Source organism: Sardina pilchardus, chromosome 22 (genome assembly GCF_963854185.1).
Source record: "Sardina pilchardus chromosome 22, fSarPil1.1, whole genome shotgun sequence".
Lineage (NCBI taxonomy): Eukaryota > Metazoa > Chordata > Actinopteri > Clupeiformes > Clupeidae > Sardina > Sardina pilchardus.
The window spans coordinates 3,651,805-3,721,789 of NC_085015.1; the positions used below are offsets into that span (position 1 = coordinate 3,651,805).

Genomic DNA, 69,985 nt, shown 5'->3' on the forward strand with positions numbered 1-69,985 from the left:
TGAAATAGTGTACATGCACACTTTTACAGTATTTACTGTATACCCAGTCTTTTACTACTCCTACTCCTGTCTCCTCTCCTCCTCTTCTCCTCTTCTCCTCTCCTCTTCTCTTCTCTTCCTCTCTGTAACTTGGTTGGTTGGTCTATCTATCTATCTACAGTGGGGAGAACATGTATTTGATACCATGCTAAAGTTGCCTAAAAAGAGGAATATAAAATCACATTGGAGCATAAAATAGCCCCACATCATCACATACCCTTCATCATAGCTAGAGATTGGCATGGTGCTTTTTCCAGTAGGCCTATTAGCCTGTTTGATGCTCATTGAGCTCAATGCAAATCTAACAGGCTAATAGGCCTACTGGAAAAAACACCATGCCAATCTCTAGCTGTGGTGAAGGGTACTGTATGTGATGATGTGGGGCTATTTCAATTCCAAAGGCCAAGGGAACTTTATCAGGATGCATAATATCCTGGATCCATGAAATAGCTGGCCTTTAAAAAATAAAAACAAAATCCTCCTGCCCCTATGGGAATTTAACATAGGGGTCAAATACTTATGCCCCCCTAGCATTTAAGGAAGAACATTTATTTATTTACAATACATTCTTCAATCACAAAGAAAATTGGTGTCCTTGGCGGATTGATTTTTACTAATTCTTTGAATTAAAGCATTAAGATCAATTGTCCAATGATGATTTTATATTCCTCATTTTAGGCAACTTTAGCATGGTATCAAATACATGTTCTCCCCACTGTATCTAGCAGGGCTGCGCAGTTAACCGAAATAAAATTGCAATCTCAATTCACCCCTATATGCAATCTAATTATAGAGCACCCATGATTCTGCCGCTTGTTTTTGAAAGACATCAACATGGGTGTTCATTATTCTTCCTTTAAAAAAACATCTCTGCTCACTTTCTCCTCCCTCCTTTTTCTCTCATCTCCCTCCTTTCTCCTTCTCTTCTCATCTATCTATCTCTCTAGAGAGAGATTCTTAACATCTTTTAGAAACACCCTCTGTCACCTGTACTCCCATTCTCACACCACACACACAGAGAGATACTTACTGTGCGTTCACACCAAGACCGTCAAAAGCTTCAAGAGCGCCGGAAATCATTAATTTTCTATGGAGAGTCGGCGTTACCGGCGTCAAAAGCGTTCTGGGCGTGAGCGTGGCTTCATGAGCTTCACGGGCGTCAAAAGAAAGTTGAGCCTCAGTTAACTTTATGGTAATTAGCTATGACACGGTTCGGCGTCAACTAATCAGAATGTCAAACTCGCAGGATTGCTGCTTGTGGTTTGTCCGAATGTTTCACGTCATGGCTTTGACGCTTTCGGTGCTGAACTGGGTTGAGCGTCGGGCTATGAGCTTCACCAGCGACTTTGACGCTTTTGACGGTCTTGGTGTGAACGCACAGTTACACACACTGAGGGAGATGTGAGAACACTGACCTTTTAGTTGTGTCAACAGTGTCCAGCAGGGGGCGTCAGACACAGAGTCCAAGAGGCCAGATGGGACCCGGGTCAGAGGACAGAGGGACTCTACTGCAGGACACAGGTGAGCTACTGCAGGACACAGGTGAGCTACTGCAGGACACAGGTGAGCTACTGCAGGACACAGGTGAGCTACTGCAGGACACAGGTGAGCTCAAGCATCAGGACATTCTGTCAGCCAGACACCAACACCCTGTACACAGCACCTCTGCTCCATCAGATTTAATCATGTTTATCTCAGAACCCCGCTACAACCGAATTTCCTTTTGTTTTGATTTTTTCGTGGTGGCTCTTTGTATGTAAAGGAGTCCCTATGTCTTAACAATGAGCATATGAGTCAAGTAAACTCTACTGTCTGCCAGTCCCATGTAAACCATCTCTCCATGTATGTTAGTGTGTGTGTGCCTACATCCTGCATGTTCACGTTATGTTCCTGTTGAGAAAAAACATTATGAGCTGTAGTCTTTTTTACATTACATGTCTAATCCTTTTTAATAGTTAAAACTTAAATAACATAAACTAAGACAAATGTATTCTGAATCTAGCAGGACTATTGTAGGAATATTGTGGTGGTGATATTTTGCTAACAACGGATGTGTATTTGTGATTCTGCCATTGATCCAGATGGACACCAGAGGAGGCAGAGGTCCATGAGAAACATCGATCAACACTGAAGAGCAAGTTTCAGCATCTGAATGAGGGAGTACCTAATCAGGGAGAAACCAGACTCCTCCATGAGATCTACACAGACCTCTACATCATAGAGGGGGAAAGAGGAGGGGTCAATGATGAACATGAGGTCAGACAGATAGAGAGAGCATCCTGGAGAGAAGCAGCACAAAGCAGGCCAATCAAATGCAGTGACCTCTTTAAACCCTTCTCTGGACATCACAAACCCATCAGAACAGTGCTGACAAAAGGAGTGGCTGGCATTGGGAAAACAGTCTCTGTGCAGAAGTTCATCCTGGACTGGACTGAAGGAGAAACCAATCAGGATGTCCACTTCATATTTCCTCTTCCTTTCCGAGAGTTGAACCTGATGATGGACAAGCAGCTTAGTCTGGTGGAGCTTCTTCAACACTTTTTCCCAGAAATAAAAGATTTGAAAATCCTCACCAACTCAAAGCACAAAGTCATGTTCATCTTTGATGGTCTTGATGAGTGTCGACTTCCTCTAGATTTCCGTTCCAACCTGAGTTGTTGTGATGTGACAGAGCCAGTTTCAGTGAATGTACTGCTGACAAACCTTATCAAGAGAAATCTGCTTCCCTCTGCTCTTCTCTGGATTACCACCCGACCAGCAGCAGCCAGTCAGATCCCTCCTGAATATGTGGATCAGGTGACCGAAATAAGGGGATTCAATGGCCCACGGAAAGAGGAGTACTTCAAGAAGTACTTTAAAACAAGAACCAGTGATGAGAACCTGGCCAGCAGAACCATCACACACCTGAAGTCATCCAGGAGCCTCTACATCATGTGCCACATTCCAGTCTTTTGCTGGATTTCAGCCACTGTGGTAGAGAGAGCATCATTTGAATCAGAAAAAGTAGGAATGCCTAGAACTCTCACTCAAATGTACACTCACTTCCTGATCATTCAGACAAGCATAACAAATGTCAAGTACACAGAGAGAAAAGAGACAGATGAAGAGATAGTTTTCAAACTGGCGAAGATGGCTTTCCAGCAGCTGGAGAAGGGTAATCTGATCTTCTATGAGGAAGACCTGAGAGAATGTGGCATTAATGTTGCAGAAGCATCAGTGTACTCAGGAGTGTGTACTCAGATCTTCAGAGAGGAGTATGGGCTGTACCAGGGGAAGGTGTTCAGCTTTGTGCATCTAAGCATTCAAGAGTTTCTTGCAGCTGTTTATGTGTTCCTCTGCTTCAGACACACAGAGAGAAGCATGTCTGACCAACAGCAAACCTCTCAGCTCTCTGCTCTGTTCAGAGCTGCAACACTGCATGATCTACACAAGACTGCAGTGAACCTGGCCTTACAGAGTGAGAACGGACATCTGGACCTTTTCCTCCGCTTCCTTTTGGGCCTCTCACTGGAGTCCAATCAGGAACTCTTAATGCACCTACTGACACAGACAAGAAGTCAACCACAGAGCTATGAACAAACAGTCCAGTATATCAAACAGAAGATCAGAGATGAAGATGATTCAGACAGAAAGATCAATCTGTTCTACTGTCTGAATGAGCTGAACCACCATGCTGTAGTGGAGGTGATTGACAAGAGCTCTGGAACTCTGTCTGTAGACACACTCCTACCAGGAAAGTGGGAGACTAGCAGATTTGAGTTTAAGATTCCAGAGGAGCAGCTGGATGAGTTTGACCTGCAGAAGTACATAAAGACACCAGAGACTGATGAGACTGAACTCCTCAGTCCAGATGAAGTTCTTCAGAGGCTGCTTCCAGTGGTCACATCAGCACGGTAAATTGACCGGTAATCTGGGACATTGTGGTGGCCCTGATTACAGGGTGTCCTGCACACACAGTGTCAATATCCTGACATCCCAGATGCCACTAGTAATGAGCTTAGATCTAAATTTAGTTTTGTTTGTGATGTTTGATGTTGAGATTTGCAACAATGAAGATAAAGTAAGTGTCAAAATCTATTAGACTAAAACCCATGAAGCAGTGAGGTGAGAAAGCAGATTTTATCCAGTCGTGTTTTGTTCTCCGTGAAGCTATCCTACAGTATTTTGAACTAAGTTGCCCACTCTCCATATCCATATGCCCTGCCTATTAACAACACTGTGTATTAAATTCATATTCATAACATATGAGATACAGATATAGCATTTCACATATTGTGTTAATATTTATTTACCTCCGCCAAGGAGGTATATGTTTTCATCGGGGACCGGCGTTTGTTTTTCTGTTTGTTTGTTTGTTTGTCTGTCTGTCTGTTTGTTAGCAAGATACCTCAAAAAGTTATGGATGGATTTCGATTACATTTTCAGGGAAGGTCAGAAATGACCAAAGGAAGAAACGAAAGAAACCAAAGTGATCCGTAACACCATCGGGATTCCACAGCCGTGTATGTTTTTCGCTTAGTGGTGTAATGGCATGGTGTGGCCACGTGGTGGCGATCTGAATAGTTTAGGTTCAAATGTATGACAACCTAGGAAGAACAATACAGGCGGAGGTCTGCACTCTCTGAGTGCTTTTCTGGTGTTTATTATGAATTTATAATTGTAACACTTTGTCACCCCTTTGGATCCTAATCTGTGTGTCGGGGGGTGTCTTTGTCTTTGTCTTTTAAAGCGCTTTGGGTTGCACTCAGTGCACGTGAAATGCGCTATATAAATAAAAGTACCTTACCTTACCTTACCTTTGTAGGGATGGACAAATTACAGTGTGTATGTGAGAGATACCCCTTGGTGTGTGTGTGTGTGTGTGTGTGTGTGTGTGTGTGTGTTGTATAATTAATTTGTTGTAAAACTCATGCATGGTGGGCATGTCTGATGTCAGTGTCAGAGTCAAAGTCAGTTTTATTGTCAACTCTCCACATGTACCAGACATACTTATACTATATACAAAACAACAGCAAAAAACGTGTTGTGGCAGCAGTCAGACAGCAGGGTCTAGAGTTCAGGGTTCAGAGTTTTGGGGGACAGAGAGGAGGGGGGTGGATCAGAGGAGAGAGAGTTGAGGTTCCTGACCGCTTGGTGGATGAAGCTGGTAGAGTCTGGTAGAGCAGGCACGGAGGCTCTAGTACCTTCTCTCAGAGGGCAGGAGGCTGAAGAGACTGTGTGAGGGTGTCTGGACTCATTCACAATCCTGGGGGGTATTCTAAGTACATGGTTTAGTGACAAACCTGGGTAAATTAACTCAGAGTAAGTGGTAAACCCAATACAACAAGAGCCCAATGGCATTCTTTTGCTAGGAGAATAAAGTTTTACAGCTCTTCTATTGGGAGGTTTACCACTTGGCACTTACTCTGAGTTAACTTACCCAGGTTTGTCACTAAACCACGTACTTAGACTACCCCCCTGGTCACTGTGAGGGTGCGGTGGGTGTTGTTTATGTCCTACATGTTCCTTCCAGCTGTGCAGTGCAGTGCAGCTCCCGCCCCAAACAGTGATGCAGCTGGTCAGGATGCTCTCAATGATGCCTCGGTAGAATGTGAGGCGTCGCTGGGCTATTTTGTAGCAGTGATGCAGTGTGTGCCCCTTCCGGAAGTCAACAATAATCTCCTTGGTGTTGTTGACATTCAGAAGGAGATCGTTGTCTCTTTGATCTCGTTGTGTGTGTGTGTGTGTGTGTGCGTGCGTGCGTGCATGCGTGCGTGTTGTTAGATGTGCAGTTTGTGAGTGTAATAGTTGTTGTATATGCTGGATATCTGTGTGTGGGAAACCCAGTGGTGAGTGAGTGGAGTTCTCGAGGGTGTGTTTGGAGTGCGTGTGTGTGCGCACGTGTGTCCACTCTGAGTGATGTGTGTGTGTGTCGGTGTGTTTTTGTGTCCACTCCGAGTGATGTGTGTGTGTGTGTGTGTTTGTGTGTGTTTGTGTGTTTGTGTGTGTGTGTATGTGTTTTCACCAATTCATTGTTCAAATAGGGTGAGTATATGTATGGCAGCGCCCCCCTCTGATGAAGATAAAATGCAGTGTGTGTGTGTGTGTGTGTGTGTGTGTGTGTGTGTGTGTGTGTGTGTGTGTGTGTGTGTGTGTGTGTGTGTGTGTGTGTGTGTGTGTGTGTGTGTGTGTGTGTGTGTGTGTGTGTGTGTGTGTGTGTGTGTGTGTGTGTGTGTGTGTGTGTGTGTGTGTGTGTGTGTGTATGTTGTTAGAGTTTGTGAGTGTAATAGTTGTTGTTTGTGCTGGATATCTGTGTGTGGGAAACCAAGTGATGAGTAAGTGGAGTTCTCGAGGGTGTGTGTGGAGTGTGTGTATGTGTGTGTGTGATGTGTATGTCTGTTTCTATGTGTGTTTGTGTGTGGACGCTTGTGTCCACTCCGAGTGATATTCAATGTGTGTGTGTGTGTGTGTGTGTGTGTGTGTTTGTCTGTCTGTCTGTCTGTCGGTGTGTGCTTGTGTCCACTCCGAGTGATGACCGATTTGTGTGTGTGTGTGTGTGTGTGTGTGTGTGTGTGTGTGTGTGTGTGTGTGTGTGTGTGTGTGTGTGTGTGTGTGTGTGAGAGAGACACTAATTCATTATTCAAAAAGGGTGAGTATGTGTGTGGCAGTGCCCCCCTCTGATGAAGATAAAATGCAGTGTGGCATTCTTTTGCTAGGAGAATAAAGTTTTACAGCTCTTCTATTGGGAGGTTTACCACTTGGCACTTACTCTGAGTTAACTTACCCAGGTTTGTCACTAAACCACGTACTTAGACTACCCCCCTGGTCACTGTGAGGGTGCGGTGGGTGTTGTATGTGTCCTACATGTTCCTTCCAGCTGTGCAGTGCAGTGCAGCTCCCGCCCCAAACAGTGATGCAGCTGGTCAGGATGCTCTCAATGATGCCTCGGTAGAATGTGAGGCGTCGCTGGGCTTTTTTGTAGCAGTGATGCAGTGTGTGACCCTTCCGGAAGTCAACAATAATCTCCTTGGTCTTGTTGACATTCAGAAGGAGATGGTTGTCTCTGCACCACGTGGTCAGATGAGACCCTCCACAATTGTGTCATCCACAAACGTCACCACGTGATTGGTGCTGAAGGTTTGTGAGTCAGCAGGGGGAAGAGCAGGGGACTGAGCACTCCGCCTTGGAGTAGCCTTGGACTTGTGCTACTTGTTGCCTCTTACTGAGGAAGTCCAGCAGCCAGTTGCATAGTGAGGTGTTGAGCTCCAGGTGGTCCAGTGTGCAGATGAGGTGTTGTGGGATTATGGTGTTACATGCTCAACTGAACTCTATGAACAGCATTCTCACATATGAGCCTTTTGTGTCCAGGTGGGTGAGGACAGAGCAGATTTCAGTCTGTGTGTGTGTGTGTGTGTGTGTGTGTGTGTGTGTGTGTGTGTATGTGTGTGTGTGTGTGTGGTGCTCTGATTTTTCAAATATGGTGAGTATATGTTTGGCAGTGGTCCCCTTTGATGAGTGCATGATAATAAAATGCAGTATTGGGGAAGAGATAGAGTGTGTGTGTGTGTGTGTGTGTGTGTGTGTGTGTGTGTGTGTGTGTGTGTGTGTGTGTGTGTGTGTGTGTGTGTGTGTGTGTGTGTGTGTGTGTGTGTGTGTGTGTGTGTGTGTGTGTGTGTGTGTGTGTGTGTGTGTGTGTTTGTTTGTTTGTTTGTTGTATATTTATAGGTACAGTTTGTGTTTGTGTCAGATATGTCATCATGTATTGTTTCTCTGCACTGAGTGAGTGATTGAGTCACTGATTGGATCATGGTAAAGGGTGTAGAACCTTTTTGTGTGTGTGTGTCTGTTTATCTTTGCGTGTTTGTGTGTGTGCGTGCGTGTGTCCACTCCGAGTGATGTCCGATGTGTGTGTTTGTGTGTGTGTGTGTGTGTGAGACTAATTCATCGTTCAAATAGGGTGAGTATATGTGGGGCAATGCCCCCCTCTGATGAAGATAAAATGCAGTGTGTGGGGGAAGATTGTGTGTGTGTGTGTGTGTGTGTGTGTGTGTGTGTGTGTGTGTGTGTGTGTGTGTTTGTGTGTGTGTTTAGTATAGTTAGTAGTACAGTATGTACTGTGAGTGTAATAATCAGATATGTCATCATGTGTTGTGTTTCTCCAGGCTGAGTAAGTGTTCCCTCACAGAGAAGAGCTGTGCTGCGATAGCGTCAGCTGCCAGATCAAACTCCTGCAGTTTGAAGGAGCTGAACCTGCGTAACAATAAGCTTCATGATGCAGGAGTTCAGCATATCTCAGAGCTCCTCAAGAATCCCCACTGCAAACTGGAGACACTAGAGTGAGTCTGAACACACAACAACAGATCTGTTTGTGGGGGGAGAACCCACTGATGAGTGTGTGGAGTGTGTGGAGTTTGTATGTGTGAGAGGAGTGTGTGGAGTGTGTGGAGTGTGTGGAGTGTGTGGAGTGTGTGGAGTGTGAGGAGTGTGAGGAGTGTGGAGTGAGTGGAGCGTGTGTGGAGTGTGTGGAGTGTGAGGAGTCTGTGTGTGTGGAGTGTGAGGAGTGTGTGTGTGTGTGTGTGGAGCGTGTGTGGAGTGTGTGGAGCGTGTGTGGAGTGTGAGGAGTCTGTGTGTGTGGAGTGTGTGTGTGGAGCGTGTGGAGCGTGTGTGGAGTGAGTGAGTGTGTGTGTGTGTGTGTGTGTGTGTGTGTGTGTGTGTGTGTGTGTGTGTTGTTAGATGTGCAGTTTGTGAGTGTAATAGTGTTGTATATGCTGAATATCTGTGTGTGGGAAACCCAGTGGTGAGTGTGTGGAGTTCTCGAGGGTGTGTGTGGAGTGTGTGTGTTTGGTTTGTATGTCTATTTCTGTGTGTGAGTGTTACGGCCCAGGCTCGTTTGGACCGAACACATGAAAGGGAGACCAACACCGAATAAACTTATCACAAAATATTTATTATAAGCACCAAAAGTATGTCTAGGGGATGTAGGATTAACTGGCTGAGGTGTAGTGAGTGACTGGAAGGCCGGCAAGGATATCGGTGTGTGTTTGGAGAATGTTTGTAATGTAGTGAAATGGGAGTGTATGCAAAAGTGAGTGCGTGTATCAATGTATGTCGTGAGTATGAGTCTCGTGTGTCTGAGTCAAGAGAGAATCGAGAGAGAGAGAGAGAGAGAGAGAGAGAGAGAGAGAGAGAGAGAGAGAGAGTGAGGGAGGGTCAGATAGGACGGGCTTTAAAGTCTGTTTCCGCCCAGGTGCGGCTTAATTGTCAATCAAGCGCCACTCCATCTCCAACCAGCCAAGGCTCCGCGGTAGCGCAGGCTGCTAGAGACAGAGAGGGTCGTAACAGTGTGTGTGTGCGCGCGTGTGTGTCCACTCAGAGTGATGACCGATGTGTGTGTTTGTTTGTGTGTGTGTGTGTGAGACACTAATTCATTGTTCAAATAGAGTGAGTATGTGCGGCAGTGCCCCCCTCTGATGAAGATCAAATGCAATGTGTGGGGGAAGACTGTGTGTGTGTGTGTGTGTGTGTGTGTGTGTAGAGTATAGTTAGAAGTACAGTATGTACTGTGAGTGTAATAATCAGATATGTCATCATGTGTTATGTTTCTCCAGGCTGGATTATTGTTCCCTCACAGAGAAGAGCTGTGCTGCGATAGCGTCAGCTGCCAGATCAAACTCCTGCAGTTTGAAGGAGCTGAACCTGAGTCACAATAAGCCTCATGATGCAGGAGTTCAGCATCTCTCAGAGCTCCTCAAGAATCCCCACTGCAAACTGGAGAAACTAGAGTGAGTCTGAACACACAACAACAGATCTGTGTGTGGGGGGCAGAACCCACTGATGAGTGTGTGGAGTGTGTGGAGTGTGTGGAGTTTGTATGTGTGAGAGGAGTGTGAGGAGTGTGTGGAGTGTGGAGTGTGTGTGTGTGAGAGGAGTGTGAGGAGTGTGTGGAGTGTGGAGTGTGTGGAGTGTGTAGAGTGTGTGGAGCGTGTGTGGAGTGTGCGTGTGTGTGTGTGTGGAGTGAGGAGTGTGGAGTGTGGAGTGTGGAGTGGAGTGAGTGTGTGTGTGGAGTGTGTGGAGTGTGTGGAGTGAGTGGAGTGTGTGGAGTGTGTGGAGTGGAGTGGAGTGAGTGTGTGTGTGTGTGTGTGTTGTTAGATGTACAGTTTGTGAGTGTAATAGTTGTTGTACAACCCCTGGCAAAAAATATGGAATCACCAGTCTTGGAGGATGTTAATCCAGTTGTTTAATTTTTTAGAAAAAAGACAGATCACAGACATGACACAAAACTAAGTTCATTTGAAATGGCAACTTTCTGGCTTTAGGAAACATTAAAGGAAATCAAGAAAAAAAATTAATTAATCAGTAACAGTTGCTTGTTTTAGACCAGCCAGAGGGGAAAAAAATATGGAATCACTCAATTCCAAGGAAAAAAATATGGAATCATGAAAAACAAATTGTCAAAATAACACTTCAACGCACCACTAGTACTTTGTTGCACCACCTCTGGCTTTTATAACAGCTTACAGTCTTTGAGGCATGGACTTAATGAGTGACAATCAGTACTCTTCATCAATCTGGCTCCAACTTTCTCTGATTCCAGTTGCCAGATCAGTTTTGCAGGTTTGAGCCTTGGCATGCACCATTTTCTTCAAATTCTACTACAGATTTTCAATTGGATTGAGCATTATCGAAGATGTAACGATCGCCGTCTCCCCAATGCCTTTACCTGACATGCAGCCCCATATCATCAACGACTGAGGAAATGTGCATGTTTTCTTCAGGCAGTTGTCTTCATAAATCTCATTGGAATGTGGATATAACTAGATGAAAGTCATATTCAGTGATGAATCGCGTTTCTGCAATGGGCAAGGTGATGATGCTGGAAGTTTTGTTTGGTGCCATTTCATTGAGATTAATGAAGACAACTGCCTGAAAAAAACAAGGTCATTGATGATATGGGGCTGCATGTCAGGTAAAGGCATTGGGGAGATGGCGATTGTTACATCTTCAATAATGCTTATATTATTATTATTATATAAAGTTTATATTGACATTTTGGACACTTTTCTTATCCAATCAATTGAAAGGATGTTTGGGGATGATTACATCATTTTTCAAGATGATAATGCATCTTGTCATAGAGCAAAAACTGTTGAATTCCTTGAAGAAAGACACATAAGGTCAATGTCATGGCCTGCAAATAGTCTGGATCTCAATCCAATTGAAAATCTGTAGTAGAATTAAAGAAAATGGTGCATCCCAAGGCTTCAACCTGCAAAACTGATCTGGCAACTGGAATCAGAGAAAGTTGGAGCCAGATTGATGAAGAGTACTGATTGTCACTCATTAAGTCCATGCCTCAGAGACTGTAAGCTGTTATAAAAGCCAGAGGTGGTGCAACAAAGTACTAGTGGTGCGTTGAAGTGTTCTTTTGTCAATTTGTTTTTCATGATTCCATATTTTTTTCCTTGGAATTGAGTGATTCCATATTTTTTTCCCCTCTGGCTGGTCTAAAACAAGGAACTGTTACTGATTAACTAATTTTTTTCTTGATTTCCTTTAATGTTTCCTAAAGCCAGACAGTTGCCATTTCAAATGAACTTAGTTTTGTGTCATGTCTGTGATCTGTCTTTTTTCTAAAAAATTAAACAACTGGATTAACATCCTCCAAGACTGGTGATTCCATATTTTTTGCCAGGGGTTGTATATGCTGGATATCTGTGTGTGGGAAACCCAGTGGTGAGTGAGTGGAGTTCTCGAGGGTGTGTTTCGAGTGTGTGTATGTGTGTGTGTTGTGTATGTCTATTTCTGTGTGTGTGTGCGCGTGCGTGTGTCCACTCAGAGTGTTATCCGGTGTGTGTGTGTGTGTGTGTGTGTGTGTGTGTGTGTGTGTGTGTGTGACACTAAGTTATTGTTCAAATAGGGTGAGTATGTGCGGCAGTGCCCCCCTCTGATGAAGATTAAGTGCAGTGTGTGGTGGAAGACTGTGTGTGTGTGTGTGTGTGTGTGTGTGTGTGTGTGTGTGTGTGTGTGTAGTATAGATAGAAGTACAGTATGTACTGTGAGTGTAATAATCAGATATGTCATCATGTGTTATGTTTCTCCAGGCTGAGCAGTTGTTCCCTCACAGAGAAGAGCTGTGCTGTGATAGCGTCAGCTGCCAGATCAAACTCCTGCAGTTTGAAGGAGCTGGACCTGAGTGACAATTATCTTCATGATGCAGGAGTTCAGCATCTCTCAGAGCTCCTCAAGAATCCCCACTGCAAACTGGAGAAACTAAAGTGAGTCTGAACACACAACAACAGATCTGTGTGTGGGGGGCAGAACCCACTGATGAGTGAGTGGAGTGTGTGGAGTTTGTATGTGTGAGAGGAGTGTGTGGAGTGTGTGGAGTGTGTGCAGTGTGTGGAGTGTGTGGAGTGTGTGGAGTGTATGGAGTGTGAGGAGTGTGAGGAGTGTGTGTGTGTGAGGAGTGTGAGGAGTGTGAGGATTGTGTGGAGTGTGTGGAGTGTGTGTGTGTGTGTGTGTGTGTGTGTGTGTGTGTGTGTGTGTATATGTGTTGTTAGATGTACAGTTTGTGAGTGTAATAGTTGTTGAACAGTATATGCTGAATATCTGTGTGTGGGAAACCCAGTGATGAGTGAGTGGAGCTCTCGAGGGTGTGTGTGGAGTGTGTGTGTGTGGTGTGTATGTCTATTTCTGTGTGTGTGTGTGTGTGTGTGTGTGTGTGCGCGTGTGTGTGTGTCCACTCAGAGTGTTATCCGATGTGTGTGTGTGTCGGTGTGTGCTTATGTCCACTCCGAGTGATGACCGATGTGTGTGTTTGTTTGTGTGTGTGTGTGTGTGTGTGTGAGACACTAATTCATTGTTCAAATAGGGTGAGTATGTGTGTGGCAGTGCCCCCCTCTAATGAAGATAAAATGCAGTGTGTGGGGGAAGACTGTGTGTGTGTGTGTGTGTGTGTGTGTGTGTGTGCGTGTGTGGAGCGTGTGTGGAGCGTGTGTGGAGCGTGTGTGGAGTGTGTGGAGTGTGTGGAGTGTGTGGAGTGTGTGGAGTGTGAGGAGTGTGAGGAGTGTGAGGAGTGTTTTGAGTGTGTGGAGTGTGTGTGTGTGTGTGTGTGTGTGTGTGTGTGTGTGTGTGTGTGTGTGTGTGTGTGTGTGTGTGTGTGTGTGTGTGTGAGTGACACCAATTCATTGTTCAAATAGGGTGAGTGTGTGTGGCAGTGCCCCCCTCTGATGAAGATTAAATGCAGTGTGTGGGGGAAGACTGTGTGTGTGTGTGTCTGTGTGTGTGTGTGTGTGTGTGTGTAGTATAGTTCGAAGTACAGTATGTACTGTGAGTGTAATAATCAGATATGTCATCATGTGTTCTGTTTCTCCAGGCTGGTTTATTGTTCCCTCACAGAGAAGAGCTGTGCTGTGATAGCGTCAGCTGCCAGATCAAACTCCTGCAGTTTGAAGGAGCTGGACCTGAGTTACAATAAGCTTCATGATGCAGGAGTTCAGCATCTCTCAGAGCTCCTCAAGAATCCCCACTGCAAACTGGAGAAACTAGTGTGAGTCTGAACACACAACAACAGATCTGTGTGTGGGGGGCAGAACCCACTGATGAGTGTGTGGAGTGTGTGGAGTTTGTATGTGTGAGAGGAGTGTGTGGAGTGTGTGGAGTGTGTGGAGTGTGTGGAGTGTGTGGAGTGTGTGGAGTGTGTGGAGTGAGTGGAATGTGTGGAGTGAGTGGAGTGTGTGGAGTGAGTGTGTGTGTGTGTGTGTGTGTGTGTGTGTGTGTGTGTGTGTGTGTGTGTGTTAGATGAACAGTTTGTGAGTGTAATAGTTGTTGTATATGCTGAATATCTGTGTGTGGGAAACCCAGTGATGAGTGAGTGGAGTTTTCGAGGGTGTGTGTGGAGTGTGTGTATGTGTGTATGTCTATTTCTGTGTGCGTGTGTGTCCACACAGAGTGTTTTCCGATGTGTGTATGTGTGTTTGTGTGTGTGTGTGTGTGTGTGTGTGTGACACTAATTTATTGTTCAAATAGGGGGAGTGTGTGCGGCAGTGCCCCCCTCTGATGAGGTTAAGTGCAGTGTGTGGTGGAAGACTGTGTGTGTGTGTGTGTGTGTGTAGTATAGTTAGAAGTACAGTATGTACTGTGAGTGTAATAATCAGATATGTCATCATGTGTTTTGTTTCTCCAGGCTGATTGGTTGTTCCCTCACAGAGAAGAGCTGTGCTGTGATAGCGTCAGCTGTCAGATCAAACTCCTGCAGTTTGAAGGAGCTGAACCTGAGTTACAATAAGCTTCATGATGCAGGAGTTCAGCATCTCTCAGAGCTCCTCAAGAATCCCCACTGCAAACTGGAGACACTAGAGTGAGTCTGAACACACAACAACAGATCTGTGTGTGGGGGGCAGAACCCACTGATGAGTGTGTGGAGTGTGTGGAGTTTGTATGTGTGAGAGGAGTGTGTGGAGTGTGTGGAGTCAGGAGTGTGTGGAGTGTGAGGAGTGTGTGTGGAGTGTGTGGAGTGTGTGGAGTGTGTGGAGTGTGAGGAGTGAGTGGAGTATGTGTGTGTGTGTGTGTGTGTGTGTGGAGCGTGTGTGGAGCGTGTGGAGCGTGTGGAGTGTGTGTGTGTGTGTGTGTGTGTTGTTAGATGAACAGTTAGTGAGAGTAATAGTTGTTGTATATCTGTGTGTGGGAAACCCAGTGATGAGTGAGTGGAGTTCTCAAGGGTGTGTGTGGAGTGTGTGTATGTGTGTGTGTGGTGTGTATGTCTATTTCTGTGTGTGTGTTTGTGTGCGCGCGTGTGTGTCCACTCAGAGTGTTATTCGATGTGTGTGTGTGTGTGTGTGTGTGTGTTGGTGTGTGCTTGTGTCCACTCCGAGTGATGACCGATGTGTGTGTGTGTGTGTGTGTGTGTGTGTGTGTGTGTGTGTGTGAGACACACTAATTCATTGTTCAAATAGGGTGAGTATGTGTGTGTCAGTGCCCCCCTCTGATGAAGATGAAATGCAGTGTGTGGGGGAATACTTTGTGTGTGTGTGTGTGTGTGTGTGTGTGTGTGTGTGTGTGTGTTTGTAGTATAGTTAGAAGTACAGTGTGTACTGTACTGTGAGTGTAATAATCAGATATGTCATCATGTGTTATGTTTCTCCAGGCTGGGTGGTTGTTCCCTCACAGAGAAGAGCTGTGCTGCGATAGCGTCAGCTGCCACATCAAACTCCTGCAGTTTGAAGGAGCTGAACCTGAGTGACAATGAGCTTCATGATGCAGGAGTTCAGCATCTCTCAGAGCTCCTCAAGAATCCCCACTGCAAACTGGAGAAACTAGAGTGAGTCTGAACACACAACTACAGATCTGTGTGTGGGGGGAGAACCCAGTGATGAGTGAGTGGAGTGAGTGTTTGCTTTTGTGTGTAATAACCCTTGGTGTGTGTGTGTTTGTGTTTGTGTGACACTTTATTGTTCAAATAGGACTATGCATGAGACAGCTGCTGCCTCTGATGAGTGCATGAAAATAATGTACTGTGTGCGGGCGAATAATGTTTTGTGTAGGTGTGTATGTGTGTGTGTGTGTGTGTGTGTGTGTGTGTGTTTGTATCTGTGTGTGTATCTGTTGTATAGTTAGATGTACAGTGTGTGAGTGTAATAGATGAGAGATGTAGTATAGTATACTGGAGATGTGTGTGGGGGGTGATGACCCAGTCATGAGTGAGTGGAGTTCATTAGAGAGAGAGAGTGTGTGTGTGTGTGTGTGTGTGTGTGTGTGTGTGTGTGGCGGGGGGGATACCCAGATACCCAGATACCCTGATACCCACTGTGATACCCTGATACTAGAGAAAGTGTCATGAGTCTGATCACACACACAGATCTCTGTGTGGGAAAATAACCCAGTGATGAGTGAGTACCGGTAAGTGTCTGCTTGAGTGTCATAAGCCTTGATGTGTGTGTGTGTGTGTGTGTGTGTGTGTGTGTGTGTGTGTGTGTGTGTGTGTGTGTGTGTGTGTGTGTGTGTGTGTGTGTGTGTTTTTGTTTAATAGTTTGTAAACTGTAGAAACATAGAGTATTAACACATGAGTAATCATTTGTCTTCTAGAGTGACTGGTCGTACCTTCCTAAAGGAGAGTCCAGCAGCAGCAGCAGCCTCTGCTAGCAGCTCCCACTCAGATGCTGCAGAGCTGCACCTCAGAGACAAAGTCCAGCAGGACCCAGGAGCACAGCTGCTCTCTCTGGACACTCACACGTGAGTCTGGTGGACAATGGCACTCTCAGGGCCAACGTTTTTGCGGCCATTTCAGGCGTAACGTGCGCATAAAAACATGGCGATGGTATGTACAAACAGGTCACACTGAAGGAAAAACGCAGATTGCCTGTCGTGGGAGCTGAAAACAGCTATTTGCACTTTTCCGTGTCATGCATATGCATTCTTGGGCGTATCAGCTAAAAAGTGGGTGTATCACGCAAGCACAGGGAAGAAGTGCTAATATCGATTTATTAAGTATTCCGCCACATGTATGAAAACAGCGCACATCTATTTTGCGTTGAAAAACTAAAAGCAGGTGTAATTCAAATTGCGGTTAAATGCGTCTATTAGATAAACTTTTAGAGACAGCAGAATTAGTATTCAGAGCATCAGTTTTCTTCATTGTACTATGTCAAAAGCAACCTTAACTTTTGTTTGCCTCTCTAAAATCGTATTTTCTCTTTCACGACATACAGTAGCCTACACTTCCCAATCTGTTAGACTAAGTATTAAGTCATATCCCTAGTCTACGTGCAGTAGGCTCAATAGTTCAAGTATTTTTTTCAGGTGGATTAGTAGAACTACTAGGCCTACTCTATCTGTCGCTGTTCATTGACTCTCTTTGATCTCTTTGTATCATGTATGATCGCTAAATTTTGATTCTTTTTAATGTTGCAATATTCAACTGCGCTTGTGGTTCAGCTCTGCACGCGCAATAGGCGTTGTACAGGGGGCGGGAACGGGCGGTGATGAACGCTGTTAATGTAATGAAGTGACAGCTTAGTAAACTCCACGCAAGGCACAGTGTTCGCATTCTGCGCATACAAAAACTCGCTATTAGCGCTTTCTTAGTACATCTGGCTCTCAGTGTCTCTCTTACTCACTCACACACACACACACACACCCACACACACACACACACACACGCACACACACACAGCAAATACTCTATAAAAGCCCATTTCAAATGGAGAAATATCACTTATGTGATGCGTGACAGTGTATGTTGGTGCAGAGCAGTAGTTCACACACACACACACACACACACTCTCTCTCTCTCTCACACACACACATCCCGACTCCCTACTGTACAGCTTGACTTGAGCAATGTTGGACCCATCATTAAGCTGCTCTTTCTGTGTTCAAACCGTATGTGTGTGTGTGTGTGTGTGTGTGTGTGTGTGTGTGTGTGTGTGTGTGTGTGTGTGTGTGTGAACTACTGTCTTGCGTGTGTTCACTCTGCTCAGTGCTCAGCACAGTTAAAGCATCTCATCCGAACGTCCAAACAGCTTCAGGTGTGTGTGTGTGTGTGTGTGTGTGTGTGTGTTTGTCTTAAAGGGAGAATCACCACTGTGAATCCTGTGCTGAAGTTCCAGACTCAATTGTGTCATTGTGCTGCTTTTTCTGTGTTTAACTGTGTGCGTGTGTGTCTGAAAGGGAGGATCACCACATGGATGCCCCTCAGCGGAGCTGTGAATCCTGTGCTGAAGTTCCAGACTCCAGCCACTGGGTCCTGGTGAAGCCTGAAGTCTCCACAGAGGAGAGCGTCTCCATCTACAGCCTGAGTTCTCCTGCAGGGAGCTATGAGTGCCCAGAGTCTGGTCTGCGCTGGACGTGTGCTGGTCCAGTCACCCTGCAGTACCGCTTCATAGACTGGCATCTCTTGGCTGATGAGCTGCCCCATATGCAGTACAGACCAGCTGGACCTTCAATGGACATTAAAGTCATCTCAGGAGAGCTGGAGGAGATCCACCTGCCACATTTCCTCTGTTTGGGAGGTAGCCCGTCTTCCCTGAAGGATGCTGTGGAGGTTCTGCATAAGCAGGACAGTGGAGTGTTGATAGAGAAGTGTGAGCTGAGTCGCTTCCATGCCAAGCTTGTGAACCCCTCCTTCTCTCTTCTTGGGCCCTTCTACTCTTTGGTGTCTCTCTTTCGCCCAGGGAAGGGGGAAGAGAGAGAGAAACAGCTGAAGATCCATGCAGATGTTCAGGTCTATCAGAGCAGCACAGTGCCCCTCACTTTCCGCACGTACCTTCTGCCAGAGGATGCCCAGCTCAGGAAGTTATTGGAGGACCAGGAGGAATCATACCGAGGTCACAACCTCAAGAAGCCCCGGCCTGTGAGACCTCTTCAGATGCACGAGTTCTATGCTTTGCAGACTGACTGCAACTCCATGATTAACCCAGTAGATCTGGATCTCAGATACAGCTCCATTGCTCCCAACTTCTTTGAGGTGTCCATAAGTGAAGCGTCTGATTTCAGCATGGAGCTCCTCAGCTGTGCAGACCAACAGAGAATCTGGCTTGCAGGGGTCAAGAAAACAGAGTGCCGCTTGGACAATCCCCACCAGAGCAGTGACAGCTCATCGGCTGCAAAATTCCTCAGAAGGCACCGGTCAAATCTGGTCCAGAGGGTGAAGAATGTGATGCCGATAGCCGATGAGATGTTCTCCCAAGGTCACGTCAGAGAAGAAGATTACGCAAACATCAGGGTGGCAACCCCAGAGCAGGAGAAGATGAGGCGGATGCTGGATTGTTGCAGCACTTCAGCACAGGGGGCGCTACTCAATATCCTTCAGAGGGAATGCCCTGACCTGATGGAAGAGTTGGGACAACCAGCAGTAGGACTGTAGGATATCCTAGATGGGAACGCCCTGACCTGATGGAAGAGTTGGGACAACCAGCAGTAGGACTGTAGGATATCCTAGATGGGAACGCCCTGACCTGATGGAAGAGTTAGGACAACCAGCAGTAGGACTGTAGGATATCCTAGATGGGAACGATGTTGTTAATTACTTTTGAACTGTAGGATATCCTTGATGGGAACAGTGTTGTTAATTACTTTTGAACTGTAGGATATCCTTGATGGGAACGGTGTTGTTAAGAGTCATTGCACGAGAAAACCAGGCAGAACAAGCAGGAGGTGGGAAGAAGGGGGTCGGCCAAATCGGCTCATACTTTGTATATGTGATAAGTATGTGGAACTATGAACAGCCATATACTTAAAACCCTCCAGCTCTTTTTTGTTATGGAGTTCTGGGACCCGTCTCAGAGACCCTCAAAAATCCAACAATTCATGGATGAAAATGACTGAAATCTGAACTACCCTGATTATCCTGATAAAGATATGAACACGAGCTTTATGTTTCCATAGAGCTTAGGTAGAATAGTTTTAAAGGGATAATCCGGAGTGAAATGCACTTTAGATCAATTTTTCGGACTATTGGGAGTACATACGTTGAGTTGACACCAAAATCATGTCATTCGGATGTATTTTGAGAAAGTTCGAGCTCACTGTTTTTAGCCAAAACTCGTTAGCCTGGAGGTGACTCGGGCATGTCATTTCGCCGCTACAAAACGCTATTTTTATACCTCTTCTACTGTTCCAAACAACACTACACTTACGTGGTAGTGAGTAGAGGGTCCCTAAAGCCAAACCGAAGTATCCCCACGTCTTTATGTGGTCGGATAGAGAGTCCAGAATGAATTTAATCGAGTCAGTACCTTTACGGAAATGTCGCTGTTGCAGCTAGCAACGTTTTCACAACACTTTACTAACATTTCCGGAAAGGTACGGACTCGATTAAATTCATTCTGGATTCTCTATCCGACCACATAAAGACGTGCGGATACTTTGGTTTGGCTTTAGGGAACCTCTACTCACTACCACGTAAGTGTAGTGTTGTTTGGAACAGTAGAAGAGGTATAAAAATAGCGTTTTTGTAGCGGCGAAAGGACACGCCCCGGTCACTTCCAGGCTAACGAGTTTTGGCTAAAAACGGTGAGCGCGAACTTTCTCAAAATACATCCGAATGACATGATTTTGGTGTCAACTCAACGTATGTACTCCCAATAGTCCGAAAAATTGATCTAAAGTGCATTTCACTCCGGATTATCCCTTTAAGGACCAAAAGGTGCACTAGGGGGTTATCTGCACCACTGAAAGCAGAATTTTCATCCCTCTAAAATTGGTCATTTTTAGGAGGCATTATCTCACATTTGCAGTGGCTTTGGTGGATGGTTTTACTGTTGCTGGACAGAGGAACATCTTCTGATTCAAAAACAATGGTCGTCTAATTGGGCCACACATAATGTGCGCCGTGCCAGGAGGGTCTTTCCGGTATTTTTTCGGATTTTGGAGTATAATAAAACAGGTAATAATATCTCACTATAGGGTAATTTATGGTCAATTTTTGTGTCACTGTATGACAAATTGTTAAAGAAAGCTTTAATTAACTAGAAAAGCACTCAAAGAGTGCAGACCTCTGCATGCATTGATGCTCTTGGTTGTCAGCCATGGCCAGCCGTGGTGTACTGGTTAGCGCATCGGGCTTGTAACCGGAGGGTTGCCGGTTCGATCCCCGACCAGTCCACCACGGCTGAAGTGCCCTTGAGCAAGGCACCTAACCCCTCACTGCTCCCCGAGCGCCGCTGGTTGGGCAGGCAGCTCACTGCTCTGGGTTGTGTAATTCACCTCACTGTGTGTTCACTGTGTGCTGTGTGTTCACTAATTCGGTTAAATTGGGTTAAATGCAGAGAACTGAATTTCCCTCACGGGATCAAAAAAGTATATATTCTATTCTTCTATTCTATTCATACATTTGAAACTAGACTATTCAGATCGTCACCTAGTGGCCATACCATGCCATTACATCGCAAACATCTGGCATTAAATCTGTTTGTGATGTAATGCCATGGTATGGCCATGTGATGGCGATCTGAATATGGTTTATCATAGGCCAAAACACGACAAATTCTGCTAAAGACCCTCCTGGCACGGTACACATTATGTGTGGCCCAATTAGACGACAATTGTTTTTGAATCAGTAGATGTTCCTTTCTCCAGCAACAGTAAAACCATCCACCAAAGCCACTGCGAATACGAGATGATGCTTCTTAAAAATGACCGAAATTTAGAGGGGGGGACATTCTGCTTTCAGTGGTGTAGATAACCCCTCGGTGCACCTTTTGGTCTTTAAAACTATGCTTCCTAGGCTCTATGGAAATATAAAGCTTATGTTCATATCTTTATCAGGATAATCAGGGTAGAAATGGCAATTTCAGTCATTTTCAGCCATGAATTGTTGGATTTTTGAGGGTCTCTGAGAGGGGTCCCAGAACTCCATAACAAAAAAGAGCTGGAGGGTTTTAAGTATATGGCTGTTCATAGTTCCACATACTTATCACATATACAAAGTATGAGCCGATTTGGCCGACCCCCTTCTTCCCACCTCTGCCTGGTTTTCTCATGTAATGACTCTTAATTACTTTTGTACTGTATTATAACCTAGATGGGAATGGTATTTTTTAATATTAAAGTTTCTTTTTACTCAAAACTCATTTTGCTGCACATGCTTAAAGAATTCAGGAATGAAAACGAGCCATGTGCCTAAAGATGGCATTGTGGAAGAATTATTTTTTAAATCATACTATGAACATTTTACTATTTTATCATTCAGTTACCTTGTTTTATGAGAGAGAGATGAGGTCACTCTATGTGGCTCTATGTAGCTCTGGTACCGTCGTTCCTTCACTGCAGATGTGAACTCTACATGCAGCTCTGGTGCCGTCGTTCCTTCACTGCAGATGTGAACTCTACACGTAGCTCCTACTGCATGTTCTGCAGATGTGAACTCTACATGCAGCTCCTACTGCATGTTCTGCAGATGTGAACTCTACATGTAGCTCTGGTGCCGTCGTTCCTTCACTGCAGATGTGAACTCTACATGTAGCTCCTACTGCATGTTCTGCAGATGTGAACTCTACATGTAGCTCCTACTGCATGTTCTGCAGATGTGAACTCTACATGTAGCTCCTACTGCATGTTCTACAGATGTGCTGGCGTTCACTGTGTGATGTGATGGTGGTAATAATGTCTCCAGATGTGCTTTCACTTATATATGGAGTAAATATCCCAACTGGTCTTTATTCTCCATGTATTATATCTGTGTTCATACATATTTACAGTGTCCTCCAAAAGTATTGGAACACTAAAGTAAATGCATAAAATAAAACCATGCCAATCTCTTGGTATGGTGAAGGGTATAGTTTTGATGTGGGGTTATTTTGATTCCATTGTTAGTTTCATTCTCATTGAGCTCAATGTAATTCAAACCAGCTAATTAGCTAACAGCTAATAACTGCCATAAGGCATGCCAAACTCTTAGTATGGTGAAGGGTATAGTGTTCATGTGGGGTCATTTTAATTCCAAAGGCCAAGAGGACTTTATCAGGGTGCATAGTGTCCTGGATCCATGAAATAACTAGCTTTTAAAAATAAAAATAAAAATCCTCTATGGGAATTTAACATGGGCGTTCTATTTATGACCCCTGTATTTTAAGGAAAACATTTATTTATTTACAATACATTATTCATTCACAACGAAAATTTATGTCCTTAAAGGTTGAATAGTTCCTCATTGTTTCATTTAAGGCATTAAGATCAATTTCCAAAAGATGATTTTATATTTAACTTTAAGCATGTGTTCCAATACTTTTGGAGGGCACTGTATATATGTTGTATATATGTCTATGGCAGTCCATCTGTAAATGAAAGTGAATGTCCTCAGTCTCCTGCTCTTCAGTTTGGTCTCCTGAAACTCCACCTTCACTCAGCAGCAGCTCAGGAGACAGGTCTAGGGCCAGCTCCTCCAGGGTGAACGTTGTCGAGTGGTGTCAGTTTCCCTAGCGCAGATTTGAAGAATGAAAGGAACGAATGTAATGGTGAAATGCACGTTATTCCCACCACGAATGGACATTTAACATAACCGGTTCATTTCATGCTTTCTGTGTGATGGCAAATTAGCATAACCTGACTCTCGCCAGATCGTTTCTTGAATTTCCCCTCGGGGATCAATAAAGTATCTATCTATCTATCTATCTATCAATCCTTGTAGTTCGCTGAGCTTCACACAAGGATCTACTTCTCGATAGGAGATGTATTTCTGAATGCGGGGCCTTGTAAAACATCCTTGCATGTGATTTGATAAACCTCTTGTCCGTTATCTTGAATGACGTGCTAGGCTACTTCAAGCTCTTGCCAAACCCGGTCGGAAGGAGAGTGAAAACATCCTTGCCAGCAATAAATCAGTCTTCAAAACCATTCTCTGTTCATCTTTTAAAGAATGAATACTCGATAAATTCGACAAAACGGTTGAAATAGCAGAATCAATGTCAGCACAAGACTCCTCGCTGCGTGCAGCCATTGTGTTTGAATCGAACACTCGCTTCGGCGCTCCTGATTGGTTCATCATTTTTTGCTCCCTGGAAGGAGTTTGGATTGCCCTTGAGCCCAGACCCTTGTGTGGAGCTCAGCGAAACGCCTCTGGTGGAGCATGGCGGAACTACAAGGGTCTGGCGAGAGTCAGGCTAAAATTAGCATGCATTTTCTCTTGATTGTGGAAATATTCGGGTTTTTTTCCCTGCTGGTTCGCGGTTCCTTCATCTATTGCGCAGCACACTGTCGGACAAGTAACAGAAGCACCGGGAATATTTATCATTATTATTTTGACTCAGTCTCCGCGTCCATAGCTTGAGAAACGGTCGGCTGTACTGCGTCGCAGCAAAGATTAGAGCGGCTCTCTTCGGGTCGAGCGCAACCCCAACGAGGAGGGCAAATGAACTCGCAGCTGCGCTGGACGCCGGACATTTAATACCCGGACGGTCGGACACCTTATACGACTATATGCCCATTCATGTCTATGCATTTCTCTCTAACTTCACCGAAGTCTCTCTATGGGAGGTCACCCAGCACAGATGCAGGAGAACCAGCGGAGAGAGCAGCGCCTCATTTCAGCGGCAGTAAAATTAATAGTTTGGAACAGGATTTGATTAGATTAAATTGACGTTATTTTAATATTGCTTAACACGCCATAGTTAATGTTATTATATGATTGATTGAATGGCATTGTTTTATTTACTAATCTCCCATACTCATTGTCTATTTGCGTTATGTTTAATTGAATTGATATTGTGGTAACACTACACTACATTACAGATCGGTAATACGTGGGTAATGTTATGGTAATATGTGTGCAATTTAATGGAAATATTTTTTTTAAACCACATATTACAAATAATTGATGTGTAATTTCTAGACAATTACTGTGCATTACTTACCATACAACAACAATGCAAATAACTTGGGTAAAATAAAATGGTAATAACTGCTGTAAATATGTTTACCGAAGCAGTACATATTTAGGATTTACTGATTGTGACATTTTGTCACTAGAAACGAACCTACATCTGTCATCTGTCAAATACAGTTGCATTTACAGCTCTGAATGAAACTGTTCAAGAGTTAGCCTATTTAAGGAGAAGTCGAACGTGCATTTTGTTTCATTCGCCCCTGTGTGTGTGTGTGTGGGGGGGTATTGTGTGTCGGGTTGGAGGGTAGGCGAGACATCATAAAACACTGAAAGGCATTATTTTGTCACCAGCATCCTACATCGGTCCTCTGTCAAATACAGTTGCATTTACAGCTCTGAACGAAACTGTTCAAGAGTTAGCCTATTTAAGGAGAAGTCGAATGTGCATTTTGTTTCATTCATCCCACCTGGTTGGGACAAAAACAACACCTCACACCAACACCAACAGACACACACGCACACACACACACACACACACACACACACACACACACACACACACACACACACACACTTTGGATATAAGATGGACTGTTAAACAACACCTCTACAGACTAACACACACACATACACACACTCACACACACCTTGGAAGCACAGAAACTGGACAATGTACAATAGTTTAAATGAACATCGTTTTGGAGGAGTCTCATTGAGCATAATAGGACTCTCATTGAGCATAATACTTTGGGTTTGTTATTTATGGAGGGAATCAGGGGGGCGACTTTGGTATCGATGGGCGCGTGTGCTCTCAAGGCCAGGGTTGGCTATGCTGCGACACAAAAGTGCCTCTGTTTTCGCGTTGATGTCACAGAAGCATCAGTGTACTCAGGAGTGTGTACTCAGATCTTCAGAGAGGAGTCTGGGCTGTACCAGGGCAAGGTGTTTTGTGCATCTGAGCATTCAAGAGTTTCTTGCAGCTTTATATGTGTTCCTCTGCTTCAGAAACAGAGATGGAAGCATGTCTGACCAACAGAAAGCCACTCAGCTCTCTGCTCTGTTCAGAGCTGTGACATTGCATGACCTACACAAGACAGCAGTGGACCTGGCCTTACAGAGTAAGAATGGACACCTGGACCTTTTCCTCCGCTTCCTTTTGGGCCTGTCACTGAAGTCCAGTCAGAATCTCTTAATGCACCTACTGCCACAGACAAGAAGTCAACCACAGAGCTATGAGCAAACAGCAGTCCAGCGTATCAAACAGAAGATCAGAAATCAAAGTAATTCAGACAGAATGATCAACCTGTTCTACTGTCTGAATGAGCTGAACCACCATGCTGTAGTGGAAGTGATTAACAGGAGCTCAGGAACTCTGTCTGTAGTCATGCTCGTACCAGGAGAGTGGAGAACTAGGACATTTACGTTGATGCATGAATTATGAAAGCCTGGGTCAAAATTGTTTGTAATGTGTTTTTACTCTGCTTAGGACATGAAAAAAACAAATATTAAAAAATGTAAAAATATGAGTTTTTCAGGAAGTTACAAACATGTCCACTACAGTGGACTACATGCACCTCGGACCTCAAACATAAAAGTGAAAACCTAATGTAAAAATGAAACAAACTGAGTTTTTCTCAAATTAACCTCATTTTATGCTCATCAATCATCAGTTCATCAATCCTATTAACTCTTTGCATCCTAAATCTCTGCATCTCATTCATCATCCTCATCGTCCATGCCTTTATTGTTCTCTGGCAGCCACTCATCATCATTTTCATCACTATACTGATCATCACTGGAGTCAGAGGGGTCTTACCTATTATTTGCTGCACTTGTGGTCTAAAAATATGATAAAATAATATTTTATAGAAACACAAACTACAACTATTATGCATAAAAATACACAATTATGCATAAATTATGAATAATATGCATACAATATGCATACAATGTATAAACTAACATAAATATACCCAAAATGCACTGAATTGCAACCAAAATAGTCATTATAAGAGATGAATCAACCACATGACCTGTGTGAAAAATATGGTCAGTAATGCATGATGTCCACTCTATTGGACACATGGTTAATCGCAATTTCCAGCTTATTTGAAATATTTTTTTCAAAAAATATAGAGTAACATTGTTCCTTAGATATTCCTGCATATCATCATATTTTTTTACCTCTTGGGTTCTCCTGTAATAGGAGGATTGACAGGATATTCCCGAAGTAGTCAACAGGTGTGGCTGTCTGTCATCCATCTTTGATTTAGCGGAGGCTCACGTGTAGTTACAACAACTAACCACTGAATACACCTCAATGGTTGGGGGCAGCAGAGAGCACTCTAATGGCTGATATGCAATTCCACCATAGAAACTATTGCATTTAGGAGAAAATGACTTTTAAACAGCTGTCCACCGTAGTAACCGCTATGCGCCAGAGGATTCCAGAGGAGCAGCTGGATGAGTTTGACCTGCAGAAGTACATAAAGACACGAGAGACCGATCAGACTGAACTCCTCAGTCCAGATGAAGTTCTTCAGAGGCTGGTTCCAGTGGTATCATCAGCACAGTAAGTTAACCTGAAATCTGGGACATTGTGTGTGCAGGACACCCTGTAATCAGGGCCAGTTTAATTTTTAAAGGCCAGTTATGTCATGGATCCAGGATACTATGCATCCTGATAAAGTTCCATTGGCCTTTAAAGGTCCTATAGAATGGATGAATTGAGTATTGCACTGTGTTCTCTGATGTTAAAATAGTATATATTCAACTTTGATTTAAAAAAATAAACTCGATTGCATTTTTACAAGACTAATTACAGTTTTTTACGATTGTTTACACACAAAAATATCTTTTTTCACACAATTAGCTAAATTTTACTCCAAGGAGCAAAACACCTCCACAGATTTGCACAACATTACACACAATGTCTGCTTCACCCTTTTTGCAAAACATTACACACAGTGATTTGTAAAACTCTACACACATTTCCACACCTTAGACACAGATAAGGATTGTGAGGTTACTTCCTTGTCATTACAAAGCCCCGGATTGCCAATGACTGTGTTTGTTAAATGACAACTACCGTTTTTTTCAATTGCTTACACACAATTTTTCAAACCGAGTTCTTTTAAACAAAATTTAAGCACAGGTATCCAAGCGCCACACTCAGTTTGCATAATTCCAAGATTCTTTGCAAAATGAAACACTTCAGTCAAAACAAACACACTTCAGTCAAAACATACACACTTCAGTCAAAACATACACACTTCAGTCAAAACATATACACATATTTGTAAAAATGCTGTTAGTCGTCATTTAACAAACACAGTCCTCAATGATCAGACACTATTGCAGCCAGTTTCACACTGCAGTGATAAATGCAAAACGCATTTGTAAAAAGAAAAATGAGGAAATAGCATGTGCTAGATTTTTGCCCAGACATTGTTATGTAAGGGATCATTTAGATGTCCAAAAAATAGTGACAAACCCACAACATTCTTCATGATTAGTTCGACATAGGGAAAGTGTACATAAATAGGTCTATAAACTTGCACTTGCACTGTACAACACTGAAGACTGCTGTAGACTGAATATTTCAAGTATTTCTTTCAATACTTACAGTATTTCTAACCATAATCAGTTACAGTAATCAACCAACAATGAAATCAATTGAACAAATAAAATCTGTATACAAACAAAAACTACTGCATAAAGTACATACACTTTGACTCTGAAGAGCAACTACTGCAAAAGCAACAAGACTGTATAGCACACCTGAGTGCTGCGTTTTGCACATGTGTGCTTACACACCTGGTGGATGTGATTATCCAATTCGTTCATTAGTGTAGTCATTGGCAATCCAGGGCTTTGTAATGACAAGGAAGTAACCTCACAATCCTTATCTGTGTCTAAGGTGTGGAAATGTGTGTAGAGTTTTACAAATCACTGTGTGTAATGTTTTGCAAAAAGGGTGAAGCAGACATTGTGTGTAATGTTGTGCAAATCTGTGGAGGTGTTTTGCTCATTGGAGTAAAATTTTGCTAATTGTGTGAAAAAAAATATTTTAGTGTGTAAACAATCGTAAAAAACTGTAATAGCATTTTTACAAATATGTGTATGTTTTGACTGAAGTGTGTATGTTTTGACTGAAGTGTGTTTGTTTTGACTGAAGTGTTTCATTTTGCAAAGAATCTAGGAATTATGCAAACTGAGTGTGGCGCTTGGATACCTGTGCTTAAATTTTGTTAAAAAGAACTCGGTTTGAAAAATTGTGTGTAAGCAATTGAAAAAAACTGTAAAACCATATATTTAGGCTGGGTAATGAAATGGTCTGTTTGACTAAATGGCGCACTCTTTGGCAACCCCAATTGAACTTCAATGGCTTTGCGAGGTCTGACATCACAAGCAAGCATTTTTTAGTGACTATTTCTAAGTTCAAGATTTCCATATGAAGGAGGGCACAACCATGCCTCATGTTCATGATAGCTCTTTGTTTATGCACAACCTCTCATAATTCATGAAAACCAAGAAAAAAAATGATTTCCATTCTAGGTCACCTTTAAAATTTGTGTGTGTGTGTGTGTGTGTGTGTGTGTGTGTGTGAGAGAGTATGTGTAGAACTTATTGGTGTGTGTGTGTGTGTGTGTGTGTGTGTGTGTGTGTGTGTGTGTGTCTGTGTGTAGCACTTATTGTGTGTGTGTGTGTGTGTGTGTGTGTGTGTGTGTGTGTGTGTGTGTTTGTGTGTGTGTGTGTGTGTGTGTGTGTGTGTGTGTGTGTGTATGTGTGTGTGTGTGTGTGTGTGTGTGTGTGTGTGTGTCTGTGTCTGTGTGTCTGTGTGTACAGCTTCTTGGCATATGTGTATAGTTAGAGATACAGTATGTGAGTGTAATAATCAGAAATGTCATCCTGTGTTCTGTTTCTCCAGGCTGAGTAAGTGTTCCCTCACAGAGAAGAGCTGTGCTGTGATAGCGTCAGCTGCCAGATCAAACTCCTGCAGTTTGAAGGAGCTGAACCTGAGTGACAATAAGCTTCATGATGCAGGAGTTCAGCATCTCTCAGAGCTCCTCAAGAATCCCCACTGCAAACTGGAGAAACTTGTGAGTTTGAACACACAACAACAGATCTGTGTGTCACTGTGTCCAGTGATGAGTGTGTGTGTGTGTGTGTGTGTGTGTGTGTGAGGGGGGAGGAGTGCACAAGGATGTGTATGTCTGTGTGTACAGTATGTGTGTTTGGCAGTGTGTGGTTGTTAAAGTATGGGGGGTGTGTGTGTGTGTATGATTGTTTGTCAGTGCCTGCCTGTGATAAGTGAATGATGATGAGGGTGTGTGTGTGTGTGTGTGTGTGTGTGTGTGTGTGTGTGTGTGTGTGTGTTGTTGTTTAGGTAGATGTACAGTTTGTGAGTGTAATATACTGTATGTTGTATACTGGATATTTGTGTGTGGGGGAAACCCAGTTGTGAGTTATTGGAGTTCAGAAGAGTGTTTGTGGGGTTTTTTAATGGTCAGAGGTACATTAGGTGAGTGTAATAATCAGATATGTCATCATGTGTTTTGTTTCTCCAGGCTGTTTAGGTGTTCCCTCACAGAGAAGAGCTGTGCTGTGATAGCGTCAGCTGCCAGATCAAACTCCTGCAGTTTGAAGGAGCTGAACCTGAGTACCAATAAGCTTAATGATGCAGGAGTTCAGCATCTCTCAGAGCTCCTCAAGAATCCCCACTGCAAACTGGAGGCAATAAAGTGAGTCTGAAAACACAACAACAGATCTGTGTGTGTGTCATTGAGATGTGTCTGTGTGTGTGTGTGTGTGTGTGTGTGTTGTAGTGTGTAAACTGTAGAGACTAATATGAATGTTAACACATGAGTAATCATTTGTCTTCTAGAGTGGGTTTAGGTCGTACCTTCCTGAAGGAGAGTCCAGCAGCAGCAGCAGCCTCTGCTAGCAGCTCCCACTCAGATGCTGCAGAGCTGCACCTCAGAGACAAAGTCCAGCAGGACCCAGGAGCACAGCTGCTCTCTCTGGACACTCACACGTGAGTCTGGTGGACAATGGCACACACACTGTCTGTGACTCTCCCATTTCAAAATGGAGATCAGTAAAGAAATATAATTTATGTGATACTTGACGAGTGCTATGTCCAGCGCAGTGGTTCACACACACACACACACACACACACTCAAACACTGCCTTCTGACCTCATTTTCTGTGTGTGTGTGTGTGTGTGTGTGTTGGGAGCTTATACAGGAATAAGACATAAATACTCAATAATGAATGTGTAAGACAAAGTCTAGTAATACTCTGTATAAAACAAAGCTAGCAATACAAATATCATGTGATATGTGAGAAGTGTAATGTATGTAGGTACACTGCAGAGTAAGAGTAACTTTGTGTAGGAGTGTCTGACTGGCAGTAGCAGTTCAGTGGGCGCTTGCTCTGGTTCAGATGGCACAGTAGTAGCTGCTGTCCATGTTGTCTCACAGGCTGAGAGAATACGCTGTCTCTGAGTCTAGATGTCCTGGCAGCCACACTCCAGTACCACACGCACCAGACTTCATGAGGATGAATAACTAGTGGGTGGGATGGGTGGGATCACTGGTGCCATTCTCAGCCCATTTAAGGAGCCTCTTTTGGTACTGTATATGCCACACTCCGTACCCCATGACCTGCTGTGCAGCCTCAGCACCCTCTGCAGTGCCTTCCTCTCTTGTGCTGTGCAGCCTCAGCACCCTGTGCAGTGCTTCCTCTCTTGTGCTGTGCAGCCTCAGCACCCTCTGCAGTGCTTCCTCTCTTGTGCTGTGCAGCCTCAGCACCCTCTGCAGTGCTTCCTCTCTTGTGCTGTGCAGCCTCAGCACCCTCTGCAGTGCTTCCTCTCTTGTGCTGTGCAGCCTCAGCACCCTGTGCAGTGCTTCCTCTCTTGTGCTGTGCAGCCTCAGCACCCTCTGCAGTGCCTTCCTCTCTTGTGCTGGGCTGTTGCCAAACCACACAGCCATGCAGCAGGCTCATAGCACATGCTCTGCAGTGCAGTTAGTAGTGAAGTAAAAGTAGAAGTAGGAGAAAAAAATAATACTCCAGTAAAGTACAGATACTGCATTTCAGTACTTAAGTAGAGTACTTAAGTAGTTCTACTTTGTTACTATACATCTCTGCACATAGCACATGCTCTACAGTGCAGTTAGTAGGGATTATATTCAATCAGAATTGGATGCAAGTGAGATGGCATCCTGTGTGGATCTGGTTGACCTGTACACAAACTGCACTGGATCCAGGGTTGCTGGAACGATGTTCAGGATGTGTGTGTTGATAAGGCCCTCAAATCACTTCATCAGCACTGGCGTGAGGGCCACTGGCCTGTAGTCATTCAGGCATGAGGCCGCCCCTCTCTGGTGCAGGTGTGATGGTGGTGGATTTTAAAAAGGATGGGACTGGGGGTTTGCTGGGGTGCAACTGGTTACAGTGTCCATACCATATTCAGGTCCACGTGTCCCGGGTCATTTCAACACATCTCTCTCTCCTGTTCACTTCCTGTCTCAATTGAAGGCATAAAACCCAAATATTGAAAAACAAAAACAAAAAAAAAACAGGGTGTGTTTGTAGACAGTGGGAGGTTGAAGATGCATGTGGCTACTTCCATCAGTTCTGCAGCACTAAGGAAGGACACACACACACACACACACACACACACACACACACACGTTCTGGGACCTGCTTCCTTCTGTATGTTCACCTGCTCAGTGACTCATATTCAGATGAAATATCTCCAAACACCTTGACCTGACCATGTTTGAACCTCTCATTATGCTGCTATTTCTGTGTTCAAACTATGTGTCTGTGTGTGTGTGTGTGTGTGTGTGTGTGTGTGTGTGTGACTTAAAGGGAGGATCACCACAACGATGCCCCACAGAGGAGCTGTGAATCCTGTGCTGAAGTTCTAGACTCCAGCCACTGGGTCCTGGTGAAACCTGAAGTCTCCAGAGGAGAGTGTCTCCACCTACAGCCTGAGTTCTCCTGCAGGGCGCTATGAGTGCTCAGTGTCTGGTCTGCGCTGGACGTGTGCTGGTCCAGTCACCCTGCAGTACCGCTTCGTGAACTGGCATGTCTTTGCTGAAGAGCTGGCCCACATGCAGTTAGGACCTGCTGGCCCTCTGATGGACATCAAGCTCAGGCCAGGAGAGCTGGAGGATATCCATTTGCCACATTTCCTCTGTTTGGGGGGTTCAGAGGCATCTGTGCGTGATGCTGTGAGGGTCCTGCATGGGCGGGAGAGTGGAGTGTGTGTGGAGGTGTGTGAGCTGACCAGACACCATGCCAGGCTTGTCCACCCCTCCTTCTCTCTGTTTGGGGTGGTGTATTCCCTGAGGGATCTGATTTCTCCAAAAGTCCACTGTGAGCTGCTGCTCTTCTGCACCTGCACCGCTCCCCTGGTTCTCCACACCTACCTGGTGCCAAACGACCCAGCTCACATCCGGGCCATCCACCAGAAGGAGGAGAGGAGGGGGGTGTGGGTCGACAAACCAGGCGCTGTGGGCCCGCTCTGGCTGAAGGACAGTGTTGCTGTGAGGACATTATGTTTGTCCGAGATCCTCCCTGAGAAGATGAACCTGTGGCCGCTCTCCACTCGTAACTTCTGTGAGGTGTACATGAAGCAGCCAGAGGAGGAGTTTGATATGGAGGTCATCAGCTCTCAGCACACAGAGCCCATCTGGAGATCCAAGATCCGCAGACGTGACTACTGCCAGCCCAGCAGGAGCACAGCACAGGGCAGCAGCCAGGAGACTGACACAGGTACATACATGCACGCACGCACACACGCACACACACACACACACACACACACACACAATTAAGTATGGTTGATGGTGTTTGTGTATGTAGTACACAGGTGATGATGATGTTTGTGTCTGTAGTACAATGATGATTGTGTTTGTGTCTGTAATAGACTGGTGATGGTGTTTGTGTCTGTAATAGACTGGTGATGGTGTTTGTGTCTGTAATAGACTGGTGATGATGTTTGTGTCTGTAGTACAATGATGATGGTGTTTGTGTCTGTAGTACGCTGATGATTGTGTTTGTGTCTGTAACAGACTGGTGATGGTGTTTGTGTCTGTAGTACAATGGTGATGGTGTTTGTGTGTCTGTAATAGACTGGTGATGGTGTTTGTAATAGACTGGACTGGTGATGGTGTTTGTATCTATAAGACTGGTGATAATGTTTGTGTCTAATAACTGATCTTTGTAACCGTCATCCTTCAGATCAGACCAGTGGTCAGACTGTGGTGTCTCCTTCAGTGGCTCATAACCAGGTCCAGAGAGACGTTAACATCACAACTCATATTCACGGTGAGGACGTCAATTGACTCAGGGTTACAGTTGCATGCCGATTTATTTTTTGTTGTAAGACTAAAATTCTTTTGTTGTGTTTCTTTTTTTATCAGGTGTTCCCACCCCCCTTCACTTTGGAAAGTGGAACCTTTATGGTGGCTGTAGTGTTAGTTGATTCTATTTTAGTTATTAAACTTGACAGAGGAGTTATTCTATCATCTGTGTCATTTAAAATCTCAATAGTGAGCGCAAAGCAACAACACAAAAACACAAAAAGAATTTGTATTTACTGTACCCCTTATGGTGGCTGTAGTGTGCTCTAAATCTTTATATCTCTGGTTTAATGGCACGATGACATTCTACATCGTCCTCCTGTCTTCACTGTGTTCTTCTCCTTTGCCTCTGGGTAGCTGGGATATTTCCACATGACATAAATAAACACCTCTGTTATAAATTCTGTTGTTGCTCCATGTGCTCTAATGTTACATGAATTAAATCAGTGTTTCCCTAACGCTATGTGGTAGCCTATGTCATGCGTGAGTCTACCTGCATTCATGTCTATGAATTTCTCTGTCTAACTTTACCGAAGTCTCTCTATGGGAGAACACCCAGCACAGTCAGTCAGATCAGGAGAACAGCGGAGAGGGCAGCGCCTCAATTCAGCGGCAGTGAAATTCATAGTTTGAAATATGTCACACTTCTCACCTCCAGAATCCAAAAAAAGATTAGACGTGTCATGAGTCTGGTAAAATAATCATTGCTGTTATTTGAACAGCAGGAGGCGAACTATTGTAGCCAGAGTTGATTGTAGTCTACATAGCCTACTCATCGGGATTCAGGAAACGACACGGACACGGTCGCCGTACAGGTAGGCTATCTCCTCGTGTAACCTTGAAACCTTTGCCCGTTTCACCCAAAGCGATGTATTATATGTATATGTCATGTAGCCTATAGCGAAGCCCACGTACGCTCTGTCTATCGAATCCTAAACACCTTTTTTTAAAGACTCATACGAACAACAGTTTCCTGTCGCGAACTTGAGTGCCTATGACATTCTGTCGACGCGCCGTGAGGAGAGTCGGTGGTGAGCTGGTGAGACGCTGACCCGTCTCTACCTACAGAGCAGTGAGGTATGTGCGGACATCTGCACACAGGTGCAAACACCATCAGGTGGGCAAACAATATCGGTTCGGGATTGGTATTCTGTGTTCATTTCAAATCCTGGCTATTTCCGCGTAGAGGTAACTGGGTGAGGTGACAGGGAAGATTGCAAGAGTATTGCAACTATGCCGTTTGACCAGTTCAGTCACTGTGTGTTTTCACTACGGCTACGACACTAATCCAACCTGTTGGTGGAGGCCTGAGCTGTGCAAATCGCACCGATTGGAGCCACAAATAAGCTCATCAGCTTCTGCGTAAAGACAAATGGGGGACGAGGAACTTCACAAGGTTGACGAATCGGCTGCTTCACAGGCCAGATGTAGGCCATCAGATGCCCGGTTGTCATCTTTCATCAAAGGGTCACCTGACCATGCTTCTTAGCACAGTGTTTTTCAACCTTTTTTGAGCCAAGGCACACTTTTTTCCTTGAAAAAATCCTGAGGCACACCACCAGTCGAAAATGTTAAATAAAATGAAATTTTATGGAAAATTAAATTAAATAAAAATCTGTAGCCCGCATTAATGATATCAAGTCATTCTTGTCAAAGTGTCTTGAATAGGAATCAAATGAACACAAAGACAATTATTTCTATTCACTCTTTTTTATACCACTTAGGTGAAATTGGATAATTTCCCACGGCACACCTAACAATGTGCCACGGCACACTAGTGTGCCACGGCACAGTGGTTGAAAAACACTGTCTTAGCATATTGAAATATATTCAATTATATGCAGAAAATACTAGAAGTGGGCTCTATTGCATATTTGCTCATATTTTGAAATATATATGGGAAATTATGTATTCAACATAGGCTACTGTAGATGGAAATATATTTATTATGACCGCCGCTAGCGTAGCTAGCGAAGCGGTCATATAGTTGTCAAAGTTTTTTTTTTTTTTTCGTCATTGATTCTGAATTTTCCGTCAACGATTCCCTGGACACCGTAACACCGGGGCACATGAAACTTGGTGGGCATGTAGCCCCAGTAGACTTGGTGGGCATGTAGCCCCGGGGATGACAAAATGTTTATGGTATGTTGGTCTCAAGAGCTTGCATCAATTTAGCTTATAACCAGTCATTTGTGATTTGCACCCCCATGGTAAAAATTGAAAATGCAATGTAATATTGCTTTAATTGCCCCTATCTTCAGATGAGATGCTATGAACTGCACCAAATTTCATGTGTATGATTAACCTGACACCCTCTGGGAGTATGCCAAGTTTTGTGGAATTTCATCCATGGGGGGTATAAAATAAATAGATTTATGTGTACATTCAGGACTGTATATCCGTAGATGGTGGTATTAACCCTCTGGAGTCTGAAAAACTGTTCCAAACACACATCTCAATCTCTGCTAGTTTTTGTCCTAGAAACATATAAGTGACACCATTAGAAACCTTTAATCAACTAGTTTCCAAATATATATGTTTTAAAAGAGAATGGTTGCTCTGGGTGCAACAAACATACAAACATGCAGGAACACACACACACACACACACACACACACACACACATAAATACACACACACAGACACATACCTACACACACACACGCACCAGCACATACACACATGTACATAAAAAAATACACAAACACATGCACAAGCACCCATACACACACACACACACACACACACCCCTACACACACACACACACACACACACACACACACACACACACACACACAGATGCACAGTGCACACACACACACACACACACACACACACAGATGCACAGTGCACACACACACACACACACACACACACACACACACTGTAAAACCCGACAAGTTAGTTGAACTCAAAAAATTTGGTGAAACAGATTACACAAAAAAATTTAAGTAATGGTAACTTGGTTTTGCTAAGTCAAAGAAACTTAACTTTTTTAAGTAGTCTCCACTAGCGAATTTTGAGAGTGTTCAACAAGTCTTTTTTAAGTTGAAGAAACATCCACTCGTTGAGTTTGCAGTAATTAATAAAATTAAGCTCAGCTTACTTGGATTCATTAATATCAACATAAAATATTTAATTTAGCATCAACCAATTATTTTAATTAAACTTAACTTAAAAGTTTAAATTATCAGAAAGTTGAACAAACTTGCTCATTTTGATTAGTTTCAACTTTAGGACTTGGAAGAACATAGGCCACTGAAATTGTACTTAATCTTTTAATGTAAACCATGAAAACAAGTACAGATTGGAGTTCAGATCAAGGCTGTAGTGAGGCTAAATTCAAATAAACACAGTTTATCCACCTCTAATTTGAGAAATGAGATAGACGATGGTAGGAGATGATAGTATTAAAATAATAATAATAAAAAAACATTGGACAATAACGTCAATCATCAACAAATCATTGAATATGTTCAGGGAACAATTAATGAATACATTACAAATACATTGGAGTTCGTAGCTTGGCTATCACCAAGCTCAGTCTTTTGAGATTGAACATTTGTCTGGGGAGTCTGCGCTGTATTTCTACTGGACAAGAGGCGTGATGAATTTGCATAGTTCAAATGTCTCTGTACGCTTGGATAGTCCTTCAACCAATCAGACCACGATCCTGGTGCGTCTGATGGATAAGCCAGGATGCGATTGGTTCCAGCAAAAGTGGAACGGAAGCAGAAGAGATAAATGTGCAGGATTCCAGCCTGCAGAGCAAGATCCAATCGGCGACAAATCGGGCTGGGTTTCCTCATCTTGAACTCCGATTGAGAGACCTGAAAAAATTAACAAAGAACAACTGTGTGTTAATTTAATATCTAATAAGGATTACAAGTTAAGGGCTACTATGTCTATTGCACTATTAAGTTTAACATTTTCTCCTCAAACTTTTCCAGGGCAGTTGCATTATTGAAATAATTACTTGAAATAATACTAAGTAACGTCTCTGGAGTTTCCTGGTGAAAAAAACAAAAGCTTGAAATGTAACTCCAGTGTTGCTCGACCCATAGCCCTGTTCTTCGGGATCACTTCTGTCCATAAGAATAAAAATGACAAAATTTGATGCAACAGAGACTAAAAAGTGGCTCGGCAGCTATTGATAACCTACCAGGACATTTTGGCTTTAGCTTCAATTCAGTTTAGTTTAAGCTGCTGGACCAGTATTTGCTCTATGCTGTACCCAATTTTCTCATTGTTCTGATTCACATTGGCTAACTTGGAAATGAGGTCCTATGTCCAAAAACTACCCCTTTAACAGTCATGTCAATAATAGACAACTTACTTACATCCCATGTCTTTATAAAAGTGCCATCATCTTCATGGAGGTAGAAAGGAAGGCCACGGAGTGCCACAGTATGTTGGATATTTACATCCGAGGATCCCTGCATGTGAAAAGAAGTCATGTAGTCAAGCCAGTAATAATAATTCAAAATGCAGTAGGATTACCTTTCTTTGATAGTTACAGCTTCTGAAACCAAAGCATTCTTTAATCTTAATAAACATTATACAATGCATCTATTATAACATCATACTTTCTTTAGATATGGGTAGCCGGACTGTCCTGAAATAGGAAGATATAGCATGCATAGACCTAGATAGCCATTACCTTTAACGGTCATGTCAATATTAGACAACATGCTTACTTACATCCCATGTCTTTATAAAAGTGCCATCATCTTCATGGAGGTAGAAAGGAAGGCCACGGAGTGCCACAGCACGTTGGATATTTACATCCGAGGATCCCTGCATGTGAAAACAAACAGTCATATATAGTCAAGCCAGTAATAATAACAATTGGAAATGCAGTAGGGATTACCTTTCTTTGATAGTTAGTACAGCTTCTGAAACCAAAGTATTCTTTAATCTTATTACACATTATACTATACATCTATTATAACATCATACTTTCTTTAGATATGGGTAGCCCCCACTGTCCTAAAATAGGAAGATATAGCATGTATAGACCTAGATAGCCATTACTAAGATGACCAAGACAACTATCTTATTTTAGATTATCTACACACAGGTGACCACTAGGCTACTGTAGGATTTCATGGAGTGCTGAAATGTAGCATACCGTATTTTGGCCCATTTCTGAGCTCAAATATGCTTTGAGGTTGTGAACTCATTGCTGTTGTGTCATCATAACTATTCCAGCTGAGTGTCCATGGTTAAAATTATATAGTCTAGGTAACAGCACTAATAATTTGAATAATTTCTAGCAAAGCATTTTAGGTCTTTACGGTTCTAAACTGAAAATGTCCAAGGATTATGTCCCAAAAATCTGATCACCTTAATCTTACAGTAAACGCATTTACTGAATGAAATGTGCACACACAGGTCATCATAACGGCATGGAAGTGGACTAACGGACGGACGTAATGTCGCTAGCATGCTAAACGCTAGCATGCTAAGCCCTAATGTTGCCGGTCAGAACCTGTGCCCTGTTATTAAGCAACGCACCACATAGCTTGCACTTCAAAGTCATTGTGTTAAACAGTACTAACGGGGTAAATTATTCCATGTTTTTAGTCACATTGGAGATTGCTAGCGTTAAGTTAGCTGATCAATCAAGTGCTGGCATTCAGAAGCACCATTCTTAGCTGCTAGCTAGCTAGTAACTGGATACATTTACGTAGCAGTCAAATATTTTCAAACTTTTGGCTTTAGCAATATGGTAAAGGTCGTACGTTAGGGTCAAAATGCACCACTTAATTTCTCCACTTACGTTTAATTGCGGTTTTCTCTTCTCGTTGTCCCGTTGTATCTTATCCTGTGTCCCATTCTTTTCGTGTCTTCTCTGGTGGTCGACCGTTATGCGTCGCTTCGCTTGACGTGCACAAGATCCATGGCAGAAGATCCGCCTACAAATCTGTTCCCACGCATTCTATTTTTTCAAATTACTTAAAGCGGACGAGTGCTGTCAACTTAAAAGTAAATATTTGTTCAAGTAACACAGACGATTAAAGTACAATGAGCTATTTTTCATTTTTGAGTGTTTTCAAATCAAAAAAACTATTTTACTTGTAGTGTTCGGTTTTACAGTGCACACACACACACATCTTTGAGTACGTTTTCTGAGATGCAGCACTTTGAGACCACCGGAGCTGAGAAGTGAGTGTGTGTGTGTGATGTACTATAGCTTGTGTGTGTGTGTGTGATGTACTATAGCCTGTGTGTGTGTGTGTGATGTACTATAGCCTGTGTGTGTGTGTGTGTGTGTGTGTGTGTGTGTGTGTGTGTGTGTGTGTGTGTGTGCGTGTGCGTGTGCGTGTGCGTGTGCGTGTGCGTGTGCGTGTGTGTGTGTGTGTGCGTGTGTGTGGGGGGGTGCGTTTCTGTGTGCCCATGTGTGTGTTTGCATGTGTGCATATGTGTGTTTGTGCATGTTTTGTGTGTATTCTGTGTGTTCTCTTTTTCTCTCTCTCTCTCTCTCTGTGTCTGTGTGTGTTCTGTGTTATCTGTGTGTGTTCTCTCTTTCTCTCTCTGTGTGTGGGTGTATCTGTGTGTGTGCCTGTGTGTGTGTGTGTGTGTGTGCATGTGTGCGTGTGTGTGAGTGTGTGCCTGTGTATGTGTGTGTGTGTGTGTGTGTGTGTGTGTGTGTGTGTGTGTGTGTGTGTGTGTTTGTGTGTGTGTGCACGCGCGCGCGCATGTGTGTGTGTATGTGTGTGAGTGTGTGTCTGCGTGTGTGTGTGCATTCATACACAAAAGCAAGCGCACACATGCACACACTCATTTACATACATAAAAGTTGCAGTAAGGGATGGAGTAGGAGATGGCAACAAAAGTGTGATTGATATTTACGGAGAGAATGTGCAGGACTGAGCGGCGGTCATATTGTGTATCGCTTTGCGGTACATCTAGTTTAACATAGATGTGCTTATACTGAAATACGTTCAAGCTGCATAAATGTGAATGTTATGTTTCTGTGTGGAGCTACGTGTTGCAACTGGTTAAAGGTTGGGTACGGGATTCGCAAAACGGACGGCAGAGTTTGAACATATACAACCTCAAGTCCCGCCCTCCATGCACGAGCGACAATTCAAATGCGCAGCGCGAGAGCTAAATGAAATGCCAGCCTGGCGTCTACAGCACTATGAGCTCTAGTCTCCATACAATCACTCACATCAACTTCCCCAATTACATTCTTTATTCACCTCCAAAGGGTTGTAGTACATATGGTTCAGTAGCATAGGTGTGTATATTTGAACAGAATCTGGTTTGTTCTTACCAGGGCGATTATCTCCTGAAATATCCGAGTTTAGTGCTGGCCCGTTGGTTCGCCTATTCCACTGTAGCTCCAAGCTGTTAAGTTTCGATTTCATGTTTACAGCACTCTTCGTGTCACGGTAAAATGTAATTTTTGCTACATAGCTTATTTATTGCGTGGGTGATTGAGTTTCCGTAGGTATCCGCTGCCTTAGTTTGTATAGAAATGAAGTGACACATACAACAAGAGGGGAACATGGACGTGCAGCAGCAGGCAGTTGGTTTCGTTTCAGCACTGACTCGCGGTCACCAGCTTTCGAAAGGGTCGCGCGCGGTGGGGAGGAGGAAGAGGAAGACGTTAGATTGACGAACGAGCTGTGAAATGATGGTATGGGGTGAGGAATACTATTGGCTGGAGTTTTTCGAGCCCTGCCCGTTCCGCAGATGATTGACGTGTTTAATTTCCATTTCAGTGCTTCCAACTTAGTGGCTATAAGTGGGTTAGGAATAGGATTTCAAGTGATTTTGCAAAAATGGCCAACAAAGCTAATTCCATACCCTACCTTTAACATAAAGTTGTAGCCTAGGTTTCTATGACAATAATGACCTATATTTTATGAAAAGCAAACTGTGTAGTGCATATGTGACCTATGTGTTGTTTGCTTTTAAACTGAAGTCTGCATAAAATATTGGCCAAATCATAAATAGTGATAAGAAGGAGTAGGCCTCATACTGTATGTCATATTTTAGTATTTTAGAGGTGAATGGTTTGAAAACATAGTATTAGCATCAAGTTAAAATGCTTTGTCTATTGGTAATGACATGTCAAATATTTTCATTTGATTACTGAGTGAAACATTCAGCATTAGTGCAACATGACACTTTAGTCAGCCATAACCAAAAAATATTGCACTGCCATCAGATATTAGTTAGACTGTCCAGGATCACAAGCAGCAATTAGTGACTGCCCTCCAGTGCTCTAATGTTAGGACTACATACAGATGCAGTGTACTGTAGATACACAACACTGCATCAAATGTTATTTCTGTGTGTGTGTGTGTGTGTGTGTGTTTCCAGACGTGATGGACTCTGATCCAGGTGGCAAGAAGAAGAGGAGGATAGACTCCAAAGAGGGCGTGTCTTCATCGGACACTGACAGGTCAGTATTTATGGAGGGTATTGTGACTATAAGACAACAGTGTTGGAGTGGAGGTTTGGATGTGACTACACTAGTGTTGGAGTGGAGGTTTGGATGTGACTACACTAGTGATGGAGTGGAGGTTTGGATGTGACTACACTAGTGTTGGAGTGGAGGTTTGGATGTGACTACACTAGTGTTGGAGTGGAGGTTTGGATGTGACTATAAGACACTAGTGTTGGAGTGGAGGTTTGGATGTGACTACACTAGTGATGGAGTGGAGGTTTGGATGTGACTACACTATAGGGCTGGGCGATATACCGAATGTACTCAATATATCGCAGTTTACAGTACGTGAGATACATTTTTTGTCATATCGCCAATATCGAGTATTTCACCATTTTCGTCATTTTTGCAAGCGGCAACCTTTTACTGTCGCGGCAACACTGCCGTTCTGTGCAGACCTGTGTCCCTATCCATCGTAACCTCTCCCCCTCCCTCTCAGTAACAACGTGAACACTCACCAACCAATCCTGAACTATCTATTCAGATGAGGGTGTGACGTCTAGGTGTAGCAGATGAGAAGAAGTGAACTTTCAGTTCAAAACAAGCAGCGGGAGCATTTTGTTCAACAACGAGCTAGGTTAATAGATGGAAGCAGTTCTGATTTGGTTATAGCCTACGAAACAAAAAACAAACCGAAACAGCAAGGGATCTTCAAATTAAAGTTACAGCGATGCCCATGTTTTAGGCAGAAGGACTACTGTCTTTCTAAGTGCACGTCTGACTGTTTCAAAACGACAGCGCAGATGCGCACATCTCACTCTACATGCATTTATTGTGCTATGCTCGTCTAAACGTCCTCCCGATTGATTTTTAAATTAAATGTATGAGATTTGCGCATTGAGGCAAATTAGGCTACTGTCTATGAGTGCATTTGACTGTCTCATGACGAAAACGCAAACTTCTTATTTATCAACGGAACAACGTGAATGACTAATTAAGGAAGCACGCACCACCGTTTTATCAGATGTAGTAGACATCATCATTCATATGGAGACATATCAGAGACATTAAAAGCAGCTTAATTTATTTGGAAAGTCAACTAAAGCCATGAAGCCATGCAAAAAGAGAAGTGAGTTAACATTTTATCCTTAAAGGTTGGGTACGGAATTAGCAAAACGGACGGCAGAGTTTGAACATATACAACCTCAAGTCCCGCCCTCCATGCACGAGCGACAATTCAAATGCGCAGCGCGAGAGCGAGCCAGGCTAAATGAAATGCCATCCTGGCGTCTACAGCACTATGAGCTCTAGTCTCCATACAATCACTCACATCAACTTCCCCAATTACATTCTTTAGGCTATTCACCTCCAAAGGGTTGTAGTACATATGGTTCAGTAGCCATAGGTGTGTATATTTGAACAGAATCTGGTTTGTTCTTACCAGGGCGATTATCTCCTGAAATATCCGAGTTTAGTGCTGCCCCGTTGGTTCGCCTATTCCACCGTAGCTCCAAGCTGTTAAGTTTCGATTTCATGTTTACAGCACTCTTCGTGTCATGGTAAAATGTAATTTTTGCTACATAGCTTATTTATTGCGTGGGTGATTGAGTTTCCGTAGGTATCCACTGCCTTAGTTAGTTTGTATAGAAATGAAGTGACACAACAAGAGGGGAACATGGACGTGCAGCAGCAGGCAGTTGGTTTCGTTTCAGCACTGACTCGCGGTCACCAGCTTTCGAAAGGGTCGCGCGCGGTGGGGAGGGGGAGTAGGAAGAGGAGTAAGACGTTAGATTGACGATCGAGCTGTGAAATGATGGTATGGGGTGAGGAATTCTATTGGCTGGAGTTTTTCGAGCCCTGCCCGTTCCGCAGATGATTGACGTGTTTAATTTCCATTTCAGTGCTTCCAACTTAGTGGCTATAAGTGGGTTAGGAATAGGATTTCAAGTGATTTTGCAAAAATGGCCAAAAAAGCTCATTCCATACCCTACCTTTAAGAGTGTATAGGCAGAGGGGCCTTTCAAAGAAGGCAGGGAAAGAAGAAGAGAGAATGATAAAGCCAAATAACAGGCCATGCTCTGCATATAGGCTAAAATAAACCAATTGATGTACCATGGGTGTGTTGAAATTTTTGCATGCACACGTTTCCCTATAAGAAACATTCATAGTAGACTACTGGCAAGATTCAAAAGTACCTTCACCCCTGCTTTTACATACAAATTTAAAATAAACCACTAAGAATGTTTTAATGTGCATAATTTCCAGGGTTTGGACTGGTATGAATTATCCTAGCCTGCTGCATCATACTGACATGATTTAAAACATCACTGGGTAAAAGTGAGAATTCATGAAGTTCTTTTGAGAAAATGTAAAAATATTGAGATATATATCGTATATCGTGAAATGGACAAAAAATATCGAGATATATTTTTTTAGCCATATCGCCCAGCCCTACTACACTAGTGATGGAGTGGAGGTTTGGATGTGACTATAAGACACTAGTGTTGGAGTGGAGGGTTGGATGTGACTACACTAGTGATGGAGTGGAGGTTTGGATGTGACTATAAGACACTAGTGTTGGAGTGGAGGTTTGGATGTGACTATAAGACACAAGTGTTGGAGTGGAGGTTTGGATGTGACTACACTAGTGATGGAGTGGAGGTTTGGATGTGACTATAAGACACTAGTGATGGAGTGGAGGGTTGGATGTGACTACACTAGTGATGGAGTGGAGGTTTGGATGTGACTATAGACACTAGTGATGGAGTAGAGGGTTGGATGTGACTATAAGACACTAGTGATGGAGTGGAGTTTTGGATGTGACTACACTAGTGTTGGAGTGGAGGTTTGGATGTGACTATAAGACACTAGTGTTGGAGTGGAGGTCGTAAACTCATGGTCAGAGACGCAAAGTTGAAGGGTGTAATCTTGTGATCAGAGACCGGGCGCATTGTTCAAAAGGGTTGTTCTTCTGTTTCTTAGTCAATCTTAAAACCAATGAGAGTGACATCTGTCATTCCTTTAAACAGCAAGCAGCGCAATCTCAAACAGCACATTGCTTTTTTGACAGTCAGCGACTTTGAAGGAATCTGTTTGCACGTCAGACCGTGTATGGAACATAAGGATTCCACTAAACCTTGCTTTACTAAAATATGTTTGTGAGTATAGCGTAGCCTACATGCATCTGCGCTCGCATGCTATTGGAACTCAATAAGTGAAACTATCTTCATAGTCAACGACAGAGCAGTTCTACACAGTTATTTACTTTCACTATTTACTGACGGGGTTACCATTGAAAACATGAAGAAAGCAACACTTACCAAAATAATGTAAGTAAGTAAAAGAGTAAGGATATTGATCCTGATGAGGAGTTTGGGACTAGTTACTAAGGGTTGCTTACATCTCATGACAGTGTAACTATTCGGTTACTAATAGTAATGGGATAATTAATCTCTTTCTGGGTCTAACGGCTTTCAGACTCACTTGTTTTTCTCCATAGACAGTACAATAAAGTATTTATTTCTGCTATTCTGAGTGGCCTTTGAGAAAATTGTCATACTGACTTGTTGCCTCAACCTAATCAAATCCTATTTTTGGCGGAAGCCTGGACGTTACCCTTGAATATATCATCTGGCTGCACAGCTACAGTGATTACTCTGTTAAAGTTTAGCGTTTTTATTTTAAAACCGCTAAAACAGAGGTGATGATAACGAAGTTTACAAGTTGCAAAACTGCGCTAGTAAACGTCTCTTCATGAATAAAGCTGTTAGGCCTGTGACATCGGACTGAAGAACCGAATAAGATACTAGTGTTGAAGTTGTCCTCTCCTGTCCTCTCCTCAGCTCTCCTCTCCTCCTCTTTCCTCTCATCCTTCTCTTTCCTCTCTCTCCTCTCCTGTCTTTCACTCATCTCCCCCCACTCCCTCTTTTGTCATCTGTCTGCCTATCTCTTTCTACCTATCTGTCTTTCTATCTATCTATCTATCTATCTATCTATCTATCTATCTATCTACAGCGGAGAGAACATGTATTTGATACCATGCTAAAGTTGCCTAAAAAGAGGAATATAAAATCACCCCTATGTTAAATTCCCATTTATATCCAGTGTTACATTTGAAATAGTGTAGCAGGCACACTTGTACAGTATTTATACCCAGTCTTTTACTACTCCTACTCCTGTCTCCTCTCCTCCTCTCCTCCTCTCTTCTCTTCCTCTCTGTAACTTGGTTGGTTGGTCTATCTATCTATCTATCTATCTATCTATCTATCTATCTATCTATCTATCTATCTATCTATCTATCTTTCTATCTATCTATCTATCTATCTATCTACAGTGGGGAGAACATGTATTTGATACCATGCTGAAGTTGCCTAAAAAGAGGAATATAAAATCACCCCCATGTTAAATTCCCATTGGAGCATAAAATAGCCCCACATCATCACATACCCTTCATCATAGCTAGAGATTGGCATGGTGCTTTTTCCAGTAGGCCTTTTAGCCTGTCTGATGCTCATTGAGCTCAATGCAAATCTAACAGGCTAAAAGGCCTACTGGAAAAAACACCATGCCAATCTCTAGCTGTGGTGAAGGGTATGTGATGATGTGGGGCTATTTCAATTCCAAAGGCCAAGGGAACTTTATCAGGATGCATAATATCCTGGATCCATGAAATAGCTGGCCTTTAAAAATAAAAACAAAATCCTCCTGCCCCTATGGGAATTTAACATAGGGGTCAAATACTTATGCCCCCTAGCATTTAAGGAAGAACATTTATTTATTTATGATACATTCTTCAATCACAAAGAAAATTGGTGTCCTTGGCAGATAGATTTTTACTCATTTTTTGAATTAAGGCATTAAGATCAATTGTCCAATGATGATTTTATATTCCTCATTTTAGGCAACTTTAGCATGGTATCAAATACATGTTCTCCCCACTGTATCTAGCAGGGCTGCGCAGTTAACCAAAATAAAATTGCAATCTCAATTCACCCCTATATGCAATCTAATCATAGAGCACCCATGATTCTGCCGCATGTTTTTAAAGACATCAACATGGGTGTTCATTATTCTTCCTTTAAAAACCATCTCTGCTCACTTTCTCCTCCCTCCTTTTTCCTCATCTCTTTCTCCTTCTCTTCTCATCTATCTATCTCTAGAGAGAGATTCTTAACATCTCTTAGAAACACCCTCTGTCACCTGTACCCCCATTCTCACACCACACACACAGAGAGATACATACACACACACTAAGGGAGATGTGAGAACACTGACCTTTTAGTTGTGTCAACAGTGTCCAGCAGGGGGCGTCAGGCACAGAGTCCAAGAGGCCAGATGGGACCCGGGTCAGAGGACAGAGGGACTCTACTGCAGGACACAGGTGAGCTACTGCAGGACACAGGTGAGCTACTGCAGGACACAGGTGAGCTACTGCAGGACACAGGTGAGCTCAAGCATCAGGACATTCTGTCAGCCAAACACCAACACCCTGTACACAGCACCTCTGCTCCATCAGATTTAATCATGTTTATCTCAGAACCCCGCTACAACCGAATTTCCTTTTGTTTTGATTTTTTCGTGGTGGCTCTTTGTATGTAAAGGAGTCCCTATGTCTTAACAATGAGCATATGAGTCAAATAAACTCTACTGTCTGCCAGCCCCTTGTAAACCATCTCTCCATGTATGTTAGTGTGTGTGTGCCTACATCCTGCATGTTCACGTTATGTTCCTGTTGAGAAAAACATTATGAGCTGTAGTCTTTTTTACATTACATGTCTAATCCTTTTTAATAGTTAAAACTTAAATAACATAAACTAAGACAAATGTATTCTGAATCTAGCAGGACTATTGTAGGAATATTGTGGTGGTGATATTTTGCTAACAACGGATGTGTATTTGTGATTCTGCCATTGATCCAGATGGACACCAGAGGAGGCAGAGGTCCATGAGAAACATCGATCAACACTGAAGAGCAAGTTTCAGCATCTGAATGAGGGAGTACCTAATCAGGGAGAAACCAGACTCCTCCATGAGATCTACACAGACCTCTACATCATAGAGGGGGAAAGAGGAGGGGTCAATGATGAACATGAGGTCAGACAGATAGAGAGAGCATCCTGGAGAGAAGCAGCACAAAGCAGGCCAATCAAATGCAGTGACCTCTTTAAACCCTTCTCTGGACATCACAAACCCATCAGAACAGTGCTGACAAAAGGAGTGGCTGGCATTGGGAAAACAGTCTCTGTGCAGAAGTTCATCCTGGACTGGACTGAAGGAGAAACCAATCAGGATGTCCACTTCATATTTCCTCTTCCTTTCCGAGAGTTGAACCTGATGATGGACAAGCAGCTTAGTCTGGTGGAGCTTCTTCAACACTTTTTCCCAGAAATAAAAGATTTGAAAATCCTCACCAACTCAAAGCACAAAGTCATGTTCATCTTTGATGGTCTTGATGAGTGTCGACTTCCTCTAGATTTCCGTTCCAACCTGAGTTGTTGTGATGTGACAGAGCCAGTTTCAGTGAATGTACTGCTGACAAACCTTATCAAGAGAAATCTGCTTCCCTCTGCTCTTCTCTGGATTACCACCCGACCAGCAGCAGCCAGTCAGATCCCTCCTGAATATGTGGATCAGGTGACCGAAATAAGGGGATTCAATGGCCCACGGAAAGAGTACTTCAAGAAGTACTTTAAAACAAGAACCAGTGATGAGAACCTGGCCAGCAGAACCATCACACACCTGAAGTCATCCAGGAGCCTCTACATCATGTGCCACATTCCAGTCTTCTGCTGGATTTCAGCCACTGTGGTAGAGAGAGCATCATTTGAATCAGAAAAAGTAGGAATGCCAAGAACTCTCACTCAAATGTACACTCACTTCCTGATCATTCAGACAAGCATAACAAATGTCAAGTACACAGAGAGAAAAGAGACAGATGAAGAGATAGTTTTCAAACTGGCGAAGATGGCTTTCCAGCAGCTGGAGAAGGGTAATCTGATCTTCTATGAGGAAGACCTGAGAGAATGTGGCATTAATGTTGCAGAAGCATCAGTGTACTCAGGAGTGTGTACTCAGATCTTCAGAGAGGAGTATGGGCTGTACCAGGGGAAGGTGTTCAGCTTTGTGCATCTAAGCATTCAAGAGTTTCTTGCAGCTGTTTATGTGTTCCTCTGCTTCAGACACACAGAGAGAAGCATGTCTGACCAACAGCAAACCTCTCAGCTCTCTGCTCTGTTCAGAGCTGCAACACTGCATGATCTACACAAGACTGCAGTGAACCTGGCCTTACAGAGTGAGAACGGACATCTGGACCTTTTCCTCCGCTTCCTTTTGGGCCTCTCACTGGAGTCCAATCAGGAACTCTTAATGCACCTACTGACACAGACAAGAAGTCAACCACAGAGCTATGAACAAACAGTCCAGTATATCAAACAGAAGATCAGAGATGAAGATGATTCAGACAGAAAGATCAATCTGTTCTACTGTCTGAATGAGCTGAACCACCATGCTGTAGTGGAGGTGATTGACAAGAGCTCTGGAACTCTGTCTGTAGACACACTCCTACCAGGAAAGTGGGAGACTAGCAGATTTGAGTTTAAGATTCCAGAGGAGCAGCTGGATGAGTTTGACCTGCAGAAGTACATAAAGACACCAGAGACTGATGAGACTGAACTCCTCAGTCCAGATGAAGTTCTTCAGAGGCTGCTTCCAGTGGTCACATCAGCACGGTAAATTGACCGGTAATCTGGGACATTGTGGTGGCCCTGATTACAGGGTGTCCTGCACACACAGTGTCAATATCCTGACATCCCAGATGCCACTAGTAATGAGCTTAGATCTAAATTTAGTTTTGTTTGTGATGTTTGATGTTGAGATTTGCAACAATGAAGATAAAGTAAGTGTCAAAATCTATTAGACTAAAACCCATGAAGCAGTGAGGTGAGAAAGCAGATTTTATCCAGTCGTGTTTTGTTCTCCGTGAAGGTATCCTACAGTATTTTGAACTAAGTTACCCATTCTCCATATCCATATGCCCTGCCTATTAACAACACTGTGTATTAAATTCATATTCATAACATATGAGATACAGATATAGCATTTCACATATTGTGTTAATATTTATTTACCTCCGCCAAGGAGGTATATGTTTTCATCGGGGACCGGCGTTTGTTTTTCGTTTGTTTGTTTCGTTTGTTTGTTTGTTTGTCTGTCTGTCTGTTTGTTAGCAAGATACCTCAAAAAGTTATGGATGGATTTCGATTACATTTTCAGGGAAGGTCAGAAATGACCAAAGGAAGAAACGAAAGAAACCAAAGTGATCCGTAACACCATCGGGATTCCACAGCCGTGTATGTTTTTCGCTTAGTGGTGTAATGGCATGGTGTGGCCACGTGGTGGCGATCTGAATAGTTTAGGTTCAAATGTATGACAACCTAGGAAGAACAATACAGGCGGAGGTCTGCACTCTCTGAGTGCTTTTCTGGTGTTTATTATGAATGTATAATTGTAACACTTTGTCACCCCTTTGGATCCTAATCTGTGTGTCGGGGGGTGTCTTTGTCTTTGTCTTTTAAAGCGCTTTGGGTTGCACTCAGTGCACGTGAAATGCGCTATATAAATAAAAGTACCTTACCTTACCTTACCTTTGTAGGGATGGACAAATTACAGTGTGTATGTGAGAGATACCCCTTGGTGTGTGTGTGTGTGTGTGTGTGTGTGTGTTGTATAATTAATTTGTTGTAAAACTCATGCATGGTGGGCATGTCTGATGTCAGTGTCAGAGTCAAAGTCAGTTTTATTGTCAACTCTCCACATGTACCAGACATACTTATACTATATACAAAACAACAGCAAAAAACGTGTTGTGGCAGCAGTCAGACAGCAGGGTCTAGAGTTCAGGGTTCAGAGTTTTGGGGGACAGAGAGGAGGGGGGTGGATCAGAGGAGAGAGAGTTGAGGTTCCTGACCGCTTGGTGGATGAAGCTGGTAGAGTCTGGTAGAGCAGGCACGGAGGCTCTAGTACCTTCTCTCAGAGGGCAGGAGGCTGAAGAGACTGTGTGAGGGTGTCTGGACTCATTCACAATCCTGGGGGGTATTCTAAGTACATGGTTTAGTGACAAACCTGGGTAAATTAACTCAGAGTAAGTGGTAAACCCAATACAACAAGAGCCCAATGGCATTCTTTTGCTAGGAGAATAACGTTTTACAGCTCTTCTATTGGGAGGTTTACCACTTGGCACTTACTCTGAGTTAACTTACCCAGGTTTGTCACTAAACCACGTACTTAGACTACCCCCCTGGTCACTGTGAGGGTGCGGTGGGTGTTGTTTATGTCCTACATGTTCCTTCCAGCTGTGCAGTGCAGTGCAGCTCCCGCCCCAAACAGTGATGCAGCTGGTCAGGATGCTCTCAATGATGCCTCGGTAGAATGTGAGGCGTCGCTGGGCTTTTTTGTAGCAGTAATGCAGTGTGTGCCCCTTCCGGAAGTCAACAATAATCTCCTTGGTCTTGTTGACATTCAGAAGGAGATGGTTGTCTCTTTGATCTCGTTGTGTGTGTGTGTGTGCGTGAGTGCGTGCGTGCGTGCGTGCGTGCGTGCGTGCGTGCGTGCGTGCGTGCATGCGTGCGTGTTGTTAGATGTGCAGTTTGTGAGTGTAATAGTTGTTGTATATGCTGGATATCTGTGTGTGGGAAACCCAGTGGTGAGTGAGTGGAGTTCTCGAGGGTGTGTTTGGAGTGTGTGTGTGTGCGCACGTGTGTCCACTCTGAGTGATGTGTGTGTGTGTCGGTGTGTTTTTGTGTCCACTCCGAGTGATGTGTGTGTGTGTGTGTGTGTGTGTGTTTGTGTGTGTTTGTGTGTTTGTGTGTGTGTGTGTGTGTGTGTGTGTTCACCAATTCATTGTTCAAATAGGGTGAGTATATGTATGGCAGCGCCCCCCTCTGATGAAGATAAAATGCAGTGTGTGTGTGTGTGTGTGTGTGTGTGTGTGTGTGTGTGTGTGGCTGTGTGTGTGTGTTTGTGTGTGTGTGTGTGTGTGTTGTATAGTTACAGGTACAGTATGTGAGTGTGCTAATCAGATATGTCATCATGTGTTGTGTTTCTCCAGGCTGCAGCGTTGTTCCCTCACAGAGAAGAGCTGTGCTGTGATAGCGTCAGCTGCCAGATCAAACTCCTGCAGTTTGAAGGAGCTGAACCTGAGTAACAATAAGCTTCATGATGCAGGAGTTCAGCATCTCTCAGAGCTCCTCAAGAATCCCCACTGCAACCTGGAGACACTAGAGTGAGTCTGAACACACAACAACAGATCTGTGTGTGGGGGGTAGAACCCACTGATGAGTGTGTGCTGTGTGTGTGTGTGTGTGTGTGTGTGTGTGTGTGTGTGTATATGTTGTTAGAGTTTGTGAGTGTAATAGTTGTTGTTTGTGCTGGATATCTGTGTGTGGGAAACCAAGTGGTGAGTAAGTGGAGTTCTCGAGGGTGTTTGTGGAGTGTGTGTATGTGTGTGTGTGATGTGTATGTCTGTTTCTGTGTTTGTTTGTGTGTGGACGCTTGTGTCCACTCCGAGTGATATTCAATGTGTTTGTGTGTGTGTGTGTGTGTGTGTGTGTGTGTGTGTGTGCGCGCGCAGTCAGTCTGCCCTCTGACCGGGAAGACGCCACACTAGGCCCAACGCACCCGTCGTAACTGCCGCCGTTAATGTAGAGAATTATCCGATATGATTTTACGCAGAGCACTGTTTATTATGTGTCTAGTAACAACCATCAAGGCAGCCTTCAAACAGGCAATACAAAGCGGTAAAATTTACAAACAGCGATGGCAAGTCTCGGATACTACCCCGCAACATCTGCCGCCAGCCTGCTACACTGTATCAGCAGACTTTACGCAATTGGAAAAACTGCTCACCGAGAATGAATGGACAGGTTTTCAATATCATGAAAGACAATTTAGGAAAACACTCGATACAAAACGGCTACAAGAAAAACAAAACTTCATAATCACCGGAGATTTCAGGAAATGGTCCAAGCTGTTCACAATCCTCAATGGAGTCTTCTTCAGAAATGGAGTATTCACAACAAAACGCGCTGACGGAATACATCTTGGAATACCATTACTAAAGTATGTTGTTCGGATATTGAAGACACTGCCACTGGATGAAATCGCGTTGTCCCAACCACACCTGGCTGCAACCCTGGCCGTCTGGATTGAAAAACAACTACGCTACCTGCGCGAGGTGATTCAGCCGGCTATGGCCGCTGTCACGAGAAAACACCAACGAAAACCTCAAAAGGTAGGCAGAAACAAACTAACCTATCTATGGCAGCATCGTAGAACGAAGGCAATTGACATTATCCTAAACGACAGCTTCTTCCCCAATCCTCCGCCGAACTCCGGTAATACTGAACAAGTCTATAACTACTATCAAAATAAATGTCATTCCGAAACAAAAACAGACGCACTTCCACTACCCCCGTGGAACAACATAGACTTATCAGTCCCAGAGTCTACACTGTGTACATCGGAATTTACAGCGGACGAAATTGGAAAAGTCATTAAAAATCTACCCAATAATAAAGCAAGTGGTTCAGATGGTGTAACCTATGAGACTCTGAAAGCCACCAGTCAGACGTCTTGCCACATACTCAAAAGCATTTTCAATACCTGTCTGCTTAATGGTAAAGTCCCTACATCATGGAAGGGCGCGCTCATCCACAGAATACCTAAAAAAGACAATATACCAGAGGATCCTTCAACATGGAGAGATATCTCTTTGCTTCCAACTATTTACAAAGTTCTGATGAAGTGCTTACTCTCCAGAATACTGCCATGGCTGGTTGACACTGGAATTCTGTCATGTAATCAGAAAGCCTACATTGAGCGGCAGGGCATGAATGAACATGTGTTTTGCTTAAAGACTGCCATTGATGACTTCAAACATGAGTCTGCTAAACTTCACATTGTCTTTCTAGACTTCAGAGATGCCTTTGGCACATTACCTCATAATGTAATGATACAGGCATTGGAGGACATACAACTCCCCAAAATCTATTTGGATTTAATAAAAGATGTATACAGGGACTCATACATTCAAGTAATCTGTGGGAAAGACCTCACCAGAACAATCCCCCTGGAAGTAGGAATTAAAACAGGCTGCCCATGGAGTGCTGTCAATTTTATTCTTGCCATCAACCAGTGGCTGAAATGGCTCTGTGTGCATGCCCCACCCCAAGTTCTGTCACCAAACCCAGTCCAGGGGTACGCTGATGATGTCATGATTGCATCCAGAGAAGAGAGTGTGATTAAGAACATGCTAGCATGCACTGACAGCTTTCTGACTTGGTCTGGCCTGAAAGTAAAGCACAGTAAATGTGCAGTTTTCTACGAGAGGAGGAGTGGAGGCAACCGGTGGTATAAATCCAAAGCCGATCAGCCCCCCTCGCTTACCATCTCAGGCCAGCCGATCAGAGTGTATGCTAGACATGAGACCTACAGCTATCTTGGTCACAAGTTCAACATCGCTGGTGAATGGAGTCAGCAAGTGACAGACATGGCACAACAGTACATGAGTAACCTGGAGCTCATTGATACATCACCTCTCCCCGTTGTCTTTAAGCTGCAAGCAGTAAGGGACATAGCATTCTCCAAAATTCAACATCTATTTTCAAATGTCCACATTCCACAGAAGGTCCTTCATGAAATGGACAGTAAAACTGTACAGGTGGTGAGGAAATGGCTCTCTCTTAACACACAGTCCACAAGATGTTTCATCTTTCAGAGGCGGCAGGATGGGGGCTTGGGGGTTCCCAACTGCATGTGGACCTATACAGCTACCAGACAATCCCATCTAACCACCATGTTAAACAGTGACGACACCCGTGTGAGACAAATGGCCAGAGCCTCCCTACTGCTAGACTTTAAAAAACGGAAAGTGCCACCTGCATCACATGGAGAGGACAACTTCCTGGGATTTAAACAAAAGGCAAATGGAAAACTGGATGTACATGCACAGGGGTTTGGTGTGTCATCAGACTGGCCAGATCTAAATGACCTCTGCAGGAGAACAGGAACAAAACTGAAGTGGACCTCCCACCCACACCCTGTAGAGGTCTCTGATGCAGTGGTGGAGGACCCATCAGTCACTGTAGAGGCAACTCTGCATCACAACAACACCACCCAACTGCTCCAACCAAGAACAGCAAGGCAGACTCTCCTGGAGAATCAGAGAGCCAAAAACATGGAGTACTGGTCCAATTTAAAACTCCAGGGAAAGTTGGCAAAACTGCCCTGTGCAGACCACTCCGTTTCACACACCATCTACAGTAATGCCACCATTGGAGAAGACATCCTCACCTTTTGTGTAAAAGCCCGCCTTCAGGTTCTCCCCACAAAATACAACCTCTCACTATGGTTTCCCTCCAACCATTCACCCCTCTGTATGCTGCATGACCCCCCCCAACATCTGGAGTCAGTAGCCCACATTATGAACAGCTGTAGCTCCCTTAAAGGACTGTATATTGCCAGACATGACAGACTTGTGGACCTCATAGCTGCTCAGATCCCACACACAGAGGAAGAGCAGATCTACAAACACACCACTGTCCACTCTGAATGGTTTTATTCCCCTGCAAACACCTTCTCTGGAATTGCAAACACACCGGACATTATCATCATTTCTCAGAGTGCTAAAACAGTTAAAATATTTGAAGTGTCATGTGCTTTTGACCTATTTATGGAGGACTCATACTGTGCAAAAACACTTAAATACCAGCCTTTGATTTCGGTCATTGAGAACCTAGGTTACAAATGCCAGCTCATTGTGTTAGTGTTTGGTAGCCTAGGTCATGTACATAGGTTGGTGGTCCATGGGCTTTGTATTGGGGGACTATATAAGACTAAGGCTAAGCAGCTTGTAAAATACTGTTCCATATCAGCAGTTATAGGAAGCATGTTTATTTGGAAGAGACGATGTTTCCTATACCCTTGAACCTGTGGACTCATGGTGGATTGTTGAACTGCTTTAATCTACTGGATTATTCAAGAAATTTGATTCCTTATGTAACTTGACTTGTAAAGTGGAATCAAATAAAGTATATAAAATGTGTTTGTCTGTCTGTCTGTCTGTCGGTGTGTGCTTGTGTCCACTCCGAGTGATGACCGATTTGTGTGTGTGTGTGTGTGTGTGTGTGTGTGTGTGTGTGTGTGTGTATGTGTGTGTGTGTGTGTGTGTGTGTGTGTGTGTGTATGTGTGTGTGTGTGTGTGTGTGTGTGTGAGAGAGACACTAATTCATTATTCAAAAAGGGTGAGTATGTGTGTGGCAGTGCCCCCCTCTGATGAAGATAAAATGCAGTGTGGCATTCTTTTGCTAGGAGAATAAAGTTTTACAGCTCTTCTATTGGGAGGTTTACCACTTGGCACTTACTCTGAGTTAACTTACCCAGGTTTGTCACTAAACCACGTACTTAGACTACCCCCCTGGTCACTGTGAGGGTGCGGTGGGTGTTGTTTATGTCCTACATGTTCCTTCCAGCTGTGCAGTGCAGTGCAGCTCCCGCCCCAAACAGTGATGCAGCTGGTCAGGATGCTCTCAATGATGCCTCGGTAGAATGTGAGGCGTCGCTGGGCTTTTTTGTAGCAGTGATGCAGTGTGTGCCCCTTCCGGAAGTCAACAATAATCTCCTTGGTCTTGTTGACATTCAGAAGGAGATGGTTGTCTCTTTGATCTCGTTGTGTGTGTGTGCCTGCGTGCGTGCGTGCGTGTTGTTAGATGTACAGTTTGTGAGTGTAATAGTTGTTGTACTGTATATGCTGGATATCTGTGTGTGGGAAACCCAGTGGTGAGTGAGTGGAGTTCTCGAGGGTGTGTTTGGAGTGCGTGTGTGTGCGCACGTGTGTCCACTCTGAGTGATGTGTGTGTGTGTCGGTGTGTTTTTGTGTCCACTCCGAGTGTTGTGTGTGTGTGTCGGTGTTTGTGTGTGTTTGTGTGTTTGTGTGTGTGTGTGTGTGTGTGTTCACCAATTCATCGTTCAAATAGGGTGAGTATATGTATGGCAGCGCCCCCCTCTGATGAAGATAAAATGCGGTGTGTGTGTGTGTGTGTGTGTGTGTGTGTGTGTGTGTGTGTGGCTGTGTGTTGTATAGTTACAGGTACAGTATGTGAGTGTACTAATCAGATATGTCATCATGTGTTCTGTTTCTCCAGGCTGAGTGATTGTTCCCTCACAGAGAAGAGCTGTGCTGCGATAGCGTCAGCTGCCAGATCAAACTCCTGCAGTTTGAAGGAGCTGAACCTGAGTAACAATAAGCTTCATGATGCAGGAGTTCAGCATCTTTCCGAGCTCCTCAAGAATCCCCACTGCAAACTGGAGACACTAGAGTGAGTCTGAACACACAACAACAGATCTGTGTGTGGGGGTTAGAACCCACTGATGAGTGTGTGCTGTGTGTGTGTGTGTGTGTGTGTGTGTGTGTGTGTGTGTGTATGTTGTTAGAGTTTGTGAGTGTAATAGTTGTTGTTTGTGCTGGATATCTGTGTGTGGGAAACCAAGTGGTGAGTAAGTGGAGTTCTCGAGGGTGTGTGTGGAGTGTGTGTATGTGTGTGTGTGATGTGTATGTCTGTTTCTGTGTGTGTTTGTGTGTGGACGCTCGTGTCCACTCCGAGTGATATTCAATGTGTTTGTGTGTGTGTGTGTGTGTGTGTGAGAGAGACACTAATTCATTATTCAAAAAGGGTGAGTATGTGTGTGGCAGTGCCCCCCTCTGATGAAGATAAAATGCAGTGTGGCATTCTTTTGCTAGGAGAATAAAGTTTTACAGCTCTTCTATTGGGAGGTTTACCACTTGGCACTTACTCTGAGTTAACTTACCCAGGTTTGTCACTAAACCACGTACTTAGACTACCCCCCTGGTCACTGTGAGGGTGCGGTGGGTGTTGTATGTGTCCTACATGTTCCTTCCAGCTGTGCAGTGCAGTGCAGCTCCCGCCCCAAACAGTGATGCAGCTGGTCAGGATGCTCTCAATGATGCCTCGGTAGAATGTGAGGCGTCGCTGGGCTTTTTTGTAGCAGTGATGCAGTGTGTGACCCTTCCGGAAGTCAACAATAATCTCCTTGGTCTTGTTGACATTCTGAAGGAGATGGTTGTCTCTGCACCACGTGGTCAGATGAGACCCTCCACAGTTGTGTCATCCACAAAGGTCACCACGTGATTGGTGCTGAAGGTTTGTGAGTCAGCAGGGGGAAGAGCAGGGGACTGAGCACTCCGCCTTGGAGTAGCCTTGGACTTGTGCTACTTGTTGCCTCTCACTGAGGAAGTCCAGCAGCCAGTTGCATAGTGAGGTGTTGAGCTCCAGGTGGTCCAGTGTGCAGATGAGGTGTTGTGGGATTATGGTGTTACATGCTCAACTGAACTCTATGAACAGCATTCTCACATACGAGCCTTTTGTGTCCAGGTGGGTGAGGACAGAGCAGATTTCAGTCTGTGTGTGTGTGTGTGTGTGTGTGTGTGTGTGTGTGTGTGTGTGTGTGTGTGTGTGTGTGTGTGTGTGTGTGTGTGTGTGGTGCTCTGATTTTTCAAATATGGTGAGTATATGTTTGGCAGTGGTCCCCTTTGATGAGTGCATGATAATAAAATGCAGTATTGGGGAAGAGATAGAGTGTGTGTGTGTGTGTGTTGTGTGTGTGTGTGTGTGTGTGTGTGTGTGTGTGTGTGTGTGTGTGTGTGTGTGTGTGTGTGTGTGTGTGTGTGTGTGTGTGTGTGTGTGTGTGTGTGTGTGTGTGTGTGTGTGTGTTTGTTTGTTTGTTTGTTTGTTGTATATTTATAGGTACAGTTTGTGTTTGTCTCAGATATGTCATCATGTATTGTTTCTCTGCACTGAGTGAGTGATTGAGTCACTGATTGGATCATGGTAAAGGGTGTAGAACCTTTTTTTGTGTGTGTGTCTGTTTATCTTTGCGTGTTTGTGTGTGTGCGTGCGTGTGTCCACTCCGAGTGATGTCCGATGTGTGTGTTTGTGTGTGTGTGTGTGTGTGAGACTAATTCATCGTTCAAATAGGGTGAGTATATGTGGGGCAATGCCCCCCTCTGATGAAGATAAAATGCAGTGTGTGGGGGAAGATTGTGTGTGTGTGTGTGTGTGTGTGTGTGTGTGTGTTTAGTATAGTTAGTAGTACAGTATGTACTGTGAGTGTAATAATCAGATATGTCATCATGTGTTATGTTTCTCCAGGCTGGAGCATTGTTCCCTCACAGAGAAGAGCTGTGCTGTGATAGCGTCAGCTGCCAGATCAAACTCCTGCAGTTTGAAGGAGCTGAACCTGCGTAACAATAAGCTTCATGATGCAGGAGTTCAGCATCTCTCAGAGCTCCTCAAGAATCCCCACTGCAAACTGGAGAAACTAGGGTGAGTCTGAACACACAACAACAGATCTGTGTGTGGGGGGAGAACCCACTGATGAGTGTGTGGAGTGTGTGGAGTTTGTATGTGTGAGAGGAGTGTGTGGAGTGTGTGGAGTGTGTGGAGTGTGTGGAGTGTGAGGAGTGTGAGGAGTGTGTGGAGTGAGTGGAGCGTGTGTGGAGTGTGTGGAGTGTGAGGAGTCTGTGTGTGTGGAGTGTGAGGAGTGTGTGTGTGTGTGTGTGGAGCGTGTGTGGAGTGTGTGGAGCGTGTGTGGAGTGTGAGGAGTCTGTGTGTGTGGAGTGTGAGGAGTGTGAGGAGTGTGTGGAGTGTGTGTGTGGAGTGTGTGGATTGTGTGGAGTGTGTGGAGTGTGTGGAGTGAGTGGAGTGTGTGTGTGGAGTGAGTGTGTGTGTGGAGTGTGTGTGTGGAGCGTGTGGAGCGTGTGTGGAGTGAGTGAGTGTGTGTGTGTGTGTGTGTGTGTGTGTGTGTGTGTGTGTGTGTGTGTTGTTAGATGTGCAGTTTGTGAGTGTAATAGTGTTGTATATGCTGAATATCTGTGTGTGGGAAACCCAGTGGTGAGTGTGTGGAGTTCTCGAGGGTGTGTGTGGAGTGTGTGTGTTTGGTTTGTATGTCTATTTCTGTGTGTGAGTGTTACGGCCCAGGCTCGTTTGGACCGAACACATGAAAGGGAGACCAACACCGAATAAACTTATCACAAAATATTTATTATAAGCACCAAAAGTATGTCTAGGGGATGTAGGATTAACTAGCTGAGGTGTAGTGAGTGACTGGAAGGCCGGCAAGGATATCGGTGTGTGTTTGGAGAATGTTTGTAATGTAGTGAAATGGGAGTGTATGCAAAAGTGAGTGCGTGTATCAATGTATGTCGTGAGTATGAGTCTCGTGTGTCTGAGTCAAGAGAGAATCGAGAGAGAGAGAGAGAGAGAGAGAGAGAGAGAGAGAGAGAGAGAGAGAGTGAGGGTCAGATAGGACGGGCTTTAAAGTCTGTTTCCGCCCAGGTGCGGCTTAATTGTCAATCAAGCGCCACTCCATCTCCAACCAGCCAAGGCTCCGCGGTAGCGCAGGCTGCTAGAGACAGAGAGGGTCGTAACAGTGTGTGTGTGCGCGCGTGTGTGTCCACTCAGAGTGATGACCGATGTGTGTGTTTGTTTGTGTGTGTCTGTGTGTGTGAGACACTAATTCATTGTTCAAATAGAGTGAGTATGTGCGGCAGTGCCCCCCTCTGATGAAGATTAAATGCAATGTGTGGGGGAAGACTGTGTGTGTGTGTGTGTGTGTGTGTGTAGAGTATAGTTAGAAGTACAGTATGTACTGTGAGTGTAATAATCAGATATGTCATCATGTGTTATGTTTCTCCAGGCTGGATTATTGTTCCCTCACAGAGAAGAGCTGTGCTGCGATAGCGTCAGCTGCCAGATCAAACTCCTGCAGTTTGAAGGAGCTGAACCTGAGTGTCAATGAGCCTCATGATGCAGGAGTTCAGCATCTCTCAGAGCTCCTCAAGAATCCCCACTGCAAACTGGAGAAACTAGAGTGAGTCTGATCACACAACAACAGATCTGTGTGTGGGGGGCAGAACCCACTGATGAGTGTGTGGAGTGTGTGGAGTTTGTATGTGTGAGAGGAGTGTGAGGAGTGTGTGGAGTGTGGAGTGTGTGGAGTGTGTAGAGTGTGTGGAGCGTGTGTGGAGTGTGCGTGTGTGTGTGTGTGGAGTGTGGAGTGTGGAGTGTGGAGTGGAGTGAGTGTGTGTGTGGAGTGTGTGGAGTGTGTGGAGTGTGTGGAGTGTGTGGAGTGAGTGGAGTGTGTGGAGTGTGTGGAGTGGAGTGGAGTGAGTGTGTGTGTGTGTGTGTGTTGTTAGATGTACAGTTTGTGAGTGTAATAGTTGTTGTATATGCTGGATATCTGTGTGTGGGAAACCCAGTGGTGAGTGAGTGGAGTTCTCGAGGGTGTGTTTCGAGTGTGTGTATGTGTGTGTGTTGTGTGTATGTCTATTTCTGTGTGTGTGTGCGTGTGTCCACTCAGAGTGTTATCCGGTGTGTGTGTGTGTGTGTGTGTGTGTGTGTGTGTGTGACACTAATTTATTGTTCAAATAGGGTGAGTATGTGCGGCAGTGCCCCCCTCTGATGAAGATTAAGTGCAGTGTGTGGTGGAAGACTGTGTGTGTGTGTGTGTGTGTGTGTGTGTGTGTGTAGTATAGATAGAAGTACAGTATGTACTGTGACTGTAATAATCAGATATGTCATCATGTGTTATGTTTCTCCAGGCTGATGCGTTGTTCCCTCACAGAGAAGAGCTGTGCTGTGATAGCGTCAGCTGCCAGTTCAAACTCCTGCAGTTTGAAGGAGCTGGACCTGAGTTACAATTATCTTCATGATGCAGGAGTTCAGTATCTCTCAGAGCTCCTCAAGAATCCCCACTGCAAACTGGAGAAACTAAAGTGAGTCTGAACACACAACAACAGATCTGTGTGTGGGGGGCAGAACCCACTGATGAGTGAGTGGAGTGTGTGGAGTTTGTATGTGTGAGAGGAGTGTGTGGAGTGTGTGGAGTTTGTATGTGTGAGAGGAGTGTGTGGAGTGTGTGGAGTGTGTGGAGTGTGTGGAGTGTGTGCAGTGTGTGGAGTGTGTGGAGTTTGTGGAGTGTATGGAGTGTGAGGAGTGTGAGGAGTGTGTGTGTGTAGGCCTGTCACGATAACAAATTTTGCTGGACGATAAATTGTCCCAGAAATTATTGCGATAAACGATAATATTGCCGTTCTGAGATCATTTTTATCTAATATAATGATAATGGCATAATAATGCAGGTACACCTTTTCAAAGATCAATAACTTGTATTTCTAAAGAATAAGGAACTGGAATGGGAAGACATTTTTAAATATCCACAATAAATGAACAAAACAACCAAAAACAATAAATACAATGGACTCTCAGTCTCTACTAACACTCTGTTTAAGGGCCAGCAAATTAAAACGTGACATGCAACAGGGGGCGTGTAGAGTGACAGTTGCTAAGCCTTATGCACGGAACTAAATGTCATCATAGCTGATCAATTAGGCCTACGCAGTCAGCTAAACATTTGAAACTTGCGCAAAACGGCATGAACCCAGCATCTGCACGTCACATAAAACACAAATTGAAGCAATAAATTGGTCCGCGGATAATCCTACTGCAAAGCCTTTTCACAGGTATGCTACGTTTATGACATATAACGTTGATTACGAACACATTTCACCACAGCTGACAATTAGCTTACGACATTTTAACCGGAGCTGCCGGCTGTTTTGGCTGATTCTTGAGCTCTCAGCGGAGTGCAGACTTTGCGGAGTGTGTCTTTATCAGATGATGAAAGAACGTAGCTTATAAGCATGATTTTCTGAACTGCATTATCACTATTTTTACCCCCATACCTGTCAAGCTACAACAGAAAGCCTCTTCAGTGTGCTTAGGCCAATCGCCAAAGCCTCGTCTAGCCTGTTAATCAAATGAATGTAAGAAAGTAAAGTTGTCCGTCATGTTATTGAAAGATACATGTCTGACAAGTGACTGACATGAGGGTTCACTCCTCGTTAGGCTGCGCTAAAGGAACCGAGAGGGGTCGCCGTGGTTATCCTCTCTTTCGTGGAGAGAGAGAGAGAGACGAGAAAAACAATCAAGCATGAAAATGGAAATTATCGCGGCCGGAAAAGTTATCGAGCTCATTTTTTTTATCGTGCGATTTATTGATTTATTGAATATCGCGACAGGCCTATGTGTGTGTGAGGAGTGTGTGGAGTGTGTGGAGTGTGTGTATGTGTGTGTGTGTGTGTGTGTGTATATGTGTTGTTAGATGTACAGTTTGTGAGTGTAATAGTTGTTGTATATGCTGAATATCTGTGTGTGGGAAACCCAGTGATGAGTGAGTGGAGCTCTCGAGGGTGTGTGTGGAGTGTGTGTGTGTGGTGTGTATGTCTATTTCTGTGTGTGTGTGTGTGTGTGTGTGTGTGCGCGTGTGTGTGTGTCCACTCAGAGTGTTATCCGATGTGTGTGTGTGTCGGTGTGTGCTTATGTCCACTCCGAGTGATGACCGATGTGTGTGTTTGTTTGTGTGTGTGTGTGTGTGTGTGTGAGACACTAATTCATTGTTCAAATAGGGTGAGTATGTGTGTGGCAGTGCCCCCCTCTGATGAAGATAAAATGCAGTGTGTGGGGGAAGACTGTGTGTGTGTGTGTGTGTGTGTGTGTGTGTGTGTGTGTGTGTGTGTGTGTGTGTGCGTGTGTGGAGCGTGTGTGGAGCGTGTGTGGAGCGTGTGTGGAGTGTGTGGAGTGTGAGGAGTGTGTGGAGTGTGTGGAGTGTGAGGAGTGTGAGGAGTGTGAGGAGTGTTTTGAGTGTGTGGAGTGTGTGTGTGTGTGTGTGTGTGTGTGTGTGTGTGTGTGTGTGTGTGTGTGAGTGACACCAATTCATTGTTCAAATAGGGTGAGTGTGTGTGGCAGTGCCCCCCTCTGATGAAGATTAAATGCAGTGTGTGGGGGAAGACTGTGTGTGTGTGTGTCTGTGTGTGTGTGTGTGTGTGTGTGTGTGTGTGTGTAGTATAGTTCGAAGTACAGTATGTACTGTGAGTGTAATAATCAGATATGTCATCATGTGTTCTGTTTCTCCAGGCTGGTTTATTGTTCCCTCACAGAGAAGAGCTGTGCTGCGATAGCGTCAGCTGCCAGATCAAACTCCTGCAGTTTGAAGGAGCTGAACCTGAGTGACAATGAGCTTCATGATGCAGGAGTTCAGCATCTCTCAGAGCTCCTCAAGAATCCCCACTGCAAACTGGAGACACTAGTGTGAGTCTGAACACACAACAACAGATCTGTGTGTGGGGGGCAGAACCCACTGATGAGTGTGTGGAGTGTGTGGAGTTTGTATGTGTGAGAGGAGTGTGTGGAGTGTGTGGAGTGTGTGGAGTGTGTGGAGTGTGTGGAGTGAGTGGAATGTGTGGAGTGAGTGGAGTGTGTGGAGTGAGTGTGTGTGTGTGTGTGTGTGTGTGTGTGTGTGTGTGTGTGTGTGTGTGTGTGTGTGTGTGTGTGTGTTGTTAGATGAACAGTTTGTGAGTGTAATAGTTGTTGTATATGCTGAATATCTGTGTGTGGGAAACCCAGTGATGAGTGAGTGGAGTTTTCGAGGGTGTGTGTGGAGTGTGTGTATGTGTGTATGTCTATTTCTGTGTGCGTGTGTGTCCACACAGAGTGTTTTCCGATGTGTGTGTGTGTGTGTGTTTGTGTGTTGGTTTGTGCTTGTGTCCACTTTGAGTGATGACCGATGTGTATGTGTGTTTGTGTGTGTGTGTGTGTGTGTGTGTGTGTGTGTGTGACACTAATTTATTGTTCAAATAGGGGGAGTGTGTGCGGCAGTGCCCCCCTCTGATGAGGTTAAGTGCAGTGTGTGGTGGAAGACTGTGTGTGTGTGTGTGTGTGTGTAGTATAGTTAGAAGTACAGTGGGGCAGATGTACTAACGCTTTTGCGCCCACTTCAGGCGTATTTGATTCGCAACGTGCGCATAGAAAGATGGCGAGGTATGTATTAACGGGGCGCAATGAGGTGAAGGCGCAGACTGCCTGTCGCGGGAGCTGAAAATGGCAAATTGCGCTTTTCCGTCTCTTGCATATGGATTTAAGGGAGTGTCAGCTGATAGTAGGAGGTTCGTGTAAAAAGATGGGAGGAGAAGCGTTAAATGCGCCTAATTATGTATTCCCCTGTATGTACTAAAACTGCCCATGAAAGCGCAAGTCTATTTTGCGCCCAAATATTTCCGCCTTGTGAAAGCAGGTGTTAAATGCGATTTGCTGTTAAATGCATCTATAAGAGAATCATTCAAAGACAACAAAATCGCTAATTAGACCACCAGTTTTGCGTCTTTGTACTACATCAAAAGCAACCTTAACTTTCGGTGGCTTTTCGAATGTTTACTTTCACTTTCACGCCATCCGCTTAAACTTTCCTACTTGTTAGATTTGATAAATCTTCCATAGCCTACGTGCACAAGTAAGCCTAGTTTGAGTAGAACTACTGCTCTAAATTATGTTCCTGCTTGTTGACATTATGCATTGTATTATTTCATGAATGCTAAACGTCGGATTCCTTTTAATGTTGCATCAGTCAACGTCATTCAACTGCGCTTCTGATTGAAGTGTCGTTCAGTTGTTCTCCTTCGCAAACTGCGTTAGGGGGCGGAGAACGGCGCAGATTACCCAACGAATTTCAGGATTGGTAAATAGGACGTAAACTGAAGTGTTATAGCGTGTGCTTTCTGCGTGTTGGCTTTGGCGCAAAATACGTTACGATCGCTATTCTTAGTACATCTGCCCCTGAATGTACTGTGAGTGTAATAATCAGATATGTCATCATGTGTTTTGTTTCTCCAGGCTGCTTGGTTGTTTCCTCACAGAGAAGAGCTGTGCTGTGATAGCGTCAGCTGCCAGATCAAACTCCTGCAGTTTGAAGGAGCTGAACCTGAGTTACAATAAGCTTCATGATGCAGGAGTTCAGCATCTCTCAGAGCTCCTCAAGAATCCCCACTGCAAACTGGAGACACTAGTGTGAGTCTGAACACACAACAACAGATCTGTGTGTGGGGGGCAGAACCCACTGATGAGTGTGTGGAGTGTGTGGAGTTTGTATGTGTGAGAGGAGTGTGTGGAGTGTGTGGAGTCAGGAGTGTGTGGAGTGTGAGGAGTGTGTGTGGAGTGTGTGGAGTGTGTGGAGTGTGTGGAGTGTGTGGAGTGTGAGGAGTGAGTGGAGTATGTGTGTGTGTGTGTGTGTGTGTGTGTGTGGAGCGTGTGTGGAGCGTGTGGAGCGTGTGGAGTGTGTGTGTGTGTGTGTGTGTGTGTGTGTGTGTGTGTGTGTTGTTAGATGAACAGTTAGTGAGAGTAATAGTTGTTGTATATGCTGAATATCTGTGTGTGGGAAACCCAGTGATGAGTGAGTGGAGTTCTCAAGGGTGTGTGTGGAGTGTGTGTATGTGTGTGTGTGGTGTGTATGTCTATTTCTGTGTGTGTGTTTGTGTGCGCGCGTGTGTGTCCACTCAGAGTGTTATTCGATGTGCTAGTGTGTGTGTGTGTGTGTGTGTGTGTTGGTGTGTGCTTGTGTCCACTCCGAGTGATGACCGATGTGTGTGTGTGTGTGTGTGTGTGTGTGTGTGTGTGTGTGTGTGTGAGACACACTAATTCATTGTTCAAATAGGGTGAGTATGTGTGTGTCAGTGCCCCCCTCTGATGAAGATGAAATGCAGTGTGTGGGGGAATACTGTGTGTGTGTGTGTGTGTGTGTGTGTGTGTGTGTGTGTGTGTGCTTGTGTGTTTGTAGTATAGTTAGAAGTACAGTGTGTACTGTACTGTGAGTGTATTAATCAGATATGTCATCATGTGTTATGTTTCTCCAGGCTGGGTGGTTGTTCCCTCACAGAGAAGAGCTGTGCTGTGATAGCGTCAGCTGCCAGTTCAAACTCCTACAGTTTGAAGGAGCTGGACCTGAGTGACAATGAGCTTCATGATGCAGGAGTTCAGCATCTCTCAGAGCTCCTCAAGAATCCCCACTGCAAACTGGAGAAACTAGAGTGAGTCTGAACACACAACAACAGATCTGTGTGTGGGGGGAGAACCCAGTGATGAGTGAGTGGAGTGAGTGTTTGCTTTTGTGTGTAATAACCCTTGGTGTGTGTGTGTTTGTGTTTGTGTGACACTTTATTGTTCAAATAGGACTATGCATGAAACAGCTGCTGCCTCTGATGAGTGCATGAAAATAATGTACTGTGTGCGGGCGAATAATGTTTTGTGTAGGTGTGTATGTGTGTGTGTGTGTGTGTGTGTGTGTGTGTGTGTGTGTGTGTGTTTGTATCTGTGTGTGTATCTGTTGTATAGTTAGATGTACAGTGTGTGAGTGTAATAGATGAGAGATGTAGTATAGTATACTGGAGATGTGTGTGGGGGGTGATGACCCAGTCATGAGTGAGTGGAGTTCATAAGAGAGAGAGAGTGTGTGTGTGTGTGTGTGTGTGTGTGTGTGTGTGTGTGTGTGTGTGTGTGGCGGGGGGGATACCCAGATACCCTGATACCCTGATACCCTGATACCCTGATACCCACTGTGATACCCTGATACTAGAGAAAGTGTCATGAGTCTGATCACACACACAGATCTCTGTGTGGGAAAATAACCCAGTGATGAGTGAGTACCGGTAAGTGTCTGCTTGAGTGTCATAAGCCTTGATGTTTGTGTGAGAGAGTGTGCGTGTGTGTGTGTGTGTGTGTGTTTTTTTTAATAGTGTCTAAACTGTAGAAACATAGAGTATTAACACATGAGTAATCATTTGTCTTCTAGAGTGGATGGTCGTACCTTCCTGAAGGAGAGTCCAGCAGCAGCAGCAGCCTCTGCTAGCAGCTCCCACTCAGATGCTGCAGAGCTGCACTTCAGAGACAAAGTCCAGCAGGACCCAGGAGCACAGCTGCTCTCTCTGGACACACACACGTGAGTCTGGTGGACAGTGGCACACACACTCTCAGGGCCAGATGTGCTAACGTTTTTGCGGCCATTTCAGGCGTAACGTGCGCGTAAAAACATGGCGATGGTATGTACAAACAGGTCGCACTGAAGGAAAAATGCAGATTGCCTGTCGTGGGAGCTGAAAACGGCTATTTGCGCTTTTCCGTGTCATGTGTATGCATTCTTGGGCGTATCAGCTAAAAAGTGGTAGCCTGATTGCCATCGACTTTCAAAGCTCTGCGAGACTTTGGTCTGACCAAGAGCCTGTGCTCACCGGTTTTTCCAAGAGCATGGTTGACCCGCCTCCTTCAAGTGCCTCGATTTGTTACTGGTCGATGTTAGAAAGGGGTTTGCAGAGTTTAAATTGATCACAACACTCTTTTCACTGCCTTGAACACGCCTCTACCCAGAGTCGTTGGAGCTGCTCAAAGTTGATTGGTTCTCGACAAAAGGGGGCAGTTCCGCAGTTTCGCGGAATTCAGAAATCCTGCCCGATTAGCAGTTGGCCAGACCAGCGACAGCAACGCCGAAGGTGTTTCGTCACTGGGAGGGCGTGCCAGGCTAAAAAAGTGGGTGTATCACGCAAGCACAGGGGAGGAGAAGTGCTAATATCGATTTATTAAGTATTCCGCCACATGTATGAAAGCAGTGCACATCTATTTTGCGTTGGAAAACCTCCGCCTTCTAAAAGCAGGTGTAATTCAAATTGCGGTTAAATGCGTCTATTAGAAAAACTTTTAGAGACAACAGAATTAGTATTCAGAGCATCAGTTTTCTTCATTGTAATATGTCAAAAGCAACCTTAAATTTTGTTGGCCTCTCTAAAATCGTATTTTCTCTTTCACGACATACAGTAGCCTACACTTCCCAATCTGTTAGACTAGGTATTAAGTCATATCCCTAGTCTATGTGCAGTAGGCTAAATAGTTCAAGCATTTTTTTAGGTGGATTAGTAGAACTACTAGGCCTACTCTATCTGTCGCTGCTCATTGACATCTCTTTGTATCATGTATGATCGCTAAACTTTGATTCTTTTCATTGTTGCAATATTCAACTGCACTTGTGGCTCAGCTCTGCACACGCAATAGGCGTTGTAGAGGGGGCGGGGACGGGCGGTGATGAACGCTGATAATGTAATGAAGTGACAGCTTAGTAAACTCCACGCAAGGCACAGTGTTCGCATTCTGCGCATACAAAAACTCGCTATTAGCACTTTCTTAGTACATCTGGCCCTCAGTGTCTCTCTTACTCACTCTCTCTCACACACACACACACACACACACACACACATGCACACACACACACACACAGCAAATACTCTTAAAAAGCCCATTTCAAATGGAGAAATATCACTTATGTGATATGTGACAAGTGTATGTTGGTGCAGAGCAGTAGTTCACACACACACTCTCTCTCTCTCCTTACACGCACACACACACACACACACACACACACACACACACACACACACACACACACACACACACACACACACACACACACACACACACACACACACACACACACACACACACACACACACACACACACACACACACACACAAGCACACACACACAAACACACACACACGTCCCGACTCCCTACTGTACAGCTTGACTTGAGCAATGTTGGACCCATCATTAAGCTGCTCTGTCTGTGTTCAAACCATGTGTGTGTGTGTGTGTGTGTGTGTGTGTGTGTGTTGGGAGGTTATGCATTTACATCTGTATAAAACAAAGCTGGAGATCAGTAATGCCAATATCATGTGCTCTGTGTGAAGTAGGAATGTGTAGCTGTCCACTGTCTCCACCTCTGAGTGTCCAGTTAGTGGTGGCAGGTGTAATTGCTCACCCCTTCTCATGTCCAGCACCATCTCCTTGCTCTTGATGTTCAGTGTGAGCTTGTTAGCCTCACACCATGTGACCAGTTCTGCCACCTCCCTCCTGTGTGCTGA

The 69,985-nt window shown here is 44.2% G+C and overlaps 5 protein-coding genes and 1 long non-coding RNA gene across 7 annotated transcripts in view; 5 read left to right on the forward strand and 1 right to left on the reverse strand.

Annotated features, from left to right (window-relative positions):
• Window positions 1-19,178, forward strand: part of LOC134069754 (NACHT, LRR and PYD domains-containing protein 3-like) — a 27,744-nt gene extending 8,566 nt beyond the window's left edge. For both annotated transcript variants that reach the window (XM_062525803.1, XM_062525804.1), the window contains exons 3-12: window positions 1,474-1,560; window positions 2,121-3,932; window positions 8,181-8,354; window positions 9,627-9,800; window positions 12,120-12,293; window positions 13,394-13,567; window positions 14,204-14,377; window positions 15,164-15,337; window positions 16,102-16,248; window positions 17,686-19,178. In XM_062525803.1, coding sequence (XP_062381787.1) covers window positions 1,474-1,560; window positions 2,121-3,932; window positions 8,181-8,354; window positions 9,627-9,800; window positions 12,120-12,293; window positions 13,394-13,567; window positions 14,204-14,377; window positions 15,164-15,337; window positions 16,102-16,248; window positions 17,686-18,880 — 4,285 coding nt within the window. In that variant the 3' untranslated portion in view covers window positions 18,881-19,178. The remainder of the gene's footprint in view (window positions 1-1,473; window positions 1,561-2,120; window positions 3,933-8,180; window positions 8,355-9,626; window positions 9,801-12,119; window positions 12,294-13,393; window positions 13,568-14,203; window positions 14,378-15,163; window positions 15,338-16,101; window positions 16,249-17,685) is intronic.
• Window positions 19,179-26,651: 7,473 nt separating this feature from the next.
• On the forward strand, window positions 26,652-30,378 carry LOC134070512 (ribonuclease inhibitor-like). The gene is made up of 3 exons (XM_062526896.1): window positions 26,652-26,909; window positions 29,268-29,439; window positions 30,253-30,378. Exons 1-3 carry the CDS (start codon window positions 26,734-26,736, stop codon window positions 30,376-30,378), a joined length of 474 nt encoding a protein of 157 aa, XP_062382880.1. The 5' UTR covers window positions 26,652-26,733.
• A 1,847-nt stretch (window positions 30,379-32,225) lies between these two features.
• LOC134069771 (NACHT, LRR and PYD domains-containing protein 1 homolog) lies at window positions 32,226-34,095 on the forward strand. Its single transcript, XM_062525842.1, has 3 exons — window positions 32,226-33,124; window positions 33,593-33,679; window positions 33,775-34,095. The coding sequence occupies exons 1-3, from the start codon at window positions 32,461-32,463 to the stop codon at window positions 33,834-33,836; spliced, it is 813 nt and encodes a 270-aa protein (XP_062381826.1). The 5' UTR covers window positions 32,226-32,460; the 3' UTR covers window positions 33,837-34,095.
• A 224-nt stretch (window positions 34,096-34,319) lies between these two features.
• On the forward strand, window positions 34,320-49,931 carry LOC134069760 (protein NLRC3-like). Its single transcript, XM_062525824.1, has 4 exons — window positions 34,320-34,529; window positions 42,053-42,134; window positions 47,413-47,499; window positions 48,038-49,931. The coding sequence occupies exons 2-4, from the start codon at window positions 42,058-42,060 to the stop codon at window positions 49,848-49,850; spliced, it is 1,977 nt and encodes a 658-aa protein (XP_062381808.1). The 5' UTR covers window positions 34,320-34,529; window positions 42,053-42,057; the 3' UTR covers window positions 49,851-49,931.
• Window positions 37,019-39,801, reverse strand: LOC134069780 (uncharacterized). The gene is made up of 4 exons (XR_009936856.1): window positions 39,498-39,801; window positions 38,417-38,512; window positions 38,056-38,151; window positions 37,019-37,545 (listed from the first exon to the last, which is right to left on the reverse strand). It is a non-coding gene; the product is annotated as an uncharacterized LOC134069780 (long non-coding RNA).
• Window positions 49,932-61,959: 12,028 nt separating the features above from the next.
• The window catches only part of LOC134069768 (NACHT, LRR and PYD domains-containing protein 1 homolog), an 11,521-nt gene continuing 3,495 nt past the window's right edge, over window positions 61,960-69,985 (forward strand). Inside the window, exons 1-2 of the mRNA XM_062525838.1 lie at window positions 61,960-61,965; window positions 67,869-68,015. The gene's annotated coding sequence lies outside the window, so the exon portion shown is untranslated. The remainder of the gene's footprint in view (window positions 61,966-67,868; window positions 68,016-69,985) is intronic.

What these genes read in the sequence shown, in the direction of transcription:
- LOC134070512 (XM_062526896.1), top strand. Translation starts at nt 26,734, where the DNA reads ATGACTTTTAAACAGCTGTCCACCGTAGTAACCGCTATGCGCCAGAGG. An exon ending in CCAGTGGTATCATCAGCACA is followed by an intron (nt 26,910 to 29,267) that starts GTAAGTTAACCT and finishes CTGTTTCTCCAG; the next exon opens with GCTGAGTAAGTGTTCCCTCA. An exon ending in ACTGCAAACTGGAGAAACTT is followed by an intron (nt 29,440 to 30,252) that starts GTGAGTTTGAAC and finishes ACCTTCCTGAAG; the next exon opens with GAGAGTCCAGCAGCAGCAGC.
- LOC134069771 (XM_062525842.1), top strand. Translation starts at nt 32,461, where the DNA reads ATGCAGTTAGGACCTGCTGGCCCTCTGATGGACATCAAGCTCAGGCCA. An exon ending in CAGCCAGGAGACTGACACAG is followed by an intron (nt 33,125 to 33,592) that starts GTACATACATGC and finishes GTCATCCTTCAG; the next exon opens with ATCAGACCAGTGGTCAGACT. An exon ending in CATCACAACTCATATTCACG is followed by an intron (nt 33,680 to 33,774) that starts GTGAGGACGTCA and finishes TTTTTTTATCAG; the next exon opens with GTGTTCCCACCCCCCTTCAC.
- LOC134069760 (XM_062525824.1), top strand. Translation starts at nt 42,058, where the DNA reads ATGGACTCTGATCCAGGTGGCAAGAAGAAGAGGAGGATAGACTCCAAA. An exon ending in TCTTCATCGGACACTGACAG is followed by an intron (nt 42,135 to 47,412) that starts GTCAGTATTTAT and finishes TTGTGTCAACAG; the next exon opens with TGTCCAGCAGGGGGCGTCAG. An exon ending in GACTCTACTGCAGGACACAG is followed by an intron (nt 47,500 to 48,037) that starts GTGAGCTACTGC and finishes CCATTGATCCAG; the next exon opens with ATGGACACCAGAGGAGGCAG.